This window comes from Dipodomys spectabilis, unplaced genomic scaffold (genome assembly GCF_019054845.1).
Source record: "Dipodomys spectabilis isolate Male_0828 unplaced genomic scaffold, ASM1905484v1 ptg000012l, whole genome shotgun sequence".
Classification (NCBI taxonomy): Eukaryota; Metazoa; Chordata; class Mammalia; order Rodentia; family Heteromyidae; genus Dipodomys; species Dipodomys spectabilis.
Window position 1 is genome coordinate 3,235,505 of NW_024870689.1, and position 72,089 is coordinate 3,307,593.

The 72,089-nt window shown below is 40.2% G+C and overlaps 1 long non-coding RNA gene across 1 annotated transcript; it reads right to left on the reverse strand.

The window, feature by feature from the left end:
- Positions 1-24,850: 24,850 nt before the first annotated feature.
- LOC122094923 lies at positions 24,851-47,212 on the reverse strand. The gene is made up of 3 exons (XR_006144970.1): positions 47,011-47,212; positions 45,467-45,540; positions 24,851-25,031 (listed from the first exon to the last, which is right to left on the reverse strand). It is a non-coding gene; the product is annotated as an uncharacterized LOC122094923 (long non-coding RNA).
- Positions 47,213-72,089: the final 24,877 nt, after the last annotated feature.

Consider the following 72,089-nt stretch of genomic DNA (forward strand, 5'->3'; position numbering starts at 1 on the left):
CCAGCCAATATAGGAAAGTCCATGGCACAGGTATTTCTAAGAGATCACAGAAAAACTCAAAAGTGAGGCTGTCAAGCTTAATGCACTACCCTTGAGCAAAAGGAGCTCAGGGACAACGCCTAAGCTCATAGTTCAACATCAGGACCTGCCCCCTCAAAAAGAGCCTGTACTTCCATGTCTTTGTCTATGTATGGATATATTCCTATAGGTGAAGCTCCCGAGTAACTATGATGAATGGCACCAACCTAGGAAATTTGTATTCAATATAATGAGTTCATAACACAGAGACTTCCTTCAAGACAGTGCATGTTCTGGGGCTCATCTCACTGTTCCCATGTAGCCTGAGGGTTTCTCTGCATCCCAGGCCTGCTGGAAAAAGTCTCTCTCATTGTGTGGACAGGCAGACAAAAGGCTTCACTCTTGTACAGCTAGGTAACAAACAACTCCAACCGGACTAGTTAGTGAGAATGAGTGTAGGTGGGCTCTGAAGGCCAGGAGAAAAAGTCCTCTTTGTACCCCAAGCTATCCCTCTCACCAGTGCTCTGTTTTAACAAGAAGCCTTCATTTGTGCCACCTTCCATGGCAGGCCAAGTTCTGTGCACTTATCCTGCCTTTGTGGACTATATTCCGGTGTTCAGATACAGTGCTCAATATAATTCAGGAGTCCTTCAGGCAGAGAACTAGGGCACTGAACATAATGAAATGTTTCATTGCTGGCAATGATGGGCCTATGATGCCTCTCCTAGGTTTCTGGAAGCTTTGGAAATCCAAACACATGTCTGATATCACAAAGCTTCCTATCATCTAGGGCTGGTGAATCTCAACAGGTTTTGCAACCTTTGACCTCTCCTAGTTGAAGCCTGGGTGGCTAGGTTTTGGGATTGAACCCAGGGCCTGGGAGCTGACCATGAGCTCAGTGCAGAAGCCCTGTGCTTTACCATTTTATGTAACAACATCACTTCTGGTCTGTGAATATGTGTGTATGTGTGTGCGCGCGCGTGTGTGTGCTGGTGTGTGTGTATTCATGCACACACATACATGAGTCCTGGAGCTTGGACTCAGGACCTGAGCACTGTACCTAGTTTCTCTTGTAGAAAGATATCCCTCTCCCACTTGAGCCACAGAGCCACCTCAGACATTTTCTAGTGATGTGGTCCTAAGAAATCAAGGCCAGGATTTCATATATGTAAAGCACTCTACCCCTAAGGCACATTCCCAGCCCTCTAATTCAGTTTTGTTAGTTTATTTCTGTCTTTTTTATTGTTGTTGTTGTTGTCAGTTGTAAGAGTTGAAGTCTGGGCCTGGGTGTTGTCCCTGAGCTCTTCAGCTCAAGTCTTGCACTCTACCACTTGAGCAAGAGCGCCACTTCAGATTTTCTGATGGTCCATTGGAGCTGTGTCTCAAGGACTTTCCTGCCCAGGCTAGCTTTGAACCATTATCCTCAGATCTCATCCTCCTGAGTAGCTAGGATGACAGGCATGAGCAACAAGCACTCAGCTTCCACTTCAGGTGATTAGTGGTGAATTGGAGATAATAGTCTCATGGGACCTTTCATGTCTGGGATAGTTTAGAACCCAGATCCTCCGATCTCAGCTTCCTGAGAAGGCAGGATGATAGATTTCAGCTACCGACCCCTTGGCCACGACCTTTGCTGGAAGGGGGTCCATGGTTCCACGTTGTGGAGTGCTAGCCATGAGCCCAATAGGTAAGGGTCAGAGCCTAAACCCCACCTTCAAGGTTCATGACCAAGAAAAAACAAAATGAAACAATTGTCTGCAGGAGACAACTCATAGTCTTCAGTAATCCATAATTTTGTCCCTGCCATGGGGACCTATTGGAGCCCTAATATTCTTGTCTGCATAATCATCGCAGTTGTGGAGCTCTTATAAGGACAAGATGTAAAAATGCACCCAGGGAAGGACACAACACATGGCACTCTTTGCACACAGCATCCTATGAAAGACTCAGCACCCAGCACCCAATGTCGGACTCAGCACACTGCATCTTCTGAAGGACTCAGCACATAGTACCCTGTGCAGGACTCAGAACGGAGCACCCTATGAAGGACTCAGCACATTGCTCTATTCCACAAGGTGTCATTAGAGTTAGGGTGCTTTCATCAGTATCACCATTCTTTCAGGAACATTTCACAAACCACACAATTTCATATCTAATGGTTTAGTGGGGTGTTTTTATTTGGGGAGGGAGGTTACCCCTGGGGGTTGAGCTCAAAGCATTGGGATACTGTTCTAATAACATTTGCTCAAGGCTAGAGCTCTACCACTTGGACCCACATTTTGCAGTGTCTCACAGACTTCTGTCAGGACTGGGTTTTAAAGCCCCCAAGTAGCTAGGATAATAGGCCTAAGCCACGATGCCATGGGTAACCCATGGAGCTGGATTACAGCAGTTTACATGTGGGTAAGTCATGTTAGGTGGCAGCTGTCAGCACCAGACTCCTAGCTTTCTCTATTATGAGATATTTGAAGTTCTGTCCTTCTATAATTACAGTTAGAACATCCTATTGTTTTTTGGCGTCAGTCCTGGGGCTTGAGTAAGAGCTTTGCCACACTCCCTAAGCGTTTGTGCTCAAAACTAGCACTCAATTTATTCAAAGGCAACAGAACTCCTGGGTTTTCTGTTTATGTGGCACTGAGGAATCGAACCCAGGGCTTCATGCTTACTAGGTGAGCACTCAACCACTGAGCTCCAGGAGTGAACGAAGTATAAATATTGTTGTATATAAATAGTATATACACAAAAGAGATTGCTGCATATTATTACATTATAGATATTACTACCAATGATTAGGTATTAAATTATATCTCCATTTAATGATGTGTTCCAGTTAACAATTAATAAAGCATTAATTAATAATTACTCAATATCCTATTATTTTATCACATATGTACATATATCCATACATATTTCATATTTCATAGAATGAGGATGATATATTATTAAATTCTGCATCATGTGCTACTACCAATTATTAGTTATTTAATTATGTCTCCATGTAATATTTGTTTTGCTAATGCTTAATAAAATATTAATTAAACTTAATGCACATCCTATACTTATTGTGTCTAATTTTTATTCTAGAATAATTCACTACTAATTCAATCTGTTTATCATTTATTGTAGAGAAAATTCTTCCACCTATGACATTTTTTACCTTTATTACATCCTATTACATAGTATATAGATTTGCACCCAAATTATACATCCTACCTGACACCGAGCACTGTCACAGAAAAGGAAAATTTATGTGTCATGCTCGAGTCCTCCTTCCACGATTACATATTTGGCAATGCTGGGATCTAAACTCAGGGCCTTGGCTCAGTTTATGAATGGGTGACTGTCAGCGCTGCAGCCGCTAGCCAATTCAGCTGCCAGGCAGTGCCCAAGCCCTGAGATGGAGCCCCATATGTTGACTGCAAATTGTGCTTAGTGTAGTTACACATTTTATTTTTTGTTTTATTCATTAACCATTTATTTTATTGACTGCTATAACACGTGGATTTTTTTTACTATATTTATTACATAGATTATACATTTGTCTATGTATGAAACTTCACACCTGACACCCAGGACTTTCACAGAAAAGGAAACCATGTGTCACCATGGGCTTCTTACTGCATGATTCAATTTTTGTAAGTGCTGGCATCGGAACTCACAGCCTACAAGGCCCAATTCATGAATGGGTGAGTGTCAGCATGCCAGCCTGGGGCATATGGAGCTGACAAGCAATTCCCAGCACCTGAGATCCAGCCCCAGGGATAGACAAAATAACAGATTGACATGTAGGTGATAGTACACAAATACATATAGATCTTTATAGAGTGTCAGATATTTCTATATATTATTCAGTTATATTGGCTACATTCCTACCAATTCTTGGGTATTTATTATGCCTCCATGTAATTAATATGATTGTTTTCATCCTTAATGAATTATTAATTAAATCAACCATTGTCCCGAAACTATTGTGTCCAGGTAATTAATAGAATTCTTTCAATGTGTCAAAAATGTTCATTAAATCCATTGGCCTCCTAAAATCACTCTCTAATTTTATCATTAGTATCATTCAGGAACAACTAAGTCAACCTTGACATTCATAACCTTCCATCGGTATTCCTATGAATATGAACTAGAATCTTAGGATCTCCCTCTATTGGTAGGGGTCAAGACCCAGCTTCAAACACAGGGCCTATGTTGCTGTGTTGGATTATGGCTTCCCTGGAAGCCCACCAGTCTTCAGCACTACCAGGTTACTAACACTTTTCAGCCGTGTCATTCAGACCCAGTATGGTCACTTTGAAAAGAAAACAAATGTAAAATCAGCAGCCATCAGCAAGTAGCCGGATTTTTTTTCTGTGTCATTTTATTTATTTTTTCCTGTCAGCCTTTGAAGCCCAGAAATCCAGGTTCGGCTGTGGGTCCAGTGGCTGCAACCCAGCCTAGAGTGATCAAAGCTGAGGCAGAGTTGCCATGCCCTGAATTCAAGCCCTGTGCTTGACAAAATAAAATTACCTACCTACCTACCTACCTACACATATATATATACATATATATATATATATATATACATACATACATACATACATACATAGATACATTAAAAATATTTAAAAAATTATGAGGCTCCTTGGCTTGGAATTCATGCCTTTTTTCTGCTGGGCCTGGGATTTGAACTCAGAGTCTGGATAAATCTGCAGCACTGTGGGGGAAGGGAAAGCTCACAGTGCTGGAAAACAAAAAAGACAGGCCAGTTCCCAGGAGCTGAATTCAAGCCCTAGCACTCAACAAAATAATATTCGTATTCACTTTAAATACATGATTTCTATTTATATGCACATGTTTACTGCATTCATTTTATTTTGTGTTTTATTTAATTATTATATATTTTAGAGAGTATGATTACATGTATAAATTTTTTGATATCCTAATACATAGGACATAGATTTGCCTATGTATTATACATTATTCCTGAAACCCAGGACTTTCACTTACAAGGAAAACAAGCGGGACAATTGGCTTCTTCCACCAGGATTAAGCTTTTGGCAGTTCTGTGATTTGAACTCCGGGCCTAGAAGGCCCACTTCATGAATGGGTTAATGTTAGTACACCAGTCTGATGCCAGTGGAGTTGTCGGGAAATTTGAGGACTTGAGATCAAGCCCTAGGAGTGGCCAATATATAAACAGATAGATGTGTAGATTGCAGTGTGTGTGTATGTGTATTTACATATGTATATGCATCTATAAATAAATTTATAGATTTTTCCTATAGATAGGAATGAGTAGGTGGCAGTCCCAGGATCGAACTCAGGGCCTAGGTTTCTGGTTTGGGCTCAGGCTTCACTGACAGCCCACCATCCTTCTGCTCTGCAAGGTCACATACAATTTTCAAGCCGATTCATTGAGGCCCAGGATGGTCACAGTACAAAGGAAACAAAGTAAAACTGTTGTGTAAAACTTCCTGGTTTAGTTTTTCCTCCCCCGTCTTGGTTTTTTTTTTTTGCCAGAGCTGGGAGTTGAACTCAGGTCCTAGGATTCCCGGATAAAAGCTGCACCCCAGCCTAGGGTAATGAAGGCTGAGGCAGAGTTGTGACGACCTGAGTTCAAGCCCTGTGCCTACCCCCGCAAAATGTTAAAGTCCTGGCTAGGAATTTGGGCCATTTTATCAGCCATACCTGGGATTTTAACTCAGGGACTGGATAACTCTATTGTGCTCTGGGTGAAGTGGAAGCTAACCTCCTGGAAGAAAAAAAATTCAGGGTCAATTCCCAGGGCGTGAATTCCAGCCCCAGACCTGGCAAAAATAATATTCATATACATGTATATTATGTATCATATATATGTATTTGTATAGATATTACGCATTTTACCTAGGACACAATATTTCCACAGAAAGGAAAACAGGTCAACATTGGCTTCTTACTCTACCTATTGCTTTCGGCATTGCTGAGATTTGAACTCTGGGCCTGGAATGCCCAATTCATCAAGGGGTCAGTGTAAGCAAAGCAGCCTCAAACAAATTCACTGCCAGGCAGTTCCCAGGACCTTAATTCTAGCCCCAGGAGTGGCCAATATATAAATAGATAGGTGTGGAAATTGCTACAAATACATATACATCTATATATATATATATGTATATTCCACTGTATATATAACTATTTACTTGCACTCTAAATGTTCTTAGAGTTCCTGAGCTATAGAAGAAGGAAAGAAACATCATTGACCCATCCTGGGTTCAAATGAAGTTCACAAGATCCAAGCCCTAGCCCTGTTAGCAGGATGAACTCCAGTGTAACCCTGTATTTGAAGGACAGAAAACAGTTTCAAAAGCCAGGCTAGGTAAGGAGACCAAGGCCTGCAGGATTAGGAGGCAGAATGTACACACTCAACAGGGAAATGAGTTGCAAAACCACTTCATTCATTCCAGGCACAGTCAGCAATGAAGGGAAACCTGAAATATTTGTTAGAGTTACACCAGGGTCAGGCTTTTCTCAGACTCTTCAAACAATGACTAATTAACCTTCCTTCCTCAGGTGAAAGGAACCTCAGGCTATCTTTAGGTTACCAATAGAGAGCCAGTATAGTGGGGGAGAGGGGAGGAACAGAATAGAAAATCCCTGATCTCTGGTCTTAGGGAGTAGTTTTTTGACTCTCCATCTGTCAGATATGAAGGCTCTTCTTTTAACTTTGCCAGTCTATTCTCCTTCCTTCATTCTCCACATCATTAATGCAAATCCCCAGTTCAAGGAGAGTTCACGGTTATTTCTCTTCTGTCTCCAAGCAGCTGAATTAGAGCTTGGCTCTGCCCTCTTGTCTCTGGGGCCTTTGGCTACCTGAAAATTGAGAAAAAGACAGTTTTCCTCCTCTGTGGTTGTGTGAAGGCGATGCTGGTGGCCTGGCACATTGCAGAAGGCCTCGTTACTGGGAATTGTTCCCTTCTTTCCTGCTGATGTCCAAGACCAGATACGTCTACCATTTTTCTATCTATCTATCTATCTATCTATCTATCTATCTATCTATCTATCTATCTATCTATCTATCTATCTATCTATCTATCTATCTATCTATCTATCTATCTATCTATCTATCTATCTATCTATCTACCTACCTACCTATCTATCTATCTATCTGCCTATCTGCCTGCCTACCTGCCTAAATAACTACCTACCTACCTACCTACCCACCTACCTACCAACCTACCTACCTACCACCTTAGCTATCTCTTTGACAATTGTTGGGCTGAACTCAAGGCCTGAGCACTGTCTCTAACACTCTACTACTTGAGCCACAGGACCAATTCTGGCTTTTATCTGTGTATGTGCTACTGAGGAATCGAACCCAGGGCTTCTTGCATGCTAGGCAAACACTCTCTCACTAATCCACATTCCCTGCCCCCTCATCTTTTTTCTTAAAGGTAGTTTTACATAAGTATGCTAGCATTTTGCATAACACAGGTTATTCCTATGAACCCTGATCTTCTCTTCCCCTGCCTGATTTGTGACGCTTCCTGCATTGGCCTCAATAAAATGTAAATAAAGGCTGCTGAGAGCTTTAGTATGCATCATATAAGGACACAGGCCTGGAATCTGGGAAGAGAAAAATGATGAGGTTGAAATGGACAGAATGAGGCAGTATGCGCAATGAGCATATCTGAAAAATAAATCAGTAAATAAAAGCAGAAGCATTGCATACAGCCTGTTTGCACTCAGGGAGGTAGTATACACATGTAAGTAGGATATTAATACATAAACTTGGCCTTTGCTTTTTGAAATTTTTTTGGTGGCCATCCTATGGCTTAAACTCAGGGTATGATACTTTCCTCAGCTATTTTGCTCAAGGCTGAGGCTCTATCACTGCCACAGCTCCACTGCCAGCCATCAGGTCGTTCACTGAACAAAAGCGCCTCCCAGGCTTTCCTGACTGATCTGGCCTGTATCTCTTATTTGGCCTTCTCTTTCAAAGCTGGAGCTCTACCCTCTAGGCCACTGCTCCACTTCTGGTTTTCTGGTGGTTTATTGGAGACAAGAGTCTCACAGACTTTCCTGGTAGGGCTGGCTTTCAATCATGATCTCCTGAGGAGGCTTCAAGTGGTTTTCCTCAGGGATTCACCTAGGAGCCACTCCACACAAATCTTTCATCTAAATCTCGAGAGATACTAGAAAAAAACGGAAACAGGAAGATGCTTCTAGTGTGTTCTAGATACTTAAGTTTGGAGACACAAAACACTCATAATTATTAGATCACTTTCTAGGCAAAAGGAGCAATGCAGACAGTATGAGGATTGTTCCAGCTTTCGGTCCTCATACCTTGAGACAGTAAATTAAGTGCATCTCAATGCTAAGTGACAGAACTGGTATGTCTTGTGGACATTTTCTCATGAATCTTGTGACACTCAATTCTCACTTTTGGTTTCAAACCTGTGACCAGAGGGGATGATGAGTAGAGAAAATCCTTTTCAGAGAACGTAGCTATAAAGAACATTGGGTAGTTGACTTATAAGTCCAAACCATTGGAATGACCCTATTAAGAAGTCAGATTGTCCAGATTATAAAACAAAGAAGAAAAGAAAGAAGGTGCCAGTGTCTGCTGACTGTAATCCGTGCTCCTCAGGAGGCTAAGATGTAGAGAATCTGAGTTTGAATCCAGCCAGCATAAGAAAGTCCATGGCACTGTTATTTCAAAGAGATCACAGAAAAATCCAGAAGTGGGATTGTGACTCCACATTAATGCACTACCCTTGAGCAAAAGGAGCTCAGAGACAAGGCCTAGGCTCATAGTTCAACCCTTGGACCTGTCCCCTCAAAAAGAACCTGCACACCTCCATGTCTTTGTGTATGTATAGATACATTCCTATAAGTGAAGCTCCTGAGTAGCTATGATAAATGGCACCCAAGGTAGGAAATTTGTATTCAATAAAATGAGTTCATAACACAGAGATTGCTTTTATGACATTACATATTCCAGGGTTCCCCTCATTGCTCCCAGTGTAGCCTGAGGGTTTCTCTGCATCCCAGGCCAGATGGGAGAAGTCTCTTTCATTGCCTGGACAGGCACACAAAAGGCCTCACTCCTGTAGAGCTGTGTATCAAACAACTCCATCTGGGCCAATTAGTGAGGAGGAGTGTGGGCGGGCTCTGAAGGTCAGGAGAAAAAGTCCTCTTTGTACAACAAGCTATCTCTCTACCCAGTGCTGTTTTTTGACAGGAAGCCTTCATTTGTGCCAACTCCCATGGCAGGCCAAGTTCTGGGCACTCATCTTGTCTTTGTGAGACTATATTCCAGGGCTCATATACAGTGCTCAATATAATTCAGGAGTCTTTCTGGCAGACAACTAGGGCACTGAACCTAATGAAATGTTCCACGGAGGGCAATGATGGGTCTATGATGCCTTTTCTAGTTTTCTGGAAGCTTTGGAAATCCAAGCACATGTTGTATATCACAAAGCATCCAGTCATCTATGGCTGGTGAAACTCATCTGACTTTGAAACCTTTGACCTCTCCTAGTTGGGCTCTGGTTGACTAGGTTTTGGGGTTGAACACAGGGCCTGGGTGCTGGCAATGAGCTCAGAACAGAAGTCTAGTGCTTTACCATTTTGTGTCACAGCTTCACTTCTGCTTTCTCTCTGTGTGTGTGAGTGTGTGTATGTGTGTGTGTGTGTGTGTGTGTGTGTGTTTGTGTGTGCATATTCTAGTCCTGGCGCTTGAACTCCGGACATGAGCACTGTACCTAGTTTCTCTTCTACAAGGATTGCCCTCTCCTACTTGAACCACAGAGGCACTTTATGCTTTTTCCTAGTGATGTGGTCCTGAGAAATCATATATGCAAAGCACTCTACCCCTAAGGCACATTCCCAGCCCTCTACTTCAGTTTGTTAGTGTGTATCTATCTTTTTTTTATTATTGTCGGTTGGAGGAGTGGAAAGCTGGGCCTGGGGGCTGTCTCTGAGCTCTTCAGCTCAAATCTTGTTGCTCTACCACTTGAGCCACAGAGCCACTCCTGGTTTTCTTGTGGTTCATTGGAGCTAAGTGTCTCAAGGGCTTTCCTACCCAGGCTAGCGTTGAGCCATGATCCTCAGATCTCATCCTCCTGAGTAGGTAGGATGATCAGCATGAGCCATAAGCACCCAGCTATCACTTCATGTTTCTTAGTGGTGAATTGGATATAATAGTCTCATGGAACCTTTTGTGTCTGAGATAGTTTGGAACCCAGATCCTCAGATCTCAGCTTCCTGAGAAGGCAGGATGACAGACCTGTGCTATAGAACCCTAGGCCGTGACACTCTGTTGCAAGAGGTTCCTTGGCTCCACGTGGTGAAGTGCTATCCATGAGCCCAAGAGGTAAGTGTCAGTGCTTAGGCCCTGAGTTCAAGGTTCATGACTGAGAAAAACAAAACAAAACAAAACAATTGTCTGCAGGAAACAACTCACTAGTCTTCAGTAATACATAATTTTGCCCCTCCCATGGGGACATATCTGAGTGTCAATATTCTTGTCTGCATAATCATCTCAGTTGTGGAGTTCTTACAAGGACAAGATGAAAGAATACACCCTTTGATGGACAAAACATATAACACTCTTTTTTATTCTGTCGTGAGGCTTGAATTTTTGGCCTGAGCTCTGTCCCTCAGCTCTTCAGCTCAAGGCTAGTGTTCTTCCATTTGAGTTACAGCACCACTTCCGGTTTTCTTGTGGTTTATTGGAGATAAGGTTTTCACCGACTTTCCTGCCCGGGCTGGCTTTGAACTGCGATCCTCAGATCTCAGCCTCCTGAGTAGCTAGGATGACATGCATGAGCCACCGGTGCCTGCCTCCACATAACCCTCTTTACAGGGTTCAGCAAAGAGCATCTTGTGAAAGACTCATCATCCAGCACCCAATGCAGGACTCAACACACTGAACTCGGTGAAGGACTCAGCACATATCCTGTGCAGGATTCAGCACACAGCACCCTGTGAGGGACTCAGAAACCCAAGAAGGACTCATCACAGAGCTGTATCCCACAAGCTGTCATTAGTATTAGGTTGCTTTCATCAGTATCACCATTCTTTCAGAAACACATCACAAACTGCACAAAGTTCACATCTAATCATTTAGAGGGGTATTTTTTGGGGGGGGAGTCACCCACAGGGATTGCACTAAAATGTTGGGGGTAATATCCTAAGATCTTTTGCTCAAGGCTAGAGCTCTACCATTTTGAGCCACAGCTCAGATTTTCACAGACATCCTGCCAGGGCTGGGTTTTAAACCCACCAGTGTCAGGTCTCAGCCCCCATGTATCTTGGATGACAGGGGTGAACAAGCCAGCAGTATCTGGTTCCATGGCGCTTGGTTGCAGTGGTATACATCTGGCTATTCAGATTAGATTGCAGTTGTCAGCATCAGACACCCAGCTTGCTCTGTGATGAGGTATTTGAAGTCCTATTCTTATAGAGTTGCAGTCACAACATTCAATCTTTTTTGGTGCCCGTCCTGGGTCTTGAGTAAGGCTCTAGACACAGTCCCTAAGATTTTATGCTCAAAGCTAGTGCTCGACTGCTTGAGCGACAGCACAACTTCCGGATTTTTATGTGCATGTGGTAGTGAGGAATCGAATCCAGGGCTTTGTATGTGCTAGCCATCACTATAGCACTGAGCCACAGGAGTGATGTGTATAAACAGATAAATGTGTAGATCGGCATATATATATGTCTACATATATATGTAGATGTTTAAATATATATATATATATATGTATAAAACAAGAGAAAGATGAGTGTATATTATTAAATTACATAAATTATATTATTGCCAATTATTGAAAAATTGTTCCTTCCATTTTTAAGTATCATGGTTGAATACATAATAAAGTATTAATTGAAAATTAGTCAATGTAGTGTAGTTGTTGTGTATAATTTTATAGTATACTCATACACTCACTACTAATTTAATTGTTACTTTTATAACATTTGTATGGATGTATTTTGGAATGCGTTTCTTAGAATCTCCCGCCAATCATTAGTGGCAGTCCCAGGATTTGACCTCCAGGCTTAAGTTGAGGTTTCGGCTATGGCTATCATAATAGCCAGCCAAACATCAGCATGTAAGATCATGTACACATTCTGGGCCTTGTCATTTAGACCCAGGATGGTCACAATGCAAAGCAAAAAAATGTAAAACCACCTTCTTGAACTTCTCTGTTTTATCCTTCTCCTTTTTATTTTTTGCTAACGCCGAGATTTGAACTTGGGTCCTAGGATCCCAAGCTCAGCTGTGGCAGAGATGCCAAGACCTGAGTTCAAGCCCCATGTTTGGCCAAAAAACATAATAAAATAAAGCCCTGGATGGAATTTTTTTGGAATTTTTTGGAATTTTTCTGGCTGGCATGGGATTTGAACTCAGGGTCTGGGTAACTCTGTGGCATTGTGGGTGAAGGGGAAGCTCTCGGTCCTTGAAGACAAGAAATTCAGACCAGTTCCCAGGCTCTGAATTGACGCCACAGCACTGGAAAAAATAATATTCATATATGATCACTATTTACATACATGGGTTTAGTAAGTATGACATTTATTACCCTTATTTATTTATTATTAGTACACATATAACATTTCATTTATTACATCCTATCACGAGTATATATTTGCATATGGATTATACATCATACTGAGACCCAGGATTTTTTTTTCAGGAAAAAAATGTGTCGAAAGTGGTTTCTTCCTACATGAATAAATTTTTGGCGATGCTGGGATTTCAACTCACGGCCTACAATGGCTAATCCATAAATGGGGTCACAGTCTTAGCACACCAGCCTCTGGCAATCTGAGCTGCCAGGAAGTTCTAAGGACCTGTGATCAAGCCACAGTAGTGCCCTATATATATATTGATAGATGTGTAGAAGGCTATATATATACATACACACACACACACACACACACACACACACACACACACATATATATATATACAGAGAGAGAATGTGAGGATATCATTAAATTATATAAATATAGTCATCCATTATTAGTTATTAAATTATGTCTCCATTTAATGAAGTATCATGGTTGAATACTTATAAAAATTTTAATAAAAATTAGTCAATATCCTTCCATTAGGGGAATCATACCATGGTGCTAGAATGGAAGATATAAATCCAATAATTTTTGTGTGGCATTATAAAATAGAATCACGAATTAACTGCAAAATTAATTGTTATTACACATTCCATTAACATTCACATAAATAGGAACTAGTCTTTTAGGATCTCTCTCCATTTGTGGGTGGCAGTCCTGGCATTCGAACTCCAGGGTTAGGTAGTTTACTTCTAATGAAAACCATTGGAATAATACTGTGAAGGTTTCAGATGGTCACAATGAAAAAAAGAACAACAAGAAGAAAAGAAAGCCAGCTGTCAGTGGTTCCTGCCTGTAATACTAGCTCCTCAGGAGGCTGAGATGTATAGAATGCCAATTTGAATTCAGCAAAGGCAGGAAAGTCCACGACATTCTTATTTCTAAGAGATCACAGGAAAATATCCCCATGGGTTGTGGCTGTGGCTCAAGGGCAGAGGACTATTCTTGTGCAAGAGGAGATCAGACATAGGGCCTGGGCTCATATTTCAACCTCGGACCTGCCAAAGAAAAAAAAAGAAGGCAATAACTCCATGTCTCTGAGTATGGATGGATGATGTATGGATGTCACAAAGGATTTACAATATAATCATCAGTGTGATGTCACATTGTCATTATGACATCAGCTCATTGTGACATCACAAATATGTAATGACATCACACCACTATGATATCACATTGTCATTGTGACATCATATATACATTATGAATGCCAATTGTTTGATTTCATTATATTTCAAATGTGGCATGTGGGTTCATATAAAAAACACATTTTGACTTCATAATCATTGTGACATCACAATCCCTTTGTGACATAACATTGCCACTGTGATATCTCTAAACATCTGTGCCAACTCAAACATGTCCTGTCCTCATGTTTTGTGACATGTTGCCACTGTGTTAGGCTCATTGAGAGCTCAATCTATTTTTGACATATTATTTCAGGTATGACATGAAATATTAGCAATATACTGTGACATCATGAACATTGTGACATCACACTACTAGATTTAATGACCATTGTGTCACATTGTCACATCACGAATCTGTTCTGACTTCATCACATTTGTGCCAACAAATGCTTTGGAATCGTCACAAGCCCATTCTAAATTTATATACTCATTGTGAGTTAATGACAATTGAGGTCTGGAATGCCATTGTCACATCACCAATCTACTGCGACATCACAAAACTAGTTTGAACTCATCTCTATTATGGCATCATCAAATAATTGTGATATAACAACACTATTATGACATTATAATTTGACATCATATTGCAATTGTGATATTACATACTTTCACAAACCTATTATGATCTCATCACATATAAGAAAATTCATGGCCTTTGGGATATCAAGCTCCTTCTGTGAATTGTATCATTGTGAACTTCTAGCAATTCAAATGTGAAATAAGATGTCACATTACAAACTAGTTTGGACATCATTAACTCATTTATTACAAACTAGTTTGGACATCATTAACTCATTTTTATATCAATAATTATATCATTTTTATATCATTAACACTTGAACAAACGAAACCTGTTAGCAACTTTAGCACTTGTAACAAAAAACATGGCCTTTACATCATCATACTTCATTTGTGTATGTTGTGACTTCAATCTCATATCCTCACCATAAATTAGTGGCAATTAAGATCTGACATGCCATTGTGACATCACAAACCCTTTGTGACGTCATTACCAATGTGAAATCCGACTGTTGTTATGACACCATCAGCTCATTGTGACATCACCAAGCTACAGTGACATCATAGCATTATGACATCACATTGCCATTTTGCTGTCATAGACACATTGTGAATGTATATCCTGTGATTTCATTCTTTTTCAGATGTGGCATATCAGTTGATATCAGAAACACATTGTGACCTCATAACTATTGTAACATTACAAACTCTGTGTGACGTCATAACCAGTGTGACATCAAAATGTTGTTATAACATCTTTAGCTTATGACATTATAGCATTTGCCATTATGACATTATGACATCATAGTCACATTATGAATGCCTAATCATTGTATTTGAAATGTGGGTTGATATCAGAAATTCATTGTGATATCATAACCATTGTCACATCAAAATCCCATTGTGACATCAATTTGGCAATGTGACATCACAATGTCAATGTAAAGCTACTAAGGCATCATGATATCACAATGGTCATGAACTCACAATGGGCTTCTGATATCAACTGACATGCCACATTAAAAATAGAATGAAAAACATAATAGGCAACCACAACGTGTGTATGACATCAGAATGACAATGTGATGTTACAATGCTATGATGTCATTGTAGTTTTACACGTCAAAATGAGCTGATGGTGTCATAATGCCAACATGATGTCACAATTATGATGAAGTCAGAAAGGATTTGTTATGTATATCAATGGTATGTCTGTCAGTTGTCATTAGTTCCCCATAAGAATATGTATACAAAAAAGGTTCTCTGATGTCACAGGGGCCATGTGTGTTTTCAAAGGTGGTAAGAGGTCCTAATCTGAATGGCACAATGTGATTCATCATGTCACAATGGAAATGAGATGTCCCATTGTGTTTTTGATGTCACCGTGGTGGGATGAGATCACAAAGGTTTTGTGATATCACAATTTTTTTGTAATATCAGAATGATATATCCAATTTCAATTACTTAGAATTCAATATGAGGATACCAGGAGAAAGAAGAAGCTTCATAGTATGAGGTCATATTATGAGAAAACCCAATGGGACAGTGATTTCACAAACACAATGTGATGTCTCAATATCTTGTTATAATAATGTTTTGATGTCACAATTGGTGACACCATACTGATGAGGTGGTCTTAATAGATTGGAGATGTTCCAACGGGTTCATGATGTCACAATGGCATATGGGATCTCAATTGTCATTAACTCATCATGAGTATATGAGTTTGGGAAGGGATTCTGATGTCACTAATGTATATGTAGTCAAAAAGCTGAAGAACTAAAAGATCTGAGATGTCACAAAGTGACACAATGCTTATGATGTCCAGCAGTGTGATATCATTATGTTACACTGGATTTTAGATATCTCATGTCGTATCTGAAATATGAGGTCGAACACAGACTTTCAACTCACAAAGGGCCTAAGACATCACAATAGCATGCCACAAAAGTTATGAGGAAAGGAGAGGTATTTGATCTCACAGTGAGTTAGTGATATAACAAAGGCAAAGTGCTGTGACAAAGAGATTTTGATGTCACAAAAGTTATGAGTTCACAGTGGTTTCCTGATATCAACCCACATGGCACATTTGAAATAGAATGAAATCAAAGAATAGGCATTCACAATGGGTCTATGACATCAAAATGACAAAGTGATGTTAAGACAGCAATGTTTGATAGGATAGGAACTCATTACCTTGCTCATGTAAATGTAATCCCTCTGTACACTGTACTTATAATAAAAAAGACACAGAAGAAAAAAAGAGAAAAATGGTATGGTGTTATTGGGGTTTGGTGATGTCACAATGAGATGATGGTGTTATGATGACAATGTGATTTCACAGTCATAATTATTGCAGAAAGTATTTGTGATGATACAATACTATGTGTGATCACAATTTTCATTAGTTCACTATGAGGATATGGCTACACAAAGGTCTGTGAAGCCACAGAGGTTATGTGTTTCTTTAAAGGTGCTAAGAGCTCACAATAGCTTTGTGATGTCACAATGTGATTGTGAAGGCAAAACAGCAATGTGATGTCACAATGGGGTTGTGATGTCACAGTGGTGATGAGGTCACAATGAGTTTGTGTTGTCAATATGAGTTTGTAATATCACCATGACATGTCCAATTTTAATTTCTACTAGTTCACAATGAGGATACAATTTCAAAGAAAGAATCTTAAGCTCCAAAGACCATGTGTTTTTAGTCATAACTTGTGTAATATGCAGCCATTAAGATATTTTAGTCCTTCAGTAGGCTTAGAATCTGTTTTCAAACTCATAATAATTCAGGTAGGACATATGATATCTATCAGAAATTGACTGACATCATGACCATTGTGACATCATATGGATAGATATTAAGACCATGGTGTCACATTGTGAACTCACATATCTGTTAGGACTTCAACACATTTGTGCCAACACATGACATTGAAGATAACACGGTCCCTTTGTCAACTCATATCTTCATTGTGAATTAATGACATTTGAGATCCAGCATGCCATTGTGACATTTCCAACCAGTTGTGACACAAACAAGACCACACTAAAGCTACCAGCACGACTATATTTATTTCAGCATTATTTACCATATCTAAGATATGGAATCAACCCAGATGCCCCTCAGTACATGAATGGATCAAGAAAATGTGGCATATATATATATATATATATATATATATACATACATACATACAATGGAATTCTATGCCTCCATCAGAAAGAATGATATTGCCCCATTTGTTAGGAATTAGAAAGACTTAGAAAAAATTATATTCAGTGAAGTAATCCAGCCCCAAAGAAACATAGGTTCCAGGTTTCCCTTATTTGCAATCACTAGTATATGTCTGAGTCAAGCAGAAAAGGTCAGATAAGTTGATGTTACTGGAATGAACCCTAAGATAAGTATTCCAATTTTTTTTGTTTTTTTTTCCTTTCATGCAATTTTTTCTATCATATTTATAAGATGATTTCTATGTTGCTTTGTATGTCCCTCCCCCACAGTATAACCCATACTTTCACTGTATTTGATGTTGGTATAGTTTGTGGAGGGGAAGGGAAAAAAATAACAAATCATTTAATTAGGGATACAGGAGGACCCATTGCAACAATGAGATGTACAAGTCGTTTTGTCGAAAAACGAACTTAAAAACTTTGGTGGGGTTGATTCTGGTGCAGGGTGATATATAAGGATCTAGCTTTAGTTTTCTACATGTAGTTAACCAGTTTTGCCAGCACCATTTACTGAAGAGGCTGTCTGTCTTCCATTCTATTGTGTTAGCTCCCTTATCGAAGATTAGATGGCTATAAGTCTGTAGGTTCATTTCTGGGTTTTCAATTCTATTCCATTGGTCCTGAGGTCTGTTCTTATGCCAATACCAAGCTGTTTTGATTAATATGGCTTTATAGTAGAGTTTGAAATTTGGTATTGATATTCCTCCAGCAGTGTTCTTTCCGTTGAGGAGCGTTTTTGCTATTCGGGGTCTTTTATTGTTCCATATGAATTTTTGGATTGCCTCTTCTATTTCCTTGAAGAATGAGGGTGGAATTTTGATAGGTATTGCGTTGAATTTGTAGATAGCCTTGGGAAGTATTGCCATTTTCACGATATTAATCTTTCCAATCCAGGAGCATGGGAGGTTTTGCCATTTTTTAAGTTCTGTGTTGATTTTCTTTTTCAAGATTTTAAAGAGAAGCTTCTCTGAAGAAGAAAGAAGGATGGCCAATAGACACATGAAGAAATGTTCAACATCCCTAGCCATAAAAGAAATGCAAATCAAAACAACATTGTGATATCACCTCACTCCAGTTAGAACAGCAAAAATCAAGAACTCTAACAACAACAGATGCTGGAGGGGATTTGGACAGAAAGGAACCTTACTTCATTGTTGGTGGGAATGTAAACTTGTTCAACCACTTTGGAAAGCAGTATGGAGGTTCCTCAAAAGACTTCACATAGAACTCCCCTATGACCCAGCAATCCCACTTTTGGGCATTTACCCTAATGTATACAAAAAAGACCACACTAAAGCTACCAGCACAACTATGTTTATTGCAGCATTATTTACCATAGCTAAGATATGGAACCAACCCAGATGCCCCTCAGTAGACGAATGGATCAAGAAAATGTGGTATATATACACAATGGAATTCTATGCCTCCATCAGAAAGAATGACATTTCCCCATTTGTTAGGAAATGGAAAGGCTTGGAAAAAATTATATTTAGTGAAGTAAGCCAGGCCCAAAGAAACGTAGGTCCCATGGTTTCCCTTATTTGCAATATCTAGTATAGGTATGAGTCAAGCGGAAAAAGTCAGAGAATGTGATGTTAGGAAAACGAACCCTCAAATATGTATTTTAATGTTTTTGTTTCTTTCATGCATGTGTTTCTAACGCATTTATGAGGTTATTTCTTTGTTGCTTTGTATGTCCCTCCCCCACAGTGTAACCCCCGCTTTCACTATATTTGATGTCAGTATAACATGTGGAGGAGATGGGGACAAACAAGTCGTTTAAGGATTCAGGTGGACCTGTTGCAACAATGAGAAGTACAAAATGTCATGTCAAAACCAGCTTTACAATGTCGGTGTGTGGGGGGGAGGGGGGGCATGATTCGGTGGAGGGGAGGGGGGAGGCTGGGAAGGGAGGTGAAGGGTAAACAAAGGAGGAGGCTGCAATGCTTGGTAAGAAATGTATGCATTATCCTGCCCATGTAATTGTAACCCCTCTGTACAGTATGTTCTCAAATAAAATAAAATAAAATTTAAAAAAAAAAAACTTTGTTGGGGGGTGGGAGGAGGATTGAGTGGGGAGAGAGGAGGAGTATGGGAAGAGTTTGGAAGGGGAAACGAGGAGGCAATAATGCTTGAAAGGAATGTACTCGTTATCTTGCCCATGTAATTGTAACTTTTCTGTACGGTATTCTCACAATAAAAAAAAACACAAGACATTACAAACCCCCTCCCAAAAAAATTGTGACAGCACAAAACTATTATAGTAGAAACACATTGTGATCTAATAGCCATTGTTGTAGCACAATACCTTTGTGATCCCACATTTCCATAGTGATATCACTAACCCACTGTGAAATTCCAATCCTCTCACACCCAATCCAGGTATGAAATGTGATACCCGAATCCAGTGTGACATTTAGATCATAGTGACATCACACTGATAGATGTTAAGAGCATTTTGTCACATTCTGACAAGACACACCTGTTAGGACTTCATCACTTTTGTGACAACGCATGCCTTTGGAGATAACACAGTCCCTTTATGAGCTCATATACTCATTGTGAGTTAATGACAATTGAGATCACATGTGTCATTTTGATATCACCAACCCATTTTGACATCACACACCTCTTGTAAACATCACTAGAGTGGCATCACCAATTGTGATATGAAAACCTTATTAAGTTATCATATTGCAACATCACATTGCCATTATTATATCACTGTTCCATTGTGTTTTCTAAAACCTAGTATGTCTTCATAGCATTTTAGAAAATTCATGGTCTTTTATACTTCAGTCTTCTGTGAACTCATATCCTCATTGTGAAATAGTAGCAACTGAAATTGGACATGTGATTTTGAGGTATGACTTCACAAAACTATTTGATTTCATTACCAATTTGACATCCAAACCCATTGAGAACTTTCATTACCATTTGACATCACTATCACATTTTGACATCCCAAACCGATTAAGACCTCTTAGCACATTTGATAAAAACATATGACCTTTGTGACATCACAGTCGCTTTGTGTAACTATACCCTTATTATGAACTTCCAATTGGTATCAGACATGCCATTGTAATATCACGAACCCTTTGTGGCATCACCAGTGTGACATAACATTTTCATTATGACAGCGTCAACTACTTTTGATATCACAAAAGTACAATGACAAGATAGCATTATGAGATCACATTGTCATTGTGAAGTTACAGATAGATTGTGAATGCTTATTTTTAATTGTTTTTTTTTTTTTTCCGGTTGTGGGGCTTGAACTCTGGGCTTGGTTGCTGTCCCTGCTCTTCTGCTCTAGGTGAGCACTCTATCGCTTGAGCCACAGCACCACTTCTGGTTTTCTAGTTGTTTTTATTGGAGATGAGTCTTATGAACTTTCCTGCCTGAGCTGGCTTTGAACTGCGATCCTCAGATCTCAGCCTCCTGAGTAGCTAGGATTACAGGTGTGAGCCACCAGTGCAAACCTATTTCATTCTATTGCAAATTTGACATATGTGTTGATATCAGAAACATAATGTGACCTCATAACCATTGTAACATCATAAATCAGCAGTGACATCAAATTGTCATTATGACACCATCAACTCATTGTGACATCACCAAACAACAATGGCATCATAGCAGTATAAATCACAGTGACATTGTTACATCATAGACGTAACATTGTAAAGGCTTATTGTATGAATTTATTCTATTTCAGAAACCCATTTTGCCAATATATAACCATTCTGATATCACAATACATTGTGACATCACATTGCCATTGTGATATCATTAACCTGCTGTGCCATCACAAACCAGTCCTGTCCTTATAAGTTTTGTGCCATGCTGCCCTCATCATATATTAGGTCCTTGTGAGCTCATAATCTGTTTTCAATCTCATATTTCTGGTATGACATGTGATAACAGAAATCCCTTGTGACATCATATTGCCAGATTTCATGAATATTGTGTCACATTGTGACATCACAAAACTGTTAGAACAGCATTACGTTTGTGACAACACATGCTTTTGGAGACATTACAGTCACTTTTTGAACTCATATATTCATTCCCAATTAATGACAATTGAGATCTGCCATGCCACTCTGACATCATGAACTCATTGTGACATCACAAATTTATTGTGCTCATCACGAGAATGGCATCAACAACTAATTGTGGTATGAAATCATTATTTTGACATTATATTGTGGTATTGCCGTCGTGACATCATTGTTCCATTGTGTTTTTACAAACCTACTATGGCGACATCACATCTTAGAAAATTCATGGTCTTTGAGATTTCAAGCTTTTTTCTGTGAACTCATGTACTTATGACCCCTAAAGCAAGGACACAAGCCATTGAGTCAAATTTAATATAATAAAACAATTTACAATAGAAAGGGGACTGTGATTACCTTATCCTGGACTGGATACCCAGGTCCAAGACCATCCTTGACCAACAAACCTCAGAACTTCAATGGGCAGCACCACCCTTTTTAATTGGTCTGCAAACCACCATCCAAAAAATTATGATCTCCAAAGCTCCAAACCTCAATGGGCAAGGCTTTTTACTTTTCCATTCCTCCCTCCTTCACTACAGAGCTGTGCTTCCTTCCTGGTCTTTCCCTTTATCCCTTCCACCACTTCCTTCTTCTCTTCCACTCTCCTCCACTCTCCACAGGCCTGCCCTACTCTGCCCCCGTGACCACTTTCCAACCTTCTGCTCTCCATCAACTTCCTCTCTTCTCAGATTTTTCTCTTTATTCCATCCAGGTAGCACCCATTTTTATTTCCCCTTCCAATGCTCTGAAAATGCAACCTATATATAGGTTTACCTCTCTTTAATCTAATGGGTCTTCTGCCTAACAGTTTTCAACAATCACTTCCCAAACTGCCCAATGCTCAATCACTCCTTGACAGCTCACCATGTGAGGCTTGACACTTCACCTTTGGCGGCATTCCCCACACTCTCCGGTGGGCCAGGCCAAGAATTTACAATGATTATCAGCTCAGACAGATAATTCTGGCCCCACTGGTTATTACATTATCCTCATAGTGAATTAGAAGAAATTGAAATTGTATACGTCATTGTTATATTACAATCTTGATGAGACATCACTAAACCATTGTGACCTAATCACCGTGGTGACATCACAAAATCATTGGGATATCACATTGACATTGTGCCACCATGATCACATTGTGACATCCCAAACCTATTATGACCTCAGAAGCTTTGAAAGAAAGCATGGCCTTTGCGAAATCACAGGTCTTTTGGTATCCATACCCTTATTTTGAGCTAATGACAATTGAGATGAGACATGTCATTTTAACATCGCAAAACCTTTATGACATCATCACCAGTGTAATATCACATTGTCATTATGACAGCATCAGCCCATCATGACATCATAAAACAATGACATCATAGCATTATGATATCACATGGTCATTGTGATGCCACAGACACATTGGAATGCTTATTCTGTGATTTCATTCTATTTCAAAAGTGGCAGGTTTGTTGATATCAGAAATACATTGTGACTACATAATGTTTATGACATCACAATACCTTGATGACACCATATTGCAATTATGATATCACTAACCCACTGTGACATCACAAACTTTCTTATTCTCATAAATTTTTGACATGCTTCCAGTGTGATCCCTTTGGCCTCTCTGAGTGCATAAATTGTTTAACTCATGATACTTCAGGTATGACATGTGATATCAGAAATCCACTGTGACATCATGACTGCTGTGACACACTGCCAGATATCATGACCACTGAGTCACATTGTGACATCACAAACCTGTTAAGACTCATGACACTTGTGCCAACATATGCCTTTGGATACATCATTAACCCTCCTGAACTTATATATTCATTGTCAATTAGAGATCTGGCATGAGATTTTGACATCACCATCTCATTGGGAAATCACAAACCTATGTGACCTCATCACTTGTATGGCATCACCAACAATTTGTGACTTCAAAACAATACTATCCCATGTAATGGTAACATCACATTACCAATGGGGTTTTCACCATTGCATTTTCACCAACCAATTATTTCCTCATAATATTTTACAAAATTTATGGCCTTTCTGACTTGTAGCTCCTTATGTGAACTAGTATCTTCATTGTGATCTAGTAGAATGAAATTGGACATGTAATGGTGATATTACAAATTCATTGTGACACCATTATCCAAGTGTGACCTTATCACCACTGTGACATCACAAACCCATTGTGACATCACATTGCCACAGTGATATCTCGGTCACCTTGTGACATCCCAAATCTGTTGTGACCTCTTAGCACTTTTGAAAAAGCACATGGTACTTGTGACATCACAGTCCCTTTGGGTAACCATATCCTCATTGTGAACAAAGGACAACTGACATCAGACATGCCATTGTAACATTACAAACACTTTGTCACATCATCTCCAGAGTGAGATCACATTGTTGTTATGATACCATCAAATCATTGTGACATCCCAAAATGACAATGACATCATAGCATTATGACATCACATTTTCATTGTTAGGTCATAGAGACAATGTGATTGCCTTTTCTGTGGTTTCATTATATCTCTAATGTGACATATAGGTTGATTTCAGAAACCCATTGTGACCACATCACCATTGTGATATTACAATCCCTTTGTGACCTCATATTGACATTGTGATATTATTAATGCAATGTAACACCACAAACCTCTCGTCCTCATAAATTTTGTAACAAGTGTCTACCTTGACCTGGCTAGATGCCCACAGCTAAATGCAGCTTCAACCATGAACCCTCAGACCTCCAAAGAGCAGCCCAACCATTTGTTATCTGGCCTGCAAATAAGCAACCCCAAAAATAATGATCTCCAAAGCTCCAAACTTCAAAGGACAAGGTTTTTTTCTTTCTATTCATCCTCCTTCTCTACAGACCTGTCATAACTTTCAGGTCTTTTCATTTTTTTCCTTTCACCATTCCCTTCTTTTCTTCAAGCTTCTCTACTCTTGACAGGCCTGCCCTGCCCTGTCCAGGTGGCCAGTTGCCATCCTTCACCTCTTGGTCTCCCTCAATTTCCTCTCCTCCCAGGTTTTTACCCTCCTGCAGCCTCTTTACTTCTTTCCTTCCAGGCCTTTCCCTCTTTTCTCTCCCCTTCTGTTGCTCTGAACATGCAGCCTATGTATAGGCTGTACCCTTCCCCCACTGCAGTATGTTTCCTGCATAACAGTTTTCAATCATCACTTCCCAAATGTCCATGCCCAATCACTTCATGGCAGCTCACAATGTGGGGCTTGACAACCTATCTCCTTCAGCAGCATGTGCTGCTCCCTTCAGCTGCATGCACCCGCCTCTCCTGTGGTCCAGACCAGGAGGCCATGATGACTATCTGTTCCCATGGATGATAGGGTCACTGCTGGTTATTAAGTGTATCATGGTGATCTAGGAGAAATTGAAATTGGACAAATTTGTGGTATTACAAACTCATGATATAACTAACCCATTGTGACCTTACCAACACTGTGACATCACAAACACATTGTAACATCACATTGCTGTTTTTGACACCAGGATCACATTGTGACATCCCAAACCTATTATGACCTCTTATAACCTTTGAAAAAAATACATAGTTTTGTGACATCACAGTCCCTTTGTGTACCCAAATCCCCACCATGAAATATTGACAATTGAGAATCAAACATGACATTTTAACAACAAAAAGTTTGTGAGATCATCACAATTGTGACATCACATTGTAGTTTTGACACCATCTGCTCATTCTGAAATCACAAAAGTAAAATAACATGATAGAATTATAACTTCACATTGTCATTGTGACATCATAGACACATTATGAATGCCTTTTCTGTGATTTCATTGCATTTCAAATGTGGCCTGTAGGTTGATATAAACAAATCTTGAAATCATAACCATTGTGACATCACAACCCCTTTGTACATCACATTGTCATTGTGATATCACTAACCTACCATGACATCACAAACCTATCCTGTCATCATAAATGTTGTGACATGCTGCAATTTTTTTAAGCCTTTTTGTCCTCATGATCTGTTGTGGACCTCAAATTCCCAGTGGATACAAATTCCCAGTGACATCATGACCATGGTAACATCACACTGCCAGATGTCATAACCATTGCGTCAAATTCTGACATCACAAACCTTTTTGGATTTCAATATACTTGTGACAACACATACTTTTGGAAAAACTACAGTCCTTCTGTGAACTCAGATACTCATTGTAAGTTAAAGACAATTGAGAAACATTATGTCATTTTGACATGCCTCACACATTGTGACATCAGCAATCTTTTGTGACCTCATCACCAATGTGGCATCATCAACTAATTGTGACACCAAAATAATATTTTGACATGATGCAGTGAGTTGACATTGCCATGGTGATATTAATGTCCCATTGTGTATTCACAAACCTAATATGGCCTCATAACATTTTTAAAAATTCATGTCCATTAGGACTTCAAGCTCCTTCTGTGAACTTGTATGCACATTGTGAAAAAGCAATTGAAATTGGACATGTGTTTAAGATATTACAAAATCATCATGACATCAAAAACCTATTGTGAACTCATCACAACTGTGTATCATGAAGCTATCATGGCGCCTAAGTACTTTTGAAAACAAACATGACATTTGTGACATTTCAGTCCCTTTGTATACCCATATCCTCATTGTGAACACATGACAATTGTATTCATATATGCCATTGTAACATCACAAACCTTTGGTACCCCATCATCAGAGTGACACCATTATCTCCTTGCAACATCACCAATTTACAATGACCTCATAGCATTATGACATTATATTATCATTGTGATGTCATAGATACCTTGTAAATGTCTATTCTATTTCATTCTCTTTCAAATGATGTGGCCTGTGGGTTGATATCAGAAAACCATTGTGATCTCATAAATGTATGGCATCACAATCACTTTGTGTTATCACAGTGCCATGGTGGTATCACTAACACACTGACATCACAAACTTGACCTGTCCTCATAAGTCTTGTGATGTTCTGCAATTGTGATGTCTTAGGCCCTTTATGAGTTCGTAATCTATTTTCAACCTTATAATATTTCAGTTACGATATGTGATATCAGAAATCCACTGTGACATCATGATCATTGTGACATCATACTGACAGATATCATAAATATTGTGTCACACTGTGACATCACAATCCTCCAAGGACTTCATCACATTTGTGACAACACATGCCTTTGGAGATAGCACAGTCTGTTTTGGAACTCATATTCTCTGTGATTTCATGATAAATGAGATCCTTTATGCCATTTGGATATCACCAACCAACTGTGACATCATAGACCTATTCTGACCCCTTACCTGTAGGTCATAATCAATTAATTGTGACATCAATATCTTTTGTGATGCCACAATGTGACACTATGATCATTACATCTGTCAGTGTGATGTCACAATGGTCATGATGTCACAGTGGATTTCTGGTATCTAATGTCATACATGAAATATGAGGTTGAAAACAAATTATGAGGGCAAAAATCTGATATCACAATGTCAGCATGTCACAAATGTTAGGAGGAGAGGAGAAGTTTGTGCTGTCACATTGTGCTAGTGACATCACAATGGCACTGTGATGGCACAAAGTGATTATGATGTCAAAATGGTTATTTAGGCACAAAAATGCGTTTTTGATAGCAACTCTCATGCCACATATGAAATACAATGAAATCACAGAATAGGAATTCACAATGTGTCTATGATGTCAAAATGAGAATTGTTGTCATAATACGATTATGTCATTGAGTTTGATTATGTCACAATGAGGTGATGCGCTTATAATGAAAATGTGATGTCATACTGTTGAGGATGTCACAAACACTTTTTGATGTTATAATGGCATGTCTGCTTTCCATTGTCATTAGTTAACAACAAGGATATGGGTACACAAAGGGACTGATGTTGAAAAGGGCATGTGATTTTTCAAAGAAGCTAAGAGATCATAATAGGTTTGAGATGTCACAAGGGAATCATGTTGTCACAATGAAAAGGTTGTCAACATGGGTTTGTGATGTCGTGGTGGTGATGATGTCAACATGTGTTTGTGATGTCACAACGAATTTGTAATATCACAATCAAATTTCCAATTTCAATTGCTACTAGTTCACAAGGAGGATACTGTAATAATCAGCAGGGCCCCGATAATCTACAGGCTTAGATAACCAGTGTGGCCCCATCTCCTGGCCAGCTGGAGAGGATGAAGTATGCCACCAAAGACGGTGGGGCATTCTGTGGGAGGGGCTGTGGCAATAATCATCACGTGCTGAGCTGTGGAGAAGTAATTTGACTGTAGGCAGTTTGGGATTTGACAGTTGAAAACTGTTAGGCAGTTGGAGTGAAGAAGGGGTACAGACGTTATATAGGCTTCTGGTTCAGAGCAATAGAAGGAGAGAGAAAAAGGGAAAAGTCCTGTAAGGAAGGAAGTGGTTTGATAGCAGAAGGAGAAAGACCTGGGAGGAGAAGAAGTTGAGGTAGGGCAGGAGGTAAAGGATGGCAACTGACGACCCATTCAAAGCAGTTCAGGCCTGTGGAGAGTGAAGAGGCCTGAAGAGAAGAAGGAACTGGTAGAAGGGAGAAAGGGAAAGACCTCGAAGGAAGTATAGTTCTGTAGTGGAAAGACAAAAGAAAGGGTAAAAAAGGCTGGTCCTTTGATGTTTGGAGTTTTGGATTTCATAATTTTGGGGGTTGGTGGTTAGGAGAACATTTATGATATTAAATGTGTCTCTATGGATTCTCTTGAACTATAGAGGTCTTAATTTTTGGAGACCCCCATCGAGATAATCCATTTGGATGGCATCAGGCCTTGGCCTCAGGGAAAAATCCCCATAGGTGAGAGTGTCAGCACTCAGGGTTGAGAGTCTACCTCAAGTGTTTGTCTCCGGAGGAGAATCATAGACAAAAAGTCATTTAGGGTCCTCTAGGGGTGTGTGGGCAAGCTTGCCAGCCTGATTGGGGATCCCCTCTGGGATCTCCTTGAGAGGTCATGCAGGGCTTCTTTGGGAAGCCATCTGGAACCTCCTTGAGAGGTCATGTAGCCCTTCCTTGGGAAGCCATCTGGAACCTCATCAAGAGTACATCTGCAACTTCCTTGAGAAGCCATCTGAGACCTACCCTGGAGGTCATCTGGAGCCTTCTCCTGGGGCCATCTTGCACTTTCTCCAGAGGTCATTTGGGGCTTCCTCAGGAGGTCAGCTGAGACCTCTATAAAAGTAGTGATTGGGAAATAAGGGAAACCATGGACCTAAGTTTCTTTGGGCCTGGCTTACTTCACTTAATATAATTTTTTCCAAGTCTTTCCATTTCCTAACAAATGGGGCAAAGTCATTCTTTTTGGTGGAGGCATAGAATTCCATTGTGTATATATACTACATTTTCTTGATCCATTCATCTACTGAGGGGCATCTGGGTTGGGGCTTCCTTAAGAGGCAATCTAGGACCACCTCCTGAGGTCATCTGGAGCTTCTTTTGGAGGTCATCTCAGGTTACCTTGATAAGAAATATATGGCTGTCTTCGGACATCATCTGGAACTTTCTTGAGAAGCCATATAGGATGTCATCTGTGGCTTTCTCAAGAGGGTTATCTTGAACCTTCTCTGGAGTTCATATGTGGCCTCCTTGAGTGGCCATCTGGGAGCTACTGGTGAGGTAATCTCAGCCTCATTGAGAGGACATCTGGGACCACCTTTGGAAGTCATCTGACACTTCCTTGGGAAACCATTTGGAACATCCATGAGAGGTCATCTAGGGCTTCCTAAGGAGGACATATGTGACATCCTCCAGAGGTCATCCGCAACCTCCTCAAGAGGCAATCTGGAATGTCCTCTCTGTCATCTGGGACCTCCTATAGAGGTCAACATTGAGAGGTTTGGGGCATGTGGGTTAAGTGTCTGTGGCTATTGTTCTGTGTGTGCATGCTGATAGTTCTGTGTCCTGTATGACCCTCTGTTACTCCTTTTCTCAGGATGGGAGAACAAGGCCTAAATTTGTCATATCCAAAAAATATTCTCCCCCAGGGTTACAGAATCCCTCAGAGGAAGATGCACTGATGTACTCTTTCTCCTATTCTTTGCCATCAGCACCTCTAATGTTAAGTCCTCCCATGCGAAAATTGGTTACTTGTACCATCCTGAGGTGGTACAGTATGGTGTGTTACCCTTATTACCCTTGAGACGGGAACATGGAGGAGATGGTGGGCAGGTCCCCTTTTTAATATATGGTCCCTTTACAACTAGTGACCTGTATTACTGGAAACAGCAAAATCCATCCTTTTCAGAAAAAACAACAACCAGGGCTCATTACCTCATTAGAGACAGTAATTTTCACACACACGCACAACTGGGATGAGTGCGAGCAAACTTTACAGATGATTTTCACCTGGTAGAAAAGGGAGTGAATACTGCTCAGTAACTTGAATGTGGTCCCTGGACCGGACAGTAGCTCCACTATTGAACCAGACCATTTGGATCAAGTCTTTCCCCAGATTTATCCAAGCTGAGACTAACAGCAATTGAGGTATGGAGGTGCTTACCAATTATTGCCAGGTTTGGTTAGCAGTGATACCGCAGAGGCTGGAAAGCCAGAAAGGTGAGTGAGATGGGAGAGTTCCCCAGTGAGTACCCTAATGCTTTTCTGAAACTTCTCCCAGAAGCCTATAGGACCTATAGGCCTATAGATCTTGAAGCCTTGGAGAATCAAAGAGCCCTAAATATGGCTTTTGTTAGTCAGCCCCATATCTTAGAAGAAAGCTTCAAAAGTTATAAAGTTTTGAGGGAAAGGTGTATTTTGAGTTGGAAGTGGTTGCCCAGTGGGTGTTTGACAACAGAGGTACCCTGGAAAAAAAAAGAGTAAGAAGGGAGTTTGAGTTTTGGTAGGAGCACCAGAATAGGGATCAAGAAACCCTTGGCAAAGACAGTACAATTCATTTGCAAATGGCAGTAGGGACCCTCTAGGACTAGATCAGTGTGCTTATTGCAAGAAAAATGGACATTGGAAAAAGGAATGTCCAAGGGGGAGAAAGATTGAAAATGACAGGTTATGTAATCCCATTAACACCTGGAAAATGTGATTGGTATCTCTGGAGAAACATGCAAAGGAGCTTGAGGCTCTGAATTCCAACTGTGTTCAATTTAAAAACAGCCCTATAAAATTAAGAAGAAATGTGGCAAAGAAAAAATTCACACACTTCTATCTCAAAACACAGTTTATAAAATACTGAATCTCCAATATGTGCTAAACAAAACCCACTAAGAGGTTAAAAGCAAATAGAAGAGTGCACTGGAGAAACCAGAGAATTATTGATGTGAAGAAAAGCTTTGAAGATATAAATTACGAACTTGTGAGAGTCAAAAATGAGAAGAAAATCCTCAAAAGGAACCTAGAAAACAGTCAGAATTAAATGAAATTCAAGTACATTAGCCTGGGTGAGCATGAGGCAAGTTAGGAGACCACAGGTCAGAGGCCAACAGAAGCACAAGACAGCAATGATACCATCCTTGCTAACCACAAGTGAGGCCAAGAAGAGATACTGATGCTTCATTAAGAAATAGTGGACATAATAAAAGAGCTGGACCTAATATAAGAATGTATTAGGCTGAAGTACATGTTGATTATAAGCTTTGAAGAGTGTCACCAGATATTCAAAACAACAGAGAAAGAAGATAAGAATAGATATAGAGAAAGACGAGGAAGTGCTATGTCATAGAAGATGAGGCCAAGAAAAGTGAACAGGAAATATCAGGCTCAAGAAAGAGATTGTTACTCTTCAGTAAGAGTTAAAGGACCACATGGTCTGATAAAGAATGCCGGGGAAAGGAAAAGAGAATTGGGAAGAAAAACAGAAGCGCTAAACAAACAGTTGAAAGATCTGTCACAAAAATACAGTGAAGTGGAAAACTAGAAAGAGAAACTACTAGAGTAAAAAGCCAAAAAGACTGCTGAGATCTTCACCATAAATGTAATGCAGAAATATCATGTCCCAATGGAACAGGTGGAGGTGGGAAAATTTACCTCTCAATAGCACCTTTGTGAACTTAAGGAAGGAGCTGAAGAGCAAGCAAAGGGGTTGTGAGAAGGAACAGCAGTTGGCCAGTCAAAGGAACTCTCATGTGACCCTGCCAAAACATTTGCAGGTTAAGGAGCACATTGAGAAGGAGAGTGGGATCATGAAAGCAAGTTTGAGAGAAAAGGAGGAGAATAAAATGGAAGAAGTATCCAAGGTTCAGAGTACTATACAGGAGTTAAAGAAACTAGAGACCCTAAGATACAGAGAAACATCTGAGCTGGTTAGGTAGCTTGGGAGACCACTCTAAAACCAACGGGGTCTCTAGAGCTACTAGTTGTTAACATTAAAGGAAGAAGCAAAAACAGTGGTAATAAGTGTGCAAATTTTGAAACTAAACTTGGGAAAAATGCATACAGGCTTAAGCTGTCAGTTTATATGTATATATTTGCACCAAGGTAAATTGCCCGAGGCTATTGCCTAAGACTGTTCTGAAAACCAGTAGGGCCTCAGCCTGACAATCCTTTGTAATGTGTGTAGGTAATTTCCAACAGGTAAAAGCTGAAAAGCTGGAACATATGGAAAGAATTCATATGTGAGGAACCTCAGATGGTGAATTGGGCAAGTGGACTTCATAGAGGTAAAGCCTGGAAAGTATGGGTATTGGTATCTATTATAATAGTGGACACTTTTTCAGGCTGAGCTGAGGCATGTAATAATTCCTTGATTTGACTTACCCTTAGGTGTGGGGTCTGAAGTTGGCACTGCATTCATGGCCTAAGTTCTCAATTATTAACTAATGCCCTAGCAATAAATTGGAAGTTACAATCCATATATAGACCTCAGAGTTCAAGGCACTAGAAAGAATGAGTATGACCTTAAAGGAAACTTTAACTAAATTAAATACAGAGACTGGCCATGGCTACGTAAGTCTCCTTCACTTTGCTCTTCTTCAAGCAAGATGTAGCCATTATGTTAAAGAATTTAATCCCTTTGAAATACTTTAGGATAGACCACCTGCTTTGTTCCCTAATCTTGTGAAGGCTATATTAACAGAAATGTCTAACTACAAATTGCTGGCTTTACAACATATTCTTTTATGTACCTATCCTTTGGTAACCAAGGCCCACTTGCCGCCTAAGAAAAATTCCACCTGACAAGGAGGGGCCAAGATGGCAATGGAACAGCAGGGAAACACCACAGCTCTCTCCAACCAAAAACAGTGTTTGGCTTTCAATGCTCTGTTTCACCAAGTGACACCCTCCCCCCCCAAAAAATGCAATTGCTCAGAGAGATATAGGAAGTGATAAAAGAAAAGGGAAAAACCTACACAGACAGTAAAGTGGGAAGACCCTTCCCCCACCCCTTGTTGGTGATGGGGCTCTGTGCTGAGCAGCTTAAGTTGTGGGGATTCGTGCCAGGCTGCTTAAGTATCCTGGCTCTGGACCCTCCAAAGACCACACACAGGCAAGCATCCCAAGGCTCCCAGAGGACTCCCAAGGTACAGTGCCAACTCAGAGAATACAAACAGAAATCTCAAATGCAGAGCCGGCATGAAGACTTCCCTCAGTGGCCCTGGCATGCCGCCTCTGCCTGGTTGGTGCAAGCAGCCCAATCCAGTCTGGAACAGCAGCAGCTTTCAGCAGTGGTGAATGACCCTAGACTCACACTGTGGTACTTCTGTCCTGCTGGTGTAAACAGCCTAGCCTAACCTGGAGCAGCAGCAGCAGCAACTGGCAGTGGCAGCAAACCACCAAGACTCCGGGCACGATGCCTTTTGGCACTAGCCCACAGGAACAGCCCAGACCAGCCCAGGGCGGCAGCGGTGGCTAAGGTGGCGACAGCTGCAGTGAACAACTCCAGACCCCTGGTGGTTTGTGCCTCTCCATACTGACCCACATAAGCGGCCCAGCCAAGCCAGAGGCAGAGCAGTGTCTAACACCTGACTCGTGGTGGAGTGTCTGGCTTGCATATGTGGCCCAGCTGATCCTGGGGCAGTGGCAGCAGCTCAAGCAGTGCATCAGTTGTGGCAGCAGCAGTGGCATCGACAGCGGCTGTGAACAACTACAGACGTGCAGTGGGGTGCAGCATCTCTCCATACTGATTTGCATAAGCAGCTCAGCCCAGCCCATGCTGGCAAAGGTGAACAGCCACAGAATTGAGGCAGGGTGTGGTGCTGAACTACCCAAGAAAATCCTCATGAACATTCTTGCCTGGGATGGCTTTAAAACTGAATACTCAGATGTGAGCCTCCTCAGTAGCTAGAATTACAGGCATTCCCAACAGCAGGGTCTTATTCTTGCAAACTCCCTAACTTTTTCTCAAATAGATCATTTGTTAGTTCGTACAAGGAATTTAAGCAAATACAAGAGGATCGACATAGTACCCTGTATTCTATCTGTACATACTGGAATCAAACTGGTTCTCAATAACAAGGCATAAAGTAGATAAAACTTAAACATATGGAAATTAAACAACATTCTTGGAACAATACATGGGTTACATAAGAAATTAAAGAAAAAATTAAAAAGTTCCTACAATTCAACGAAAATGAAAATACATCAGAAAGAAACCTATGGGACCCAGTGAAAGGAGTCCTGAGGGGCAAATTTATTGCTCTCAGCATGCATATCAAGATCAATAGAAAGCCTACGGATTGGGAGAAGAACTTCACTAGCCATACAACGGACAAGGGTCTCACATTTAAAATATACTTGGAACTCAAAAAATTAAATCCCCCAATAACAAATCCTCAAAGAAACAACTGCCCAATAAATAAGTGAGGTAAAGACTTAAACAGAAACTTCTCTGAAGAGGAAAGATGGATGGCCAATAGACACATGAAGAAATGCTCAACCTCCCTAGCCATAAAAGAAATGCAAATCAAAACAACATTGAGATACCACCTCACCCCAGTTAGAATGGCTAAAATCAAGAACTATAATAATAACAGATGCTGGAGGGGATGTGGACAGAAGGAAACCTTACTTCATTGTTGGTGGGAGTGTAAACTTGTTCAACCAGTTTAGAAGGTAGTATGGAGGTTCCTCAAAAGACTCCACATAGAGCTCCCCTATGCCCCAGCAATCCCAATTCTGGGTGTTTACCCAAATGATCACAAACAAGACCACACTAAAGCTACCAGCACGACTATGATTATTGCAGCATTATTTACCATAGCTAAGACATGGAACCAACCCAGATGCCCCTCAGTACATGAATGGATCAAGAAAATGTGGTATATATACACAATGGAAGTCTATGCTCCATCAGAAAGAATGACATTGCTCCATTTGTTAGGAAATGGAAACACTTGGAAAAAATTATGTTACGTGAATTAAGCCAGGCCCAAAGAAACATAGGTCCCATGGTTTCCCTTATTTGCAATATCTAGTATATGTCTGAGTCAAGCAGAAAAGGTCAGATAAGGTGATGTTAGGGAAATGAACCCTAAGATATGTATTCAAATGTTTTTTTTTTCTTTCATGCGATTGTTTCTAACACATTTATAAGAATATTTCTTTGTTGCTTTGTATGTCCCTCCCCCACAGTATAACCCCTGCTTTTACTGTATTTGATGTCGGTATAATTTGTGGAGGGGAAGGGGAAAAACAAATTATTTAAGTAAGGATACAGGTGGACCCATTGCAACAATGAGATATACAAGTCGTTATGTCGAAAACTAACTTTACAACTTTGGTGGGGGAAGAGGGGGAGCAGGGGGGATTGGGTGGGGGGGCAGGGGGAGGATGGTAAGGGATGTGAAGGGGAAACAAAGGAGGAGGCTACAATGCTTGATAAGAAATGTACTCATCATCTTGCCCATGTAATTGTAACCCCTCAGTACAGTATTTTCACAATAAAAATAAATTAAAAAATTAAAAAAAGAAAACATAGACCAAGTAAACAATGTTATGATGCAACTAAAACTGCTAGAGGAGCAAGAAAAATTGAACCTAAAGTTGCTAGACAGAAAAAGATAACTGAAATAAGAGCTGAAATTAATGAGATACAAAGAAAATTATTAATAAAATTAATAAAACAAAAAGCTGTTTAAAAAAATCTCAATAAAGCTGACAGACCACTGGCAAGAGTAATGAACAAAAGAGAGGAGACCCAAATCAATAATATCAGAGATACCACAGGAAAAATTACAACAATCATCCACTCAAAGCTCTAGCTTTGAGCATAAAGGCTTAGGGACTGTGTCTAGACTCTTACTCAAGACCCAGGAATGGCACCAAATAAAGATAGAATATTTTTACTGCAACTATATAATGATAGCACTGCAAATACCTCATCATAGAGCAAGCCAGGAGTCTGTTGCTGACAGCTGCCATCTAACCTGACTTAGCCAGAGGTAAATGGCTCCACAGAACCAGATGCCACTGGCTCATTAACCCCTGTCATCCAAGGTACGTGGGGACTGAGATCTGACCCTGATGGGTTTAAAATCCAGCCCTGGCAGGAAGTCAGCAAAACTCTGAGCTGTGGCTCAAAGTGGTAGAGCTCTAGCCTTGAGCAAAAGATCGTAGGACAGTACCCCCAAACTTTCAATACAATCCCTGTGGCTGACTCCACCTCCTCCAAAAAAACCCCACCCCTCAAAATCATTAGATGTGAACTTTGTATGGTTTGTGATGTGATTCTGAAAGAATGGTGATACTGATGAAAGCACTCTAATTCTAATGACAGTGTGTGGGATACAGCTATTTGATGAGTCCTTTATGATGTGTTGTGTGCTGAGTCCTTTACACGGTGCATATTTTTCATCTGGTTCTTATAAGAGTTCCACAAGTAAGATGATTGTGCAGATGAGAAATTTGAGGCTCAGATATATCCCCATATCAAGGCCAAAATTATGTATTTCCTAACTCTAGTGAGTTGTCTCCTACAGACAATTGTTTGGGTTTATTTTTCTCAGTCATGAACTTTGAACTCAGGGCCTAGCCACTGACCCTTCCCTGTTGGGCTCATCGCTAGCTCCCTATCACGTGGAGCCAAGAACCCCCTTGCAACAGAGTGTTACAGTCTAGGATCTGCAGCTTAGGTCTGTCATCCTGCCTACTAAGGAAGCTGAGACCTGACGATCTGGGTTCCAAACTATCCCAGACACAAAAGGTCCTAAGAGACTACTATCTCCTATTCACCACTTAGAAACACGAAATGGAAGCTGGGCGCCAGTGATTTGCACCTGTCATCCTAGCTACTCAGTAGCCTGAGAGCTGATGATCACAGCGCAAAACCAGGCTGGGCAGGAAATTCCTTGAAAGGTTTCTCTCCACTGAACTACCAAAAACCTGCAGGGGTGCTGTAGCTCAAGTGATAGATCACTTGGCTTTAGCTGAAGAGCTCAAGGACAGCACCCAGGCCTAGAAATCAATTCCTCCAACTTCCAAGAGAAGAAAGAAATAAACCTGAATTTGAGGGCTGGGAATGTGCCTTAGGGGTAGAGTGCTTTGCATGTATGAATCCCTGGGTTTGATTCCTTAGTACCACATCACTAGAAAGAAGTCTGAAGTGCCTGTGTGGCTTAAGTGGTAGAGTGCTATCCTTGTATTGGAGAAACTCAGGTACAGTGTTCAGGTCTTGATTTCAAGCTCCAGGACAAGTGTTTGCACACACACACACACACACACACACACACACACACACACACACAGATACCAGAAGTGAAGCTCTGAAACCAACTGTTAAAGCACTGAGCTCCAGTTCTGAGCTCATGGTCAGCACCCAGACTCTGTGTTCAACCCTGAAACCTAGCCACCCAGAGCCTAACTCGGAGAGGTCAAAGGTTTCAAAACCTGATGAGCTTCACCAGCCCTAAATGACAGGAAGCATTGTGATATTAAACATGTGCTTAGATTTAACAAGCTTCCAGAAACCTAGGAATACACCATTGCAAATAATGAAGCATTTTATTAGGTTAAGCTCCCTTGTTGTCTACCAGAAGGATGCTTGAATTAATTGTAGCAGGTTATTTCAGCACTGGAACATAGTCTAACAAAAAGACAGGATGAGTGCAGGGAACTTGGCCTGCCATGGGAGGTGGCACAAATGAAGGCTTCCTGTGAAAACAGCACTGGAGAGAACAGATGGCTTGGGGTACAAAGAGGCCTTTTTCTCCTGGCCTTCAGAGCCCGACCACACTCCTCCTCACTAATCGGCCTTGATGGAGTTGCTTGTTACACAACTGTACAAGAGTGAGGCCTTTTGTCTGCCTGTTCCAACAATGAGGCAGAGTTCCTTCAGCAGTCCCTGGTGCCGAGAAAACCTCAGGCTACAATGGGAACAGTGAAGGGAGCCCCGGAACATGCACTGTCTTGAAAGCACTGTCTCTGCTATGAAATCATTCTATTCAAAGCAAATTTCCTAGCTGGGTGCCTTTCATCTTAGGGACTCTGGACCTTCACCGATAAAAATACATCCGTTCATATATGGGGAGACATGGAGTCACTTGATTTTTTTGTTTGTTTCTTTTTAGGCAGGTCCGGGGGTTGTATTAGGAGCCTAGGCACTGTGACTGAGCTCCTTTTGCCCTTGAGCCACAGCTCCATTCATGGAGATTTTTTATTCCTTTGATAACTTCGAATAAGAGTGCTGTGGACTTCCTGTCCAGGCTGAATTCAAACTGGCATTCTCTACCTCACAGATTCCTGAAGAGCTAGGATTAAAGGCAGGAGTAAATAACACCTGGCTTTCGTTTATTCTTGTTCTTTTTTTCATTGTGACAAACTAAAATCTTCACAGTGTCATGCTAATGGTTTGCATTTCGAAGTAAACTACCCAGGCCTGGAATTTGATTGCCAGGACTGCCACCTACAAATGGAGGGAGATCTTGAGAAAATCTTTCCTATTCATGTGAATGCTTAATGGATTGTTATAAAAGTAACAAATAAATTTGCAATTAGTTCATGATTCTCTTATAGAATGCCACACGAAAAATATTTGATTATGTCTTCCATTCTAGCTCCTTTGTATGATTCTCCCAATTAAAAAATACTGACTACTTTTACATTAATGCTACTTCATTAAATGGAGGCATAATTTAATAATAATTCATAAAATGTATAATTTAATATCCTCACATTTTCTCTCTCATATATATTGCAAACTACACATCTATCTATCTATCTATCTATCTATCTATCTATCTATCTATCTATCTATCTATCTCTCACTCTCCCTCTCTGTCTGTCTATATATCTATATCCACATCTTTATCTATATCTATCAGCCATTACTATGGCTTGTTCCACAGAACTGGCTGGCAGCTCAGTTTGCCAAAGGCTTTTGTAGTACAACTGACCCTTTCATGAATTGGGCATTGTGAGCTGTGAATTAAAATCTCAGCATTGCCAGAAGTTTATATGTGGAGTCAGAAGACAATTTTGACACATGTTTTTCCTTCTCTGTGAAAGTCCTGGGTCTCAGTATGATCTATAATCCTTATGCAAATACATCCATGTGATAAATTGTAATAAATGAAATAAATATTATATATGTAATAATACTAAATAAAATAAAAAACAAGGGTAATAAATATCATATGGAATAAACCCATGTACGTAAATAGATCTCATATACGAATATTTTTTTTTCAGTGCTGGGGCTTGAATTCGGGGCCTGGAAACTGGGCTGAAATTCTTGTCTTCAACGACGGTAAGCTTACTCTTCCCAACAGTGCCACAGAGTTACCCAGACCTTGAGTTCAAATCCCAGGCCTGCAAGAAAAATGGTGCAAATTCCAAGCCAGAGCCTTGATTTTTTTGGCCAGGACTGGGGCTTGAACTCAGCTTGTGACAACTCTGCGTCAGCTTCGATCATCCTAGGCTGGGGTGCAGCCTCTGGACACACAGCCCATCCTGAGATCCTACGACCAGAGTTCAAATCGTTGGACTGGCAAAAAAGGAGAAGTGCTGGGAAAGAAGCTCAGTAATAGAGTGATTGCCTTGCATGCATAAAGCCCAGGGTTCGATTCCTCAACACCACATAAGCAGAAAAAAGCCAGAAGTAGCGCTATGGCTTAAGTGGTAGAGTGATAGCCTTGAGCTGAAAAGTTGAGGTACAACACCAGAGCCAGAGTTCTGGCCCCTAAACCAAAAAAAAAGAAAAAAAATGCAGAGGGGGGAAAAAAGGAGAAGTACAAAACTGGGAAGTTCCAGAAGGTGGTATTACATTGTTTTATCCTTTGCATTGCAACCATCCTGGGTCTAAATGACAGGGCCCAGATAGTGTACATGACCTTGCACTGCTGAAGTTTGGTGGGCTATCAGGGAAGCCATAGCCCAAACCAACAACCTAGGCCTGGGGTGCGAATCCCAGGACTGCCACCTATGAATGGAAGGAGATCCTAAGAAACACATTCTGATATTCATCCATACGAATGGAATGTTGTAAAGTAATAATTACATTAGTAGTTAGTTTATGATTATATTATAAAATTATACACAATAATTATAGTACATTGACTAATTTTCAATTAATACTTTGTTATGTATTTAACCGTAATATTTAAATAAATGAAGGAATAACTTATCAATAATTGGTAGTAATATAGTATATAAAATTAGATAATATACAGACATCTGTGTCTTGTTTTATACATATATATATGTGCTTACATACATATATATATGTAACAATCTACATTTGTATTTCTACATTTGTCATTCCTGGGCTCAGTGGTAGAGGGTTTGCCCCATATATATGAAGCCTTGGGTTCAATTCTACACTATCACATGCACAGAAAAATCTGGAAGTCTCATGGCTGCTTGTTTTAAAACAAATACACATTAAAACTTTTAAAATCATATGGAATTTATTCTTAATGCAAGAATTACAATCACAATTCACCACACAACAGAGCACCTAAAATTATGCAAGAAACACTATTTTCCCCCAAATCCCAATATCTCCAAAGACTTGAATTGTTGGGGACGTTAACACACCACTTTCCCCACTAGATAGATAAACTCAGAAAAACTCAACAGAGAAAACGGAGATCTAAAAAACTGCATAGATCAACTAGATTTAACAGACATCTATGGAATATTCCACCCAGGAGCATCAGAATATACGTTTTTCTCAGCAGCACAAGGAATATTTTCCAAAATAGACCACACTTTAGGCCACAAAGCAAACTTGTCCAAATTCAGAAACATTGAAGTTATACCTTGCATTCTCTCACACCACAAGGGAATAAAATTAGAACTCAACACCAAAAGCCACCAAAGAAAATCCTGTAACACATGGAGGCTGAACAACACACTGCTGATTCACGAGTGGGTCATGGAAGAGATGAGAAAGGAAATTCAAATGTTCATGATATTCAACAACAATGAACATGCAAATTACCAGCTTCTCTGGGTCACAGCAAAGGCAATACTCAGGGGCAAGTTTATAGCTCTGAGTTCCTACATCAACAAAATGGAGAGATCTGAAACCAACAATTTAATGAGACATCTGAGCTTTCTTGAAAAAGAGGAGCAAGATAAACCCCAATCCAGTAGATGGAAAGAAATACTTAAAATTAAATCAGAATTAAATGAATTAGAATCCAAAAAATATAGAAAGAATCAACAAACCAAAGAGTTGATTCTTCAAAAAAAATAATAAAATTGACAGACCCTTAGCAAATCTTATCAGAAAAAGAAGAGAACGCACCCAAATAAATAAACGCAGTGATAAGAATGGAAACATCACCACAGAAACAACCAAGATACAGAACATTATAAGGGAAAACTTCTCAAAATTTTATGCTAATAAGTTTGAAAACTTGGCAGAAATGGGACTTTTCCTAGCAAATACTGACATGCCAAAAATGAACCAAGATGAGTTAAAATATTTTAACAGGCCCATATCAAGGATTGGCATAGAAACAGCAATAAGAGACTTCCCATCTAAGAAAAGCCCAGGACCAGATGGTTTTTTAGTGGAATTCTACAAGGCCTTCAAAACAGAGCCGACACCAATATTTCTCCAACTCTTAAATAAAATTGAAAGAGAAAGTTCATTACTGAACTCATTCTATGAAGCTATGATAACCCTCATCCAAAAACCAGGCAGGGACTCATTAAAGAGAGAGGACTGTAGACCCATTACTTTGATGAACATTGATGCAAAACTTCTCAACAAAATTTTGGCCAGTCGTCTTAAACAACGCATCCAGAAAATCATACACCACGATCAAACAGGACTCATTTCAGGGATGCAAAGCTGGGTCAATATTCGCAAATCAATTAATATAATTCATCACATAAGCAAGAGCAAGGATAAGAACCACATGATTATCTCAATATATGTAAAAAAAGCATTTGACAAGATCCAACACCCCTTTATGATGAAGGTTCTGGAAAAATTAGGAATCCATGGAACATTCCTCAATACAATAATGGCTATATATGACAAACCTACAGCCAGCATTATACTTAATGGTGAAAAACTAAAGTCATTTCCTCTTAACTCAGGAACAAGACAAGGATGTCCACTATCACCACTTCTCTTCAATCTAGTATTAGAATTCTTATCTACAGCAATAAGACAAGATGCAAACATAAAGGTGATCCAAATAGGGAAAAAAGAAATAAAACTCTTCCTCTTTGCAGATGACATGATCTTGTATTTAACGAATCCCATAGACTCCACTCCCAAATTACTCAGGTTGATTTAAAACTTTGGCAAAGTAGCAGGTTATAAAATTAACCCCCAAAAATCAATGGTTTTTCTGTATGCCAACATTGAGTAAACTGTTGCCGAAATTAGGAAAGCAACTCCATTTGTAATAGCCCCACAAAAAAATAAAATACCTAGGAATTAACTTAACCAAAGAAGTGAAGGACCTCAATGATGAAAACTTTAAAAACGAAAAAGGAAATCAAAACAGAACTTAGAAGTGGCAAAAACTCCCATGCTCCTGGATTGGAAAGATCAACATCGTGAAAATGGCAATACTTCCCAAGGCTATCTACAAATTCAATGCAACACCTATCGAAATTCCCATCTCATTCTTCAAAGAAACAGAAGAGGCAATCCAAAAAGTCATATGGAACAATAAAAGAACCAGAATAGCTAAAACTATCCTCAACAGAAAGAACAGTGCTGGAGGAATATCAATACCAAATTTCAAACTCGACTATAAAGCCATAGTAATCAAAACAGCTTGCTACTGGCACAAGAACAGACCTCAGAAGCAATGAAATAGAATTGAAAACCCAGAAATGAACCTACAGACCTATAGCCATTTAATCTTCAATAAAGGGGCTAAAAAAATAGAATGGAAGAAAGACAGCCTCTTCAGTAAATGGTGCTGGCTTGGTTAACTACTTGTAGAAAACTAAAGCTAGATGCTTATATATCACGCTGCATGAGAATCAACTCCAAATGGATCAAAGACATCAGAGTCAAAGCAGACACTGAAAACATTACAGGATGGAATAGGAGAAACCCTTTTTCTCCTTGGCACAGGCTGAAATTTTCTTAATAGAGACCCAGAAAGACAACAAATTAAAGAAAAGTTGGACAAAATGGGATTGCATGAAATTGTAGAGCTTCTGCATGGCAAAGGACATAGCTTGCAAGATCAATAGAAAGCCCACAGATTGGGGGAAGATCTTCACTAGCCATACAACAACGGACAAGGGTCTCATATTTAAAACATACCTGGAACTCAAAAAATTAAATCCCCCAACAACAAATCTTCAAAGAAACAATTGCCCAATAAATAAGTGGGCTAAATACTTAAAGAGAAACTTCTCTGAAGAGGAATGAAAAAGGGCCAATACATACTTTAAGAAATGCTCAACCTCCCTAGCCATAAAAGAAATGCAAATCAAAACAACATTGAGATACCACCTCGTCCCAGGTAGAATGGCTATAATCAAGAACTCTAATAACAACAGATGCTGGAGGAGATGTGGACAGAAGTAAACCCTACTGCACTGTTGGTGGGAGTGTAAACTTGTTCAACCTCTTTGCAAAGGAGTATGGAAGTTCCTCAAAAGACTCCACATAGAGCTCACCTATGACCCAGCAATCCAACTTTTGGGCATTTACACAAATGTTCACAAACAAGACCACACTAAAGGTACCAGCACGATATGTTTATTGCAGCATTATTTACCATAGCTAAGAAATGGAATCAACCCTGATGCCCCTCAGTAGATGAATGGATCAAGAAAATGCGACACACACACACACACAATGGAATTCTATGCGTCCATCATAAAGAATGACATTGCCCCATTTGTTAGTACATGGAAAGACTTGGAAAAAATTATATTAAGTGAAGTAAGCCAGGCCCAAAGAAATATAGGTCCCATGGTTTTCCTTATTTCCAATAAATAGTATATGCCTGAATCAAGCAGAAAAGCTCAGATAAATTTATGTTAGGGAAATGAACCCTAAATATGTACTCAAATGCTGTTTTCTTTCATGCGATTGTTTCTAACACATTTATAAGATGATATCTTTGTTGCTTTGTATGTCCCTCCCCCATTGTATAACCCCTGCTTTCACTGTATTTGATGTTAGTATAATTTGTGGAGGGTAAGGGAAAAAACGAATCGTTTAAATAGGGATACAGGTGGAAATATTGCAACAATGAGATGTACAAGTCGTTATGTCGAAAACGAACTTTACAACTTTGGTTGTAAAGTTTGTGGGGGGTGATTGGAGGCTTGAATGGGGGGATAGGGAAAGGATGGGATGGGAAGGGGAAACAAAGGAGGATGCTACAATGCTTGATAAGAAATGTACTCATTATCTTGCCCATGTAATTGTAACCCCTTTGTACAGTATTTTCACAATAAAAACAAATAATAATCTAGAAAAAAATAATTACAATCACCATTTCTATGCCAAGAAGCTAGGCTTAACACCTTTATAACTTTTAAAAACATCCTAATTGTAGAACATCATTGAAAGCAAGTTACATTATACAAATAAACTTTTTAACCCTCTTTTGAAGGCCATTTTAATTTTAATTTTAACACATACAAGGGGCAGTTTTAGCAATACTAATCAGATCATCACATCACTCATTTTAACCATCATGTTTTCAGGGTCTATCTGCAGGGAAAAGGGACAGAACAAAGATGGGCAACTCAGCCCCTCCTATGGAATCTGACTCTTTAAGGTTAGATGAACTGCGTTTGTGCCAGCTTGCCCTCTTTTACCATGTGTGGACTCCTCCCAGGGCCAGTCCCACCATCTATGAAGCACCCCCCCCCTAGGTCGGTCCCACCACGCATGACCAGCTTAACTACACTTCTGCCTATTCAGCCTCACCCCTAAATATAGATCTTAGGTAGTCTTCTAAATTTTCCCTTTTTTTGGGGGTAGGGAGGTTTGAATAAAATACAGTTTTAGACAGACAGAACATGTCATGTTTTGTAACAGTGCTAAATTGACCTTTCCATTTAAATTTTTAATATTTATCCTGAAATTTTAGCCAAGGGAACTAAATCCCAAACTGCCAAAGCATTTAAAAATATTAAAATTTAAAATAACAGATTTTCTAATTTTTACGTTAAAGAATCCTTAAAAAGCCATTTAAAACAATGTGAAAGTTTTTTAAATTTTTAGTAATGTCTAAACCTCTTAACCTTTTACATTTTAAACTTAAATTCACCCAATTTTTACAGCATGTTGACAATTTTTATCTTGAACATGTTTACAAACACATAGAAAACACACAGATCTTAAAGCGTGCATAAATCAAAATCAGTTTTACATAGATTTTTTCAAAGTTTTTTTAACAAAAATTTAAGACAGTATTTTTTTAAACTAAGTACCTTTGTTAAGCTTCATTTTCCCAGGGCTCGCTTGTTTAGCAAGGCAATTCATCAACGGATCTTTTGAATCCCACCTGTTGGAGAAGGGCTGGTTGAAGGGGTCACCTAAAACTAAACTGGCCTGAATTTTATCCAATTTTAGACAAGAGCACTTTACAAATTGTTACATTATCAGGACTCGCTGAAAAATCCAAACCAGGTACAAACCACACTCTCTGCTCAGGCAGCCTCCACAAGGAGAAAATTCAGCCCAAGACCTGAAAGGAACCAGACTAGTCCAGCAACCTTACATACCTCACAGTGACGCGAGCCTAGCAGGTCTGTGGCTGAGCCCAGCCAGAGGCTAGAACTTTTATTTCCTCAGAGATGTTCAAATAAATAACAAAAATATAAATAAACACAAAAACCAAGAATCCACACGTAAAACAGGTACCAATTCTAAAACAGAACTAGACAACAGCCAAAAGCTGAGTTGGGGACTAATGGGCCCTCAGTTCATTCCTACTAGAACTGCGCCATTCTCAATCAGCAAGCTGAATTCAGAATCTGTTGAGTGAGCTGGCCACCCTCACCCAGAATTCCCCCACCTCAAAAATAGAACAGAAACGACACCAAAGTAAACAAGACAGACAAGTGGACACAAAGACAAAATCAGATCTCCATGAATTGGGCAACATCTTACCACCAGAGGATTTCTTTTTATCTTTTATTTTTTTAGATTCCTGCAAATGTTGATCCAGAGGCCTTCCAAGGTGGAGGAGAATTCTCAGTCATCTTGGGGCAAGGGAAAAAAGACCCTGGAAGCCATCCCCTCAGACTGACAGTCTCCCCCCCATACTCAGACCCTCTGGGCCAAGGCCCGAGGCTAAGATCTTGCTGGTGGCACTTGGTGGTCAGTGGCAGATTCATCTGGCTTAGAGTTTTCCCTGCAGGCCCCTTTCAAAGTTATTGCTAGATCCTGCAGGTTCTCCCTTCCCCCACTGCCTCCTCTTCTAGAGAATAAGTCAACCTTTGATGTCATCCTAAAATTCCAAATGTATTAAAACGGGGAGAGCGGCTGAGGTGAAAGGAGCGTCTGGCCACCCCATTCGGGGGGCTCCAGGATGCCTGCTGATCCGAAAATGAAAGTTAAATGAACAAGGAAAGGAAAGAAAGAGAGGCGCTGAATTAAAATGGCAACTACAAATGAGACAAAGAGAGCATGCATGTTGATCTCGAGCTCGAATCCACCCCTAAGCCACGGTTGTGGAGGCCAGATGAGTTCCTGTCCCATAGGATGGCGGAGGCCAATGAGTCCCTACCCGGGAGGTGGATAATCTACCCTTAACCCAGAGTAGCAGAGGCCGGACAAGTCATGGTCCAAAAGATGACAGAGTGAAGCGAGACTCCACTGGGGAAGGCTTCCCCAAGGGCCCAGGCAATTTCTTCAACTCGCCTGCTGGCTACCTTGAAGCACATCTACCAACGTTTCTTGCCAGCTCTAAATCCCTACTTGCAAATCAAACACATAACACGCAACATAAAGCAGCTGCACCCCCTCTTACCGGCTAGCTGGACGACTCGCTGATCAGGTATCTGTGTGGCTTATGGGGGGGCTATCCCGGACAAGCTCCCACATAAAGTGCTCAGATTTCAGACGCCCCCTCTCAGACCACCAGAGACCATGATCAATGCAAACAGCAAAGAGTCATTTATTGCAAGCTGGAGCTTGGTCCTATGTGTACTTGGTAACTGGTGATGCTAAGAGGCCCCAAGCATAAAATTGACACAGCTTTTATAGCATCAAACAAACAAGTTTAGGGGGTTTCCACACAAGCAAGTTCACAAGTTCAGGGGGTTTATGTCCACCCTGATCACACTTCCCTTTTTCAGCTGGAACACCTGGGCAACTGTTCTGTTCTTTAAAGGTGGGCAGGGTTGGTGGCAACCTGCGGTTTTTCTGAGAACTATTTTTCTCTTTGGCAGCACAGCTCTCTTTGCGGGTTACTTTGAGGGCAGCACAGCTCAGGGGGCTTGATCTTAAAATGGAATTACTTTAGCTCTTCAGTTAGGTCCTGAGTTCAAACACCAGGAATGGTGTATGCACACACACACACACACACACACACACACACACACACACACACACACACACACACACACCCCACATGGAGGCACCTTTGCCAATAATATATCATTCCATTATGTTCAGCTCCCTAATTGTCTGCCAGAAGGACTCTTGAATTAATTGTAGCAGTTTGTTTCAACACGGAATGAGTGCAGGGAACTTGGCCTGCCACAGAAGGTGGCACAAATGAAGGTTTCCTATCAAAACAGACCACTGGGGAGAGAGATAGCTTGGGGTACAAACAGGCCTTTTCCTCCTGACCTTCAGAACCTGCGCACATTCATCCTCATTAATTCGCCCGGATGAATTGTTTGTTATGCAGCTTTACAGAAGTGAAACTTTTTGTCTGCCTGTTCCAATAATGAAGCCGACTTCCTCCGGCAGCCTGGGGTATGGAGACCCCTCAGGCTACACTGGGAACACTGAGGGAGCCCCGAAACATGGATTGTCTTGAAAGCACTCTGTGCTATGAAATCATTCTATTCAAAGCAAATTTCCTAGCTGGGTGCCGTTCTTCATAGCAACTCTGGATCTTCACTGACACAAATGCATGCATACATACACAGACACATGGAGTTACTGGCTCTTTTTTTTGTGTCAGGTCCTGGGCTTGAACTGTGAGCCTAGACATTTTCCCTGAGCTCCTTTTGCTCAAGGAAACATTTTATTGTGTCTTAAACCATGATTACCCTAGGCTGTGGTGCAACTTTTACACCCACAGATGATCCAGGGATCCTAGGACCAGAGTTCAACTCCCAGCACTGGCAAAAATACATTAAACCAACAAAAATGGAGGAGGAAAAACCAGGAAATGTTACACAACAGTTTTTACTTTTGTTTCCTTAGCACTGTGACCCTCCTGAGTCTCAATGACTTGGCTTGAAAATTGTATGTGGCCTTGCATGGATGATGGCTGAGGGGCTGTCAGTGAAGCCTGAGCCAAACCAGACACCTAGGGCCTGAGATCGATCCTAGGACTGCCACCTACACACAGCTGAAGATCCTAGGAAACTCATTCCTATCTATAGGAACATTAATAGAATATTTGAAATTTATTAATTGAATTACTAACTAGCTAGTCATTCCAGTATAAGATTGTATGCAATAAATATAGGTCATTGATTAATTAATACTTTGTTAATTCTTCTGCCATGATAATTGGAAGCATAATTTTATACCAAATAATTGGTAGTAATAGAATATATAAAAATAAGGTACAGACAACACTCTTTATATTGGGTTATACACTAGATTCTACATAAATGTCTATCTGTCTCTCTCTGTATATATTTATAGATGCATATACATATGTAAATACACACACACATGCACGCACACACACAAACAAACACACACATACACTGCAATCTAAACATCTACCTGTTTATATATTGGCCATTCCTAGGGCTTGATCTCAGGTCCTCAAATTGGCCTGCCAACTTCACTTGCATCAGACTGGTGTGCTAACATTTAACCATTCATGAAGTGGGCCTGCTAGGCCCTGAGTTCAAGTCAGAGAATTGCCAAAAACTTAATCCTGTTCGAAAAGCCAATTGTTCCACTTGTTTTCTGTATCGATGAAAGTCCTGGGTCTCAGGAATGATGTAGAATACATAGGCAAAGCTATGTCTTATGTAATAGGATGCAAAATGTTATATGTGTAATCATGCTCACTCTCAAATACATAAGAAATAAAACACAAAATAAAATGAATACACTAACTGCAATATGCAATAAACATGTGTATGTAAATATGAATCATGTATGTCAAATATATATGAATATTATTTTTTCAAGTGCTAGGATTTGAATTCAGGCCCTGGGAACAGGCCTGACTTTCTTGTCTTCCAGCCCGGTGATCTTTCCATCCCCCACAGTGCTACAGATTTACCCACATCCTGAGTTCAAATCCCAGGCCTGGCAAAAACAATGGCCTGAATTCCAGGCTAAGGAGCCTCATAATATTTTAAATATTAAAATATTTTAAATATGTATGTATGCATGTATTTTTATTTTCTCAAGCACAGGGCTTGATCTCAGGTAGTGGCAATTTTGCCTCAGCATTGATCACTCTAGGCTGGGGTGCAACCACTGGATCCAAAGCCAAACCTGGGTTCCTGGGCCTCAAATGCTGACAGGAAAACAATAATAAATAATGCGACACAGAAAAATAAAAACTGACAACTTACCAGATTTACATTTGTTTTCTTTGCAAAGTGACCATTCTGGGACTGAATGACACGGCTGCAAAATGTTGGTAACCTGGCATTGCTGAAGGCTGGTGGGCCACCAGGGAAGCCTTAGGCCAACACAGCAACATAGGCCATGTGTTTGAAGCACAGTCCTGACCCCTACCAATGGAGGGAGATACTAAGAGTCTCGTTCCTATTCATAGGATTACCGATGGAAGATTATGAATGGCAAAGTTGAATTAGTTGTTTCTGAATACTACTATACAATTAGATGGAGTGATTTTAGGTGACCAATGGATTTTAATGAATATTTTTGAGACATTCAAAGAATAGTATTAATTACATGGATTCAATAGTTTTGGGACAGTTGTTGCTTTATTAATAATTCATTAAGGATGAAAACAAGAATACTAATTACATGGAGGCATAATAAATACCCAAGAATTGGTAGGAATGCAGTCTATATACAGGAATAATGTATAGACATCACTGGCACTCTGTAAAGATCTATATTTACTTGTGTACTACCATCTGCATGTCAATCTGTTCTTATTTTGTCAACCCCTGGGGCTCAATCTCAGGTGCTAGAAATGCTTGTTAGCTCAATATGCCCCAGGCTGGCATGCTGACACTCACCCATTCATGAATTGGGACTTATAGGCTTTGAGTTCTAATGCCAGTACTCACAAAAATTGAATCGTGGAGTAAGAATCCCATGGTGACACATGTTTTCTGATTCTTTGAAAGTCCTGGGTGTAAGGTATGAAGTTTCATACATATGCAAATCTATATCTTATGTAATATATGGAGCAAATATTTCATGTGTAATAACAGTCAATAAAATAAATAGTAAATAAATTAATAAAAAAATAAAACGAATAACTACACTAAGTGCAATATGTGGTCAACGTATGGGGCTCGATCTCAGGGCCTAGGAACTGCCTGGCCGATGAATTGGCTAGAGGCTTCTGTGCTGACAGTCACCCATTCATGAATTGAGCCTTCTAGGCCCTGAATTTAGATCCCAGTACTGCCAAAAATGTAATCGAGGAGGAAGAAGCCGAGCATGACACATGTTTTCTTTTCTTTTAAAGTGCTCAGTGACAGAATGTATAATTCAGATGCAAATATATATGCTAGTAATAGGATGCCATAAATGTAAAAAATGTCATTGGTGGAAGAATTGTCACTACAATAAATGAAAAACAGATTGAATTAGTAGTGAATCATTCTAGGATAAAATTAGACACACTAATTATAGGACATGGATTAAGTTTAATATTTTGTTAAGCATTAATAGAAAGAAAATTGCATGGAAACATAAATACCTAATAATTGGTAGTAACACATGATGCATAATTTAATTATATAGACATCTGTCGCATTCTATAAAATATGTAATTTATGTACAGATGTATGTACTTATAATTTTAATTAATGCTTTATTAATTGTTAACTGAGACACATGATTAAATGGAGACATAACTTAATACCTAAAAATTGGTAGTAATATTATCTATAAATTAATAATGTACAGACATCTTTTGTGTATAGAAAATTATACACAGCAGCCTCTATCTATTTATAACTCTTTCACTCCTGGGGCTTGTTGGTTAAGTGCTTGACTAGTAAGCACGAAACCCTGGGTTCGAACCCTCAGTGCCACATAAAAAGTAAATCTAGAAGTTCTGCTGTCTTTCAATCAACTGAGTGCTAGCCTTGAGCACAAACACTTAGGGACAGTGTCAAAGCCCTTACTCAAGTCCCAGGACTGCCAAAAGATAAAAAAAAAAAGGTAGAATATACTCACTGCAACTATAGAAGGATAGGACATCAAATACCTCATCACAGAGAAAGCTAGGAGTCTGGTGCTGACAGCTGTCACCTAACCTGACTTAGCCAGATGTAAACTGCTGTAACCCAGCTCCATGGGTTACCCCCATCATTTTGGCTTACCCTGGCTTACCCCAGACATCTTGGCTGCTTGGGGGCTTTAAATCCTGGCAGGAAGTCTGCTAGAATCTTTGAAATATGGCTTGAAATTGTAGAGCACTAGCCTTGAGCAAATGTTATTAGAATAGTATCCCCTTGTTTTGAGCTCAAGCGCCATAACTAACCTCCCCCAAAATAAAAACACCCCACTAAACCAATAGATACGAAATGATCCTCGAAGAATGTGAAACCACCTTAATTCTAATTATAGCTTGTGGAACAGAGCTTTGTGCTGAGTCCTCCATAGGGTGATCTGTGCTGAGTCCTGCACATGCCATGGTGCTATATGCTGAGTCCTTCACAAGGTGGAGTGTGCTGAGTCCTGCATTGGGTGCTGGGTGCTGAGACTCTCACAGGATGCTGTGTGCTGAGTCATGCAAAGAGTGCCATGTGCAGTGTCTTTCACAGGGTACATTCTTTCAACTTGTCCTTGTAAGAGCTCCATAACTGAGATGATTATGCAGACAAGAATATTGAGGCTCAGATAGGTCCCCATGGCAGGAACAAAATTATTTATTACTGAAGACTAGTGAGTTGTCTCCTGTGGACAATTGTTTTGTTTTGTATTTTCTCAGTCATGAACCTTGAACTAGGGGCCTAGGCACTGACCCTTACCTCTTCGGCTCATGGCTAGCACTCCACCATGTGGAGCCAAGGAGCCCCTTGCACCAGAAGCCATGGCCTAGGGGTCTATAGCTGAGATCTGTCATCCTTCCTTCTCAGGATGCTGAGATCTGAGGATCTGGGTTCCAAACTATCCCAGGCAAAAAGGTACCATGAGACTATCTCCAATTCGCCACTAAGAAACCTGAAGTGGAAGCTGAGTGCTTGACACTCATGTTTGTCATCCTAGCTACTCAGAAGGATGAGATCTGAGGTTCATGGTTCAAAGCTAGCCTGGGCAGGAAAGTCCTTGAGACACTTTGCTCCAATGGACCACCAGAAAAGCTGAAATGGCGCTTTGGCTCAAGTAGTAGAGCACAAGACTTGAGCTGAATAGCTCAAGGACAGCACCCATGCCTAGATATCAACTACTACAACAATAAAAAAATGATAGAAAGAAACTAACAAACCTGAAATAGTGGGCTGGGAATGTGCCTTAGGGGTAGAGTGCTTTGCATATATGAAACTCTGGGTTTGATTTCTCAGGACCACATCAAAAAAAAAAAAAAAAGCCTGAAGTGGTTCTGTGGCTCAAGTAAGAGAGGACTATCTTTGTACAAGAGAATCTAGGTACAGTGCTCAGGTCCTGAGTTCTACTTCCAAGAATGGTGAATGGGCCCACATGCATGCGCACGCGCGTATACACACACACACACACACACACACACACACACACACACACACAAATTATGAGTGATGCTGTTACACAAAATGGTAAGGTACCAGGCTTCTTCACTGAGATCATGGTCAACACCTTAGCCCAGTGTCCCCAAGAGCTAGCCACCCAGCGCCCAACTAGGAGAGGTGAAAAGTTTCAAAACCTGATGAGATTCACCAGCCCTAGAAGACAGGAAGCTTTGTGATATCAGATATGTGCTTGGATTTCCCAAGCTTGCAAAAACCTAGGAAAGGCATCGTAGGCCCAACATTGCCGTCAATGAAACATTTCATGAGCTTCAGTGCCCTAGTTGTCTGCCAGAAGGACTTTTGAGTTACATTGAGAACTGTATCTGAACACTGGTATATAGTCTCACAAAGGCAGGATAAGTTCACAGTATTTGGCCTGCCATGGGAGGTGGCACAAATGAAAGCTTCCTGTCAAAACAGAGCACTGTGGAGAGAGATAGTTGCGAGTACATAGTGACCTTTCTCTCCTGACCTTCGGAGTCCGCCTGCACTCCTTCTCACTATCTGACCCGGATGCAGTTGTTTGTTACACAACAGTACAGGAATGAGGCCTTTTTTCTGCCTGTCCAGGAAATGAGAGAGATTTCGTCCACAAGGCCTGGGATGCAGAAAAACCCACAGGTTTACTGGGACCAGTGAAAGGAGCCCTGGATCATGCAGTGTCATGAAAGCAGTCTCTGTTATGAAATCATTTTATTGAATACAAATTTCCTAGCTTGGTGCCGTTCATCATAGCTACTCTGGAGCTTCACCTATAGGAATAAGTCCATACATACACAAAGATATGCAGGTACAGGCTCCTTGATGGGGCAGTTCCTGGGGTTGAACTATGAGTCTAGGCATTGTCCCTGAGCTCCTTTTGCTCAAGGATAGTGCATTAACCTTGAATCACAGCCCCACTTTGGTTTTTTCTGTGATCTCTTAGAAATAACAGTGTCATGGACTTTCCTATGCTGGCTGGATTCAAACTAAGATTCTCTACATCTCAGCCTCCTAAGGAGCTGGGATTACAGTCAGCAGCCACTGGTACCTTCTTTCTTCTTCATTTTTTAATCTGGACAATCTGACTTCTTAACAGGGTCATTCCAATGTCTTGAATTTATAAGTTAACTACCCAATGATCTTTATGGCTGTTTTCACTGAGAAGGATTTTCTCGCCTCATCTTCCCCTCTGGTCACAGGTTTGAATCCAAAAGTGAGAAATGAGTGTCACAGGAATTGGGAGAAAATATCCAGAGGACATGCCAGTTCTGTCACTTAGCATTGAGTTGCAGTGAATTTACTGTCTCAGGATGAGAGGACTGAAAGCTGCAAGGATTCTCATAATGTCTGCATTGTTCCTTTTGCCAATAAAATGATCTAATAATTATGAGTGTTTTGTGTCTCCAACCTTAAGTATCTAGAACACCCTAGAAGCATCTTCATGTATCTCTTTTCCTCTAGTGCCTCTTGAGATTTACAATAAGGTTTTGTGTGGAGCACTCCTCTGTGTATCCTTGAGAAAAGCTGCTTGAAGCCTCTTCAGGAAATCGCCATTCAAAGTCAGCCTGAGCAGGAAGTCTGTGAGACTCTTATCTCAAATAAACCACCAGAAAACTAGAAGTGGAGCAGTGGTCCAGAGGGAAGAGTTCCAGCTTTGAGAGAGAAAGCCAAGCAGGAAACACAGGCTAGAACTGGCAGGAAAGCCTGGGAGGTGCTTATGTCCAATTAATGACCAGATGGCTGGAAGTGGAGCTGTGGTGGTGGTAACACCTCAGCCTTGGGAAAAACTGCCAAGGAACGCATGGGGCCCTGAGTTTCAGCCCTGGGATGACCACAAAAAATTTTCAAAAGAGAAGGTCAAGTTTATTATTCAATGCCCTACCCACTAATGTGTGTATATTACCTCCATGAGTACAAACAGACTGTATGCAATGCTTTTTCTTTTATTTACTCATTCATTTTTTCAAATATGCTCCTAGTGCATACTGCACCATTTTCTTCATTTCAGACCCATGGCTTTTCTCTTCCAGGTTTCCAGTCCTGTGTCATTATATGATGCACACAGCAGCTCTTAGCAGCCTTTATTTACATTAATTATGAGGCCAATGCAGGACCAGTCACAAATCAGGCAGGGGAAAAGAATATCAGGTTTTGTAGAAGTAACCAGTATTCAGAAAATTAACCTAGGGGACTTAAAATGGTAGCATACTTATGTTTAAAAATTACCATTAAGGAAAATATGAAGGGGCTGGGAATGTGGATTAGTGAGAGAGTGCTTGCCTAGCATGCAAGAAGTCCTGGGTACGATTCCTCGGTATGACATACAGAGAAAAAGCCAGAATTACTGCTGTGGCTTAAGCAGTAGAGTGCTACAGACAATGCCCAGACCTTGAGTTCAACCCAAAAACTGGCAAAGAGATACCTAAGTAGGTAGGTAGGTAGATCAGATAGATAGATAGATAGATAGATAGATAGATAGATAGATAGATAGATAGATAGATAGATAGATAGATAGATAGATAGATAGATAGATAGATAGATAGATAGATAGATAGATAGATAGATAGAAAGTTGATAGATAAATCTGGTCTTGGATATCAGGAGGAAAGAAGGGAACACTTCCCATTCATGAGGCCTTCTGCAGTGTACTAGGCCACCAGCATCACCTTCACACAATTACAGAGCAGGAACACTGTCTCTTTCCCACTTCTAAGGTAGCCAAAGGTCCCAGAGCCACGAGGGCAGAGCTAGGTTCTAATTCAGGGGCTTGGAGACAGAAGAGAAACAGCCCTACCTCTAGTTGGTCTGGGGATTTGCATTAAGTGGAGAATGAAGTAAGGAGAATAGACTGGCAGAGGTAGAAGAAGGGCTTCAAATCTGACAGATGGAGAGTCAAAAACCAACTCCCTTAGATGAGAGAGCAGGGTTTTTCTACTCTGTTCCTCCCCTCTCTCCCACTAAACTGGCTCTCTATTGGTAACCTAAAGATAGCCTGAGGCTCCCTTCATCTGAGGAAGGAAGGTTAATTAGTCATTGTTTGAAGAGGCTGAGAAAAGCCTGACCCTGGTGTAACTCTAACAAATATTTCAAGTTTCCCTTCATTGCTGGTTGTTCCTGGAATGAATGAAGTGGTTTTGCAGCTCACTTCCCTGTTTAGTGTGTACATTCTGCCTCCTAATCCTGCAGGCCTAGGTCTCTGCACCTAGCCTGGCTTTTGCAACTGTTTTCTGTCCTTCAGATACAGTGTTACACTGGAGTTCATCCTGCTAACAGGGCTAGAGCTTGGATCCTGAGAACTTGATTTGAACCCCAGATGGGTCATTGATGTTTCTTTCCTTCTTCTAAAGCTCAGGAACTCTAAGAACATTTAGAGTGCAAGTAAATTCTCATCACCAAGGGAAACAAAAGAAGCTCTTGAATATCTGACCTTTCAGAAGTGGAAGTCAGAGTGTCATAGACTTCCCTGCCCTGATTGGCTTCACCCTGTGTTCCTGAGACCTCAGCCTCTGGAGCTAGGGTGATGGGCATGAGCTACTCGTGCTCTGGTAGGTTCAGAACTGTAATGACATTGACAATGGAAGTCAAATGCTTATCGCAAAGTGTTTGGCGAGCATATTATGCCTTTCAACAATGGGCCATTCAGAACCCTGTAGGACACAAGGTTACAATGCTGGAGTCTGAGAGGCTGGGTATATGGATCTGCTACACTTGAACCTGGAGCTCTAACTCCAATTCTGGTGTACATCAGTGTTCATTTTCCAGAGAATGTTCTCCTAATTAGTAATTAGGAAAAGTACTTTTATAAACCCTCATTTTTTTTTCCAGGTGTATTTCTCGAACTCATGCCTGGGCACTATCCCTGATCCCTTCAGCTCAAGGCTAACACTCTATCACCTTAGCCACAGCACCACATGGGGTCTTTTGGTGGTTCACTGGAGATAAGAGTCTAACAGGCTTTTCCTTGCCTAGGTTGTCTTTGAACTTTGGTCTTCAGCTCTCAGTCTACTGAGAAACTAGGGTTCCAGGTGTGAGCCACTGTCATCTGGCCTATTGTTTTAGACACTTCTGGGGCTTTATCTTAGGGCCTGGGTACTGTCCCTGAGCTTCTTTTTCTCAAGTCTAGCCATTTGAGCCACTCCACAGCTTCTGGCTTTTTCTGAGTATGTGGCACTGAGGATTCAAACCCAGTCATTCATACATGTTGAGCAAGCTCTTTATCACTAAGCCACATTTCTAAGCCACCCTTCCAATTTTATCCCTCACCTGCCTATCCTCAAGAAAAGGTTTCTGACTATAAACGTTCTAAAGAAATCCCAATGGGAAGATGTCCAAAGATAAGACAAAGCTCATACTTGGGGCAGACTATAAACATGTGAAGACTGTGACAAATGCTTCCATTTAATTATGTACTGTGTTTCAACACTTAATAAAATATTAATGAAAAATGAGTCAATATCCTAAATTATTGTTTAATATTATAATATATGTGCAAAATGTAAAAAACAATATGTATATAATAATACTAAATACAATAATCAATAAATGAATCAAAGAAAAATAAAATACAAAATCAATAATAAAAATCATAATATGAAATTAACATACATATGTAAATATATATCATATATTACATATGTATAGAAATATTTTTTCTCTTGCAGGACCTTCATTCAGGACATGGCAATTCTAGCCTGAATTTCTTTTCCTCAAGGACAGTGAGCTCTGCCTTCACCCATGCTGCAAAAGAGTTACCTAGATGGTGAGCTCAAATCCTAGCAATGGCAGAAATACTGGCCCCAGTTCCAAGATACTGACTTAATTTTTATTAATGGAAGCAGTTATGTTTTTTCAGTTCCATACTGAACATTTAAAAAAAAATCAGTGTAGAATTTTGTACAGCTATTCAGACATCCTTCCCTGAGTGCTTCTCTGAGAATTACATTGTTTCCCTTTTTTAAATACGTTTTTTATTGTAAAAATGTTGTACAGATAGGTTACAGTTACAGGAGCAAGGTAATGAGTACATTTTCTATTGAGCATTGTTGACTCCTGCTTTGTTTTCCCCATATTATCCTTTCCTTCCCATCTCCATAACTACCTCCCCCTGCCAAGGTCAGTGACTTAGTTTTCCATTTTTGGTTGGCACAGGCTTTGAACTCATGTAGTGGCAACTCTTCCCTCACATTGCTAAAGATTTACGAAGACCCTGATTCTAAATCCCAGGCTAGGAAAGAAAACTGGCAGAAATTACAAACCAGGGAGCTTTATTTTTTAAAATTTAGTTAAAATGATTAATTAATTAATTAATTTTTGGCCAAACATGGGGCTTGAAGTCAGGTCGTGGAAACTCTGCCTAAGCTTGGATCTCCCTAGGCTGGGGTGCAGTCTCCAGACCCATAGCCGATCCTGAGATCCTAGGCCCAGAGGGATTTTAGGAAGAAAAAAAAGCTGGAAAGCACAAAAAGTGGCGAAGTGCAGAGTGCTGGCGTTTTACTTGTTTTTTTCTTTGCATGTTGACCATCCTAGGTCTGAATGATATGGCTGCAAAGTATACTTGACCTGTCATTGCTGATGGCTGGTGGGATATCAAGGAAGCCATAGGCCAACCTGTCAACATGGCCCTGGATTCAAATCCCAGTCCTGACACCAATGGCAGGAGATTACAAGAGAGTCATTCCTATTCATAGGAATACTGACTGAAAGTGTAGTTCATGCACCGGTCTAGTCTAAAATTGGATGCAATAATCGTAGAATGCTGATTGATCTTAATTAATAGTTTATTAAGCATGAAAAGAATAATATTCCTTCAATGGCGGTATAATAAATATCTAAGATTTGGTAGGAAAGTTGTAGATGCCATTTAATCATAGATAGACAGCCCTGACACTCTTTACCAATATATAATTATTTGTATACCACCATCTGCCTATCCATGTATCACTGTTTTGGCCAAACCTGGGGGTTGATCTGGGAACCACCTGACAGCCTTATTGGCTAGAGGCTGCCATGCTCAAGCTCACTCATTCTTGAATTGAGCCTGCTAGGCACTGAGTTCAGATCCTAGCACTGCCAGGCTTGATGGAGAACACATCTAAAATCTAGATGCTTTGTGATGGGATGTAAACAATGTAATAAATAGTACATGTATCATCAGAGTCAATAAAATAAATGGTAAATAAATGAGTAAAACAAGAAATAAAATGAATAACCACAGCAAACACAATATGGACTGAACATCTGTACGGAATTACAAATCCTAACTTTAAAATGTATGTAAGATGAACTTTTCCAGGTCTGAAGCTTGAAGTCAGCCCCCCCCTACAAGGAGGGATTTGTGGGAGACCCTGAAATACTATTTTTTGAACCTATGAGGAGTCATGGAAAGCAATCGATCTCATCCCTGAATGAGTAGTTCCTGCATGATGCGAGTAGGAAATGATAGGCAAGACTCATGGAGTATTGATTATTTGTAGAGAAGAGCTGATGAAGCATGATAATTATCATCACAGTCATGAAATGGAGGCATCCAGAAAGATCCAAGAAACGGTAGTCACACAGAATGGATTCCATTACAAGTCACCATCTCTCCTACTCTACACAAATATGTACTTATTTGCATACTATCTTCAGCTTATGAGTGGGTGACTATTATCCTCCCCAGTTTCCCCCTGCTGGAGGGCTCAATCTCAGGTCCTGGGAATGGCCTGGGTCCTTCGTGGCTCACAGGCTGGTGTGCTCATGTGGACCCATTCACCAGTTGGGCCTGCTAGGTCCCGAGTTCAGATCCCAGGCCTGCCGAAAGATTCATCTTGATGTCAAAAGCCAATCGTTGCACCTGTTTTTTTTTCCTGTGCAAGTCATGGGTCTCAGCTAGGATGGAGAATAAATGGGCCACCTTGTGGCTATGGGAATAAGTTGTTATCCATGTCAGTGAAGGTATACTTGTCATTATATACTCAAGAAAATACACAATATATCCACGAATAGCATGCAAAATAAAGAGAATAACTACACTCAATGCACGATGAAGTCCACACACAGATGTGAATATACGTCCCTTGTTTCAATGATGCATTGAGGACTATTGAGGCCTCCCTGGGGCTCGAACTCAGTTCCAGGGAATGACACAGCTCCTTAGTGGCTCACAGTCTGGTGTGATCATGTGAACCCATTGGGAATTTGGGCCTTGTAGGCTCTGAGTTCGAATCCCAGCACTGCCAAAAGTTCACCCTGATGTGAGAGGCGAGTTGTTGCATCTGTTTTCCTAGGCTGTGCAAGTTCTGTGTCTCAGCTAGGATGGAGAATGTATAGGCAAGTCAATACTCATGGGAATAGGTTGTCATCCAGTTCACCAAAGTTATATCTGTCATCCTATACTCAAGAAAATACACAATACATCAATGAATAAGACACAAAATAAAGAGAATGACTAAACCGAACACAAGATGCCGCCCACCAATGTTTAGAAACATAGATCCTCTGTTTAATTATGAATTTATGGCTATATTGGCCCCCACCAGGGCTGGATCTCAGATCCTGGGAATGGCCTAGCTCCTTAGTGGCTCACAGGCTGGTGTTCTCAACATGTCCCTTTCACTGATTGGGCCTGCTGGCCCTTGAGTTCAAATCCCAGCACTGACAAAATATTCAACCTGATGTGAGAATCCAATTGATCCACCTTTTTTCCTGTCCTGCGAAAGTCCTGGGTCTCAGCACAGATGGAGAATGCTATAGAGGCAACTCTATAGCCATGGAAATAGGTTGTCATCCATGTCAGCACTGTTATATCTGTCACCATACTCAATAAAATACACAATACATCCATGAATAAGACACAAATTAAAAAGAGTAACTACAATGAACTCAAGATGCATACCTCTCCTGTAGGTAAAGAGAGATCTTATGTTTAAAAAAGGTGGGCTTATTTTTTTGTCCAGTGCTGAGCTTTCAAATCAGGCCCTGGACCATGCCTGACATTCTAGTCTTCAAAGATGGCGAGCTTCAATTCTCCCACAGTGCAAAAGAGCTACCCAGACCTGAGTTCAAATCCCAGCACTGACAAAAGATTCATTCTGATGTCAGAAGCCAGTTGTTGCACACGATTTCCTCTCCTGTGAAAGAAGAGGATGGAGAATGCATAGGCAACCCTATAACCATGGGAACAGGTTGTCGTCCATGTCAGCACAGTTATACCTGTCACCATTCTTAGTAAAATAAACAATACCTCCATGAATTAGAGACAAAATAAGGAGAAGTGGACCAAACACAAGATGCTGTCCACACATGTATGTCAATGTTGATCCTCTGCTTAAATTATGAACTTATGAAATTATGAACTTATACTGGACCACCCTGGGGATCAATGTCAGATCCTGGGAATGACCTAGCTCCTTGGTTGCTCACAGGTTGGTGTGTTCACCTTGATTTATTCGCCAATTGTTCCTTCTAGGACCTGAGTGCAGATCCCAGCAATATTAACAAGTGGATCGTCGAGTAAGAAGCTGAGTGTGAAACTTGTTTTCCTTTTCTCTGAGAATTCTAGGTGTCAAGCATGATGGAGTACATTTCTACAAACCTAGTGCTCTGTGATAGGATGTCATCAATGTAATAAACAAAATGGGTTTCATATAGTAAAATCAATGGTAACTAAATGAATAAAACAAAAAATACAAGGAACAACCACACCAAACATGTATGGACTGAACATCTATAGGTAAGTATAAATCCTATCTTTACAATGTATATAAATAGTATGTTTTCCAGGGATGGGGCTTGAATTCAGGACTAGTGAACAGGCTTGACTTTCTTTTCTTCAAGTACGGTGATCTTCCCCTTCATCCACATTGCTGCAGATTTACCCTGATCCTTAGTTCAAATCCAACACCTGGCAGAATAAATAGCTGGAATTGCAAGCCAGGGAGCTAATTTTTTTAAAACTTTTTCTCAGCACGGGGTTTGAACTCAGGTCGTGGTAACTCTGCCTCAGCTTCGATCACCCTAGGCTGGGGTGCAGCCACTGGACTCACAGCTGTTCCTGGGATCCTCGACCCCCAGGCCTTGCAGGGAAAACAATGTACAGAAAAACTGTGGCCTTTTTAGGTTTTCTTCCTTTGCACTTGACCCTCCTGAGTCTGAATTACACTGTTGCAAAGAGTACTTCACCTTGCATTGCTGAAGGCTGGCAGACTATTGGGGAAGCTTTAGGCCCACGTGGCAATATAGGCCCTGACCATCCAATGGCAGGAGATACTAAGAAACAGGTTTCCAACCATAGGAATAACAATGGAATGTTGTCAGTGTCACAGAATGAGTTGTTCGTGAATAGTGCTCCTATAAAATTAGACAGCATGATTTCAGAAGGCTGATTGATTTTATTTAATATATATGAAGCATTAAAAGATTATTATTACTTACAGGAACACAATAATTTCAGGACACTGATTTCTTTTAAGAAAGAAAACAATTACATTACTTACATGGACACATAATAAATACCCAAGAATTGGTAGGAATGTAGTCTATATAACTAAATAATGTATAGACATCTCTGGCACTCTATAAAGATATATATTTATTAGCTTACTGCCATCTGCATGTCAATCTGTTCCTATTTTGTTAACTCCTGGGCTCAATCTCAAGTCCTGTGAACAGTCTGTCAGCTCAATTTGCCCCAGGAGGGCATGCTGACACTCACCCATTCATGAATTTGGCCTTGTAGGCCATGAGTTCAGATGCCAGTAAGAAGCTGATGGTAACACATGTTTTCCTTTTCTGTGAATGTCCTGGGTGTCAGGTATGAAGTGGAATATATATGCAGACCTATATCCTTATGTAATCAATGTTCTATGTGCCATAATAGTCAATAAAATAAATGGCCAATACATGAACAAAACAAAAAAATAAAATTACTACACTGAGTGCAATATAGTCAACATATGTATGTAAATATAAATCATATATGTAAATTGTACATGAATAGGATGTTTTCTAGTGCTTAGGATCGATATCAGGCCTAAGGAACAGACTTGAATTTCTTGACTTGAATTTCAAGGAGGCAAACTTCCACTTCCCACACAGTGCAACATAGTTACCAGACCATGAGTTCAAATCCCAGTCCTGGCAGAAAAATAATGGAACCTTTATAGTATGTGTGGCCCAATTCTTAGGTATTTCATTATATCACCATTTTATGAATTTGATTGTTTAAATGCTTAATAAAGTATTAACTAAAATTGATTAGTGTCCTATAATATAATTGTGTATAATTTTATCATAGAAGCATTCAAGAACTGCCCATTCAATCGTGACATACATAATATTCCATTGGGTATCATATAGATAGGAACAAGTTTCTTAGGATCTCCTGCCATTTGGAGGTGGCAGGATCAGGATTCAAACTGTGGGCCCCAGCTCCCACCACTTCCCCACGAGAATAGGGTACTCACCAGTCTGTCCAAGAACATCAGCAAGACCAATGATTAGGCAGGCACCAGTGGCTCTCAGCAGTCCTCCTTGATACTTACAAGACTGTGAAAGGAGGATCATGGTCAAAGTCACCCAAGCCAAGAAAGTCCTTGAGACCCCTTTCCAACTTCAGTGCCAACATATCAAGTGTGGAGGGCCAGCCTTGAGCAAAAGCAGCTCACAGACTGTGTCCAGATCTTGAGTTCATGGTCCAGGACTGGCAACAAACAGGCATACACAACAATCTGTGCAGCCATCCAGCTAAAGCAGGTTACCCTTTTGTCCCCAACCGCATTGGACAGAGTTCCCTGGGGAAAAGGCTAGGGGAGCCGCTGTCATCTTGCTCTGCCCATACTGCTTGCATCACTGGATTCCAGCCACACCCCCATTCTTTCATGTTCCTTTCTGACCAATGGGATACAAGAATGGTGACCACGCCCACATTCCATGATGCTGGGGAGCACCAGGATTCCCATTGTTTGTTTACAACACTACCAGAAGTTGAGGAAGGTAGAGGTGGTTGAGTGATCAGCAAGAGACTCCAGGAGAGTTTGGAGTATAGTAGGAAATTGATGCTCCCACCAGCGCCCCAGCTCCCTCCCCGCTTCTTGCGGTGCTGGGTTTCAAACCTCAGGCAATGGAGCACTGCCAGCAGTCATAAGGCCCCAACCAGGTCTCTGCCCCTGGTCTTCTGCTCTGTGCCCATGTGTCCACAATGCCACCTCCATCACTGCTCTTTCCACCTGGAACAGCTGCCAACAGCTTCTCTGAGCAGCACAGGTGAGTGGCTGACCCAACACTACCCCTGCCGCTGGTCAGACACTCTGCTGGGGTCCCCATGACCTCCTACTTGTTTCCTCTCCCTGGCTCTGAGGAGCCACCTTTCTGTCTTGGACATTTCTGAGAAAGAGACTCAATACTCAGGCTGTGCTGGATCGGGATCCTCCTATCTGGGACAGGTATGCTCCACCAAGCATGGTCCTCTCTAGTTGGGATGGTAGACATGTAGTGCCATGCTCAGTTATTGGTTTAGATAGATTATCCCAAACTTTTAGTCCATGCCAGCAGATTCTTGACCACAGCTGAAGTTCTGGATAGTGCCGAAACCATCAGACCTCAGTCTCCTCAGAGGGCAGTTGTGAGGAAACAAGGGATTTATACAGAGGGTTCTGTGGAGCATGGCTAGGCAGAGAGGGAGCATACCTCAGATAAGGTTATCGGCAATTCTGTGAGCATATGACAGGAAGATACCCGGAAAGGGCTCAGGTGGGGTCTGTTATTAATTGTGCAACAGGTGTGGGATTATGAAACAAAACATGGCTCTCATCATTACCCTATCCCCATGAGGAAGGGGATCCTTCACTCTGTTGAGTTTTGCAGCTGAGAAACAGATGCATGGAGAAGCTGGGTGACCTACTTATGACCTCAAGGTCACAGGAAGCTCAGCCTAACTTCTCTACCATGCTCCTTGGGACAATGGGTGCTATTCAGTCCACTTCATGTGAGAATCCACTTCTTGTCAGTTGTGGGTCTTGAATTCTAGGCCTGGGCGCCGTTCCTGAGCTCTTCAGCTCAAGGCTAGTGCTCTACCACTTGAGCGCACTTCCGGTTTTCTGGTGGTTGTTTGAAGATAAGAGTCTCACAGACGTTTCTGCCCGGACTGGCTATGAACCATGATCCTCATATCTGAGCCTCCTGTGTAGCTAGAATTAGAGTTCTGAGCCACTGGCACCCAACTTAAGCATAATTCTGATTTTCTTTCTTCGTCTCTCGCATAGTAACTGGTTGAATGTTTTCTGGATGAGGTGGCCCAGTGTCCCTATGTGCCTGGAACCCAAGGTAGCCTTCTCATTCAGGAGGTGGGCTGTGGGTCAGGAGCTGTCTAGCTCAGACTATTGAAACAGTTCCATGACGTAAGCCCCTCTGTGCCCTGGGTAGACCATGACGGTTATTCATTTTCCATCCAACCTTCCTGAACTTATTGTATTGTATTGTTTTTACATCATTTCTAGCACCTGTCCAAAATTATGATATAGTTATGGAATGAAAATATAATGCCATCTTAAGAAAGTCATTTAGGGCTTTGTGAATGTGGCTTCATGGTTAGGTGATTGCCTAGCATGCATGAAACCCTGGGTTCAATTCCCCATTACCACATAAACAAAAAGACACTGGAAGTGGTGCTTTGCCTCAAGTTGTAGAATGCTAGCCTTGAGCAAAAAAAGAAAGACAGAAAGAAAGACAGAAAGAAAGACAGAAAGACAGAAAGAAAGAAAAAGAGAGAAAGAAAGAAAGAAAGAAAGAAAGAAAGAAAGAAAGAAAGAAAGAAAGAAAGAAAGAAAGAAAGAAAGAAAGAAAGAAAGAAAGAAAGAAAGAAAGAAAAAGGGAGAAAGAAAGAAAGAAAAAGAGAAAGAAAGAAAGGAAGGAAGGAAGGAAGGAAGGAAGAAAGCCCTGGGTTTCCCTTATTTGCAATAACTAGTGTATGTCTGAGTCAAGCAGAAAAGATCAGATAAGGTGCTGTTAGGGAAATGAACCCTAAGATATGTATTTAAATGTTTTTTTTTTCCTGTGATTCTTTCTAACACATTTATAAAATTATTTCTTTGTTGTTTTGTATGCCCCTCACCCAGAGTATAACCCTTGCTTTCACTGTAATTGATAATGTTATAATTTGTGGAGGGGAAGGGAAAAAACACGTCATTTAAATAGGGATAGAGGTGGACCCATTGCATCAATGAGATATGCAAGTCGTTATGTCAAAAACGAACTTTACAACTTTGGTGGGGGGGTTGGGAAGGAGGATTGGGTCTGGGGGCAGGTGGAGGATGGGAGGGGGTCAGAAGGGGAACCAAAGGAGGAGGATACAATGCTTGATAAGAAATGTACTCATCTTGCCCCTGTAATTGTAACCATTCTGAACAGTATTTTCACAATATAAAAAGAAAAAATTAGTAAATGCAAAATAAAGAATCCCTACTTTGAATATATAATTGCTCCTTCCAAACTGAAACCTGACAATAGTCCCTAATTCATGTATTTTACTTATAATACTGTGCTGAAAAAAAAGTTTTGGTCATTAGGTCACAGCAATTAATGCCAGTAATGTGCTTAGATGTCAGGTGAAGATTAATTCTGGAAATTCAAAGATTCCAGGATTTTGTGTGGTCACTGCTAATCACAAAGAGAAGGGTAATCTAAGTGACATTTGGAAACCTTTATGGTCAATGACTGCAACAAAAAGGCAGAGGCTAATTAACAGTTGTGACACAAGAGAAAAAATAACTCCAGATGGAAGGAATAAATGATAGTAACTAGGGTATACCAGAAATTGTTCTAGAAAACAATTTTGGTTATTGAAGAACTAGTTTTCAAGTAGGGTTATTCCTCATTGCCTTTAGCATTCTAAATCTCTTAGGCTAGTTCTTAATCTTTGTGTGATAAATGTATCACTCTCTATGCTGTTCTTTCATACTCGATATCCTTTGCTTTCTAAAAATCTGTCTTTCTATATTTTCCTATGAACATTTCCTGATACTAAATACACCTATACAGACGGTAGAGGATGCTAATGGAGGGATCCCATAGCTAATGAGTCATATTATGAGGACATATTATTGCTACCTCAAATTTTCTGAAAAGCTGCAATGGCATCATTTGGTTCAAATTTCCATTGCTTGTCTACATAGTGTCATTCAGAGCACATAAATGCAAATATGAGCCAGGTGCTAGTGGTTCACGCCTATAATACTAGCTACTCAGGATGTTGAGACCAGAGGATTGTGGTTGAAAGCCAGCCTGGTCAGGAAAGCCTATGAGACCCTTATCTTCAATTAAGCACAGGAAACCCGGAAGTGGTGCTGCAGAAAAAGTAGTAGAGCACTCAACTTGACCTGAAGAGCTGAGGGACAGCACCCAGGATCAGAGTTCAAGCCCCATGATAAACAAATAAAGTGAAATATGACTTTGTTTCCCCCAAAGGAACGACAAGATTAATAATCTTCCCAAGCATTAAAATAAATTCCAAAATGATTCAGTGCACCTACTTTTGCTGAATTATTTACTTTATGGCTTCTTTGCTGGACATATTCTCTACTTTTAAAAATAGTCAAATATTACCTTTACAAAAAATTTCATCAAATATTAGTTGTTTCAAAAGAGAAGTCCATTCAGTTGATGTCACTTAGCTTTCTTACTATCTTAGTTCAAAGCTAACCAAGGCAGGTTAGTCTGTCAAACTCATTTCTAATTAAACACCAAAAAAGCACAAGTAGAGTTTTGGCTCAAGCAGTTGAGTACTAGCTTTGGGGACAGGTGGGCAGGAAAGAAAATTCTTCAGGGACAGGGTCCAGCATCTGGGTTCAAGCCCCAGAACCAGCACAAACTAAACAAACAAGCAAACAAAATAACCCAGATATTTCTTTGGGACTCTCCTTAAAGGAGTACTCATTTGACAAGAGGTTCCTTTTGGTGATCATACTCACTGGATCCTGCTTTTTTGGAATCCGTATTGCTCTGGAGAACTCAGGACCAGACTAAAGGAATTGATAACTGACTCCTGCAAATAGAAATTCCTCTCAGGGGTGAAATAACCATCCATAAGGCACTTTAAACCTCCGTGTCTTTGTTTCTTTGCAGTAGAACACTTTTAAAACAACGTTATTTCCTTTTGTTCTATGATGGCTTTCAAATGGCACATTATTTCTTTTTGTAATACTCTCAACTAGAACTTTACAGAAAAGTTTTATATGAGTAAAGAACATACTCGAAAAAGTCCAGGACAGAGTTTTCTTCAAGCCTTGGGATTCTTTTCTTGTACAGTAAAAACGAAAGCACAAGTTAACTTGAACTTTGTCATTCCTCTATTTTCCATTCCTCTCCTGGGATCAGTTTTCACATCCAGTTACCATTACTTCCAGTAACAATAGATGGTGTTGTTTGAGGTATAATAAATGTTTTCTGGCTTCACTGAAATAACACAAGGACACCTTTGGACATGAGGTAACACGTGTTTCAGAAAAAAACTTAGTAAAGAGAAAATATGAAATTTATATTGCTTATAAATATATTATCCATGAGTATATTGAGTTCAAACTTTTTATGGTCTCTGTAAATTAAAGTGAATTGTAAATGGGAAGAAGGTTCTCAGATCATTCTTTTTCTGAGTGTATATACAGCACATTATTTCCCAAGTGTATATGAGTTAACAGTAAGGGAAACTATAGCAATAATAGGAGAAAGAGACGTTCTGTGTTAAAGTATATGGGTTCAGTACACTATAGAAGACTCTACAAATAAGACAACATTGAAACAATAAAGCCAAGTCCAGTGTGTAGATTTATGGGAGTGATATAGAGAAAGCATTACTCCTAGGTGGAACACGAAGTATGAGGCCACTCCTCTTCTAAATCGCACTTGCTAATGACACAACTCTGTAGAAAGTAGAATGGAAGTATAATTCTGGTTCCAATGCACGTCAGATATAAGAGCATGGACTTAACTGGAAAAAAATCCATCTTGAGAGAACAGGGCTTATACTAGCAATGAACTGCTGGCTAAGATGATATTTCTTTTTCTTTCCTTATATATTTATTGTTGTTGGTGGTGGTCTTGGCACTTGAACTCTGGGCCTGGGCACTGTTCCTCTGCTATTCAGCTCAAGGCTAATGCTCTACCACTTGATCCACAGTGCCACTTCCAGTTTTCTTGTAGTTAATTGCAGAAAAGTGTCTCCGGAACTTTCTTACCCTGGCTGGCTTTGAACCCCAATCCTCAGATCTCACCACCACTCAGCTTACGATCACATTTCTAACAGTGTACATTCAGGATATGTAATGGGTATATTAATCTGTCTTTATTTGAATTCTTGAGTTAAAAACCTGGGCTACAGCATAGACTTTACACTCACAAAAATGTTTATAGCTTAAAAGTTGATACTCCTGGAGAAATAAAACCTAAGAATGTAAAGGAGTCTGGGAAGTTCATTTTGCAACCAGCTAGGGTAGAACAGTCTTTGCAACAGTACCTATAATTGAGGAGCCAAAAGCTGGGTTGGAAGAATGGCTCAGGTGATGGAATACCAGTCATGAGCAAGATTGATGAATAAGAGCTTGAGGCTTTTACGTACATATATACAAACATACACATACACACAGAGGCACTTATATGTGCACACACAAATACACAAATGAAACGACTCTCATAATATGTAGAAAAATTACAAAACAGTAGAAAATATTCCTGAGTAAGACTAGAATCATGTGATAATTTTTAATATTAGAAAGTCCTAAAGTTACTTTTTTCAAAAGTGTTTGAGAATATTACATAGGTAGGGACCAGAGATAGTAAGAGAGTCAAGTAATCATTATTAAAGGTATCATATCCATTGAGGAATGAATCAGAGACCCCACAGGTGCATCTGAAAATGTTCATATCCTGTGTCAAATGTTAGAAAATGTTTGAAAATAGTACAGGAACAGTCTGAGCAGTGTAGTGGGTAATATCACTGGAGAAATTCAGAATTGCTAATCCGTATCTAGATTAAATAAAATAAGAAACTATGGCAGGGCAATGTGATATAAGCCTAGAATTCTAGCACTCAGACTAAAACAGAAGATTAGAGAGTGGAGTTACATAGTGATACCTTCCCTGGAGCAGGTAGTATAATTTTGTCTTAATAAAACAAACCAAACAAGAAAGGAATACACAGTTGGAAGGCTGGGCTAATTTTGTCATTTTTTGAGAAGTCAAGTTTCTTATTGAAATGCAACACATATATAATCCTCACTTGTGTTTTAAATTCTCTCTCCATTACAGAACATTCCTAGATGCAAAATGACTCATGATTACCTTCCAAAATTTGAGAAAGTAAGTAAACATCATTCTGTTGGATTCCAAAGAAATGATGAAGGATTACAAAAGCTTAAGACTGGAGAAATAGCAAAGTTTGTCTAATGTAGGACTTTGTAAGTGTTGCTAAATTAGAATTGAGATTTAAAATAAATATTTTGGTTTTGTTTGTAATTTCATATTCTATTGGATACTACAAAATTCTTTCTTTTTTTGTCAGTCGTGTGGCCTGAACTCTGGGGCTGCACACTGACCCTCAGCTCTTCAGCTCAAAGCTAGTGCTCTACTACTTGAGCCACAGCACCATTTCCGGGTTTTTACACTTATGTGATGCGGAGGAATCGAACCCAGGGCCTCATGCCTGTAAGGCAAGCAGTCTACCACTGAGCCACCTTCCCAGCCCCAAAATTATTTTTAAGTAGACGGTTTAATAGACAAATTCACAAATGATTCTTGCAGTCTACTTGCCTAGAATTTTTTTTCAAGAGAGATATAATTAGAAATTAGTTAATAGATAATTCCCACAATTCATGTATAAAATGTTAATGTGAATAATGTAGACAGAGTTGCCAAGAAATGTATGATATTAATTTATAAATTTATCAAAAGCAATTTTTTGAGGCTTTGGTATAACATAGTATGAGGAGAATAATTGTGTGACATATTCTTTCTTCTACCTATGTAACACAGGAAACAATTCCCTTAATTATGTGCCTCTGTATACAACGAGAAAAATGCTAGGTTGGGGGTTTGTTTTCATTTTTGTTTTTGTTTTATTGGTTTGTCCTAGTGCTTGAACTCTGTGTCTGGACACTGTCTCTGAGCTTGTTTATGCTCAAGGCTTGTTCCCTACCACTTCAATCTCAGTGCCACTTGTGTCTGGCTTTTGCTGAGAAGTTTATTGGAGATAAGCATCTAAGGAACCTTCCTGCCTGGGCTTGCTTTGAACTGTAACATTTCGCTCTTAGCATCCTGAGTATCTATGATAGTTAAAAAAGTATTAATATAAGTAATATTTGCAAATGGTCTGATCTCAAGAATACTAGGGGGGGAAAATGATCCAACCCACTTTATTGTGGTGTTCTTTCCAGAACATGGAGGGCATCACATTAGCAGAGTTGTAGTATTTTTTTCACAATAAAGATAAGTTATTCGTGTTGTTAATTAAGGGAACTTTGAGGTGCACCTTACACCTTGGAAACTGTTGGGCTAGGATGACTTTATGGCATAAGTCTTCGGATTGATGGTCACAGAAATAATAGCTTACTCTGATAAATAATTGCTTACTCTTGAATAATTAATTATTACAGATGCTTCATAGTTTTATGCTTTACCGGAATGTGGCTATTTTTCTGTTTACTTCTCAATCTGTAGCAACCCCTTGGAATATGAATCTATTGCAGAATTACATAATATGCAAACAGGTATTCTTTTGAAGCTCTCAGGTAGGAATGTTCAGAATTTGAAAATGAGTAGTTATTAGTCATAGGAATTTTGAAGAACACATATATTCTGTCCTCTTAACAACTTATTTACTTTTAAAAGTTATGGGTTTCCATTGAATGAAACTGTTTACTGTTTTAGTATGAGAAAGTTTAAATTTATTCTTTTTTCAAAATATTGGCAAGTATATTGTGAAAATATTGTCTAGTTGGATAACATTCAAGTTGATGGCCCTCTGATTAAAAAG